Source organism: Saccopteryx bilineata, chromosome 2 (genome assembly GCF_036850765.1).
Source record: "Saccopteryx bilineata isolate mSacBil1 chromosome 2, mSacBil1_pri_phased_curated, whole genome shotgun sequence".
Taxonomy (NCBI): Eukaryota; Metazoa; Chordata; class Mammalia; order Chiroptera; family Emballonuridae; genus Saccopteryx; species Saccopteryx bilineata.
In genome coordinates this window covers 296,320,676-296,383,177 of record NC_089491.1, presented here as the reverse complement: position 1 = coordinate 296,383,177, position 62,502 = coordinate 296,320,676, and the positions used below count along the sequence as shown (strand labels likewise).

Here is a 62,502-nt window from a genome sequence, read left to right as displayed (position 1 = left end):
TGTTCTGCCCACCAGGGGGCGATGCTCTGCCCACCAGGGGGTGATGCTCTGCCCCTCCGGGGCATCGCTCTGCCGCGACCAGAGCCACTCTAGCGCCTGGGGCAGAGGCCAAGGAGCCATCCCCAGCGCCCGGGCCATCTTTGCTCCAATGGAGCCTTGGCTGCGGGAGGGGAAGAGAGAGATAGAGAGGAAGGAGGGGGGGGGTGGAGAAGCAAATGGGCGCTTCTCCTATGTGTCCTGGCCGGGAATCGAACCCGGGTCCCCCGCACGCCAGGCCGACGCTCCACCGCTGAGCCAACCGGCCAGGGCCTCCCTATTCTTTCTACACACAGTTCCCCCCCCCCCCGCCTCTCTAGACGTCCACAGACAGAGCAAGAACAGGGCTCACACTTCCTCAGCTATTCAGGAGAGGGGAGAGGGGTGCATCAGCATTTGTAGCAACAAGAACGGGGGAGGGGGATTTCTCATCTAGACTTGGGTCTATACCTTGGAGAAACACATATTCTCAGGAACAGCTGTGAGAATATTTCTAGTAAAAATAATTTAATAGCAAGACACTGAAAACCGCCCACATTTCCAACAAAAGAATTGATAATACTGTAGAATAATAGCGTACAACTTCTCATAACTTTTTTTAGAACAAGTCACAGAGTAGGATGTAATTCCACGTAGAAAACAGTTCAAGAACAAGAGCAAACCACACACTTCATAGGGCACATGTTTGCTAAAACCAGACAAAAATAGAACAGTAAACACAAAACTCAGCTTAATAGTTTTCTCTAGGGTGGAAAGTTGAGATCAATTTGGTGAGCACAAGGCTTTCAGGGCTGTTGGGAAGTGTTCTATTAAGCAAGGTGGTGGGTACACAGGCATTATATTCTCCACCCACACACATTTTAATATTCTGAAATCAGAGATACAATCATCATGGTGGTTGTGATGAAATTATTGCCTTAGAGATACCGTAACCAATGCCTTTTCCTATATTTTCACTCTAATGTATACACAAAAGTAGTATGTCTGAAAGGTCTGGTCTCTTTAAACTACAGCTATTCTAGGACCCTTCTCTGGTTATTAGGAAGAGAAAGAAGGATATCCCTATTTCACAGGCGAGAACCCTGAGGCTCAGAGAAGGTAAGTTGCTACCATCTAACAGTGGAATCTTTGCTTTGCTTCTGCCCACTTCTTCACGCACAGCCCTGTGTCAGGTACGGGGCGGAGGCAGAGCACACGGGTCTAAGGAGAGTGGGCCAGCACAAAACCCCGAGATGTCGACATACTTACCAGCATGGTCCAAAGCTCTGCAGAGACGAGCACCAAATTTAGTGGATGGAGGGAGACGTGCGCTTGCTGGGGAGCTGGCTCCCCTCCAGTGAGCTCCCAGTGAGCTTCCAGCCCTGAGCTGGCCTTATCACAACAGCACCCAGACCCCCCTTGAGCTGTGTCTGGCTCCAGGCTCTGTCCCCAGCCTCCAGCATGACCTGTACTGCAGCCACAAACAGAACACCGCCTGCCCACCCTGACTGGGGCTGCCCCTGTCTGCGGTCCAGTCCTCCCCAGCCGCTAATCAAACTCAGAAAGCCAGGCTCAGAATGGTTTCTCTATCGACATCTTCAAGAACTTTCTTCTTCTGAGTTCTGAAAACAAATAAACTTTACACAAAGGAGATTATGAGTAAGGTCACAGCATCCTTCTTGCTTGGACCTTCACAGTGTGTGACTTTCATAGACCTCATCATGGGGGTTGGGGGCTGGGGAGGTCTCTTCTGTTAGTAGAGGGAACGGTGGGCCTGGAGGGTCACTGTGGAGGCCTACACACATCCCCTTTTCCTCTGGCAGAACAAACGCCTGACTCCAGGACAGGGAATTATTGCACTGAGTCAAGCTATTCTTAAGAAAGAAGTGAACATGCCAGAGATTAAATGCAAACTGGCCCTGTGATGAAAACCTCAGAATCATTAACCCAGAGCTTCAGAGAAGACTGGGGGCTGCAGGGAGGCTAAATTAATGGTTTACTCTTGACCAGCTTTTCCCTGGACTCAAGGTGGGAAAACGACAAAAAAAAAAAATCACATCACATTCCTTTTCATTTTATGATTGCCACACAGACAGGTGCAGGTAAACACTAATCTGGAAGAAAAAAAATGCAATGAAAATGTGCATAGCACTTAGCAGTTTATATTTTTTAACCCACGTGCCCTTTCTGATACTCACAGCTCTCCATTTTGCAAACCAGCAAATGGGAGTTAGAGCACTTAAAGGACTTGCTCAAGGCAGGAGGTACTGGTGCAGAGAGAGAGCAACTCCAGGGCAACGGCTTCAATGCAGCACCTACTACGCGCCTGCCCTGGGTCCCACACGGAGATCCAGAGATGGTGGAGAAGCAGGACAGAGGTGAGTCATTATCACGACTCCCAGGAACAGATCAGGGACAGGCTCATGTTCAGGGAACAGGATCCATTCAGAGGAGGGATTCCGGGACAAGGGAAGGAGTTGTGGGTGAGGGAAGGTGTCACAGAGGAATTGGCAGGCTGAAGGATGAGCAGGGCTCCAGCGGGTGGAGGGAGTGTGGGAAGTAAGGGGAAAGCTGCAGGAGGTGCAAGGGAGGGGTCAGGAGAGCATCAGGTCATGGAAAAGAACATGTGCAAAGTATCAAGGCTTGAAACATCAAGTTGTGTTGAGCAATTGCAAGTATTTCGGTGTTGCTGGTTGGAGGGAAGGGGGAGAAGCAGCCACGAGGCTGGAGACCCGGGCCATCGATCACGGGGGTCTGGAGGGCTGCAGGCATGTCGGGGACTTGGGGAGCCACTGAAGGCCAGCACCTGATGGGAGTCAGATCGCTCCAGCTCCACGGTGGAAAGTTCATGGGCAGGGCGTTGTCTGGGGACAGGCATCTCCCAGGAGGTCACTGCACTAATCCTGGTCAGAGAAAGAGAGCCCCAAATCTGAGTGGGGAGACAGAAAGGGGCAGAGTCGAGAGATGTTGAAGAGATGGAAGGGGAGCATTTTCCATCCCACATCCTGAAAAACATGGTTTAGGCTCAGCGCTCCTCTAAAGGAGGTGGAAATGTCAAAGTGGAGGTGTCTTCCCCTGCGGTGACTGTTGGTCAATAAAGGTGGTGTCAAGAAGAGAGGCTCGTAGGAAAGCAAAGAGGAATGTATTAAGATATAAAACAGTATCTCCTACGTGGCTAAGGGGTAAAACACCAAGAGAAGCCAGTCAAGGGGGCTATGGGGACCCCACACTTGGAGATCTCGGAGAGGAAACACCCCCTGAGAGGTTCCTGGTTCATCTGGCTGGACGAATTCTCACCCAGCCCTCCTCTGCTGGGTGAAGTCGCCGGCTAGAGCCCCTTGTGGCCAAGTCTGGGTACTGCATGTTGGCGCTTGAATGAGGGGAGCCTGGACTGAGGCTGCGTGGCCTGTCCCTTTGTCACACCCTGCCCCTTTGTCACACCACAATTAGCTTAATGTTCATCCCAGAGGATTTACCTGAGGGATGTGAGGGGGACTGGGTAAGGAGGGTGTGTCTCATCCAGGCGGTATGGCTCCAGGCCCCTGGAAGTGGAGTGGCAGAGTATGGAATGGCCTACAAGACAGGTCCCCTGGGAGGTGAGGAATTCTGATTTAAGGGGACAATGAGTGACCCCCAAGAAGAGGGATGGGGTCCCTCTGCACCCTGGAAGTTATCTAAGAAACTGTTGAGCACCTACTATGAGCAAGATAGGAAATCAGGGACCACAAAGATGTTCACACACACACACACACACACACACACACACATATACACACCGGTAATGCAAATTAAAGTGTGACAGTGGCCTTGGGCAGTGTTCACAGAGGAGGGGAGGTCTGAGAGAGAAAAGATAGGCTGAGCACCCCTGGCAAAGGGACTGGCATGACAGAGAAAGAGAGGGTATGGGAGATTAGGGGCTTGGATGATGTTCACAGACAACAGATAAGTGCAGCAGGCCCAGTGTGTGATACGCCTGGGGAGAAGGTGGGGTGTAGGGGGCAGGGTGCGGTGGGAAAGGAGGCTGGAAAGAGAGAGGAGGCCCTGGCGGGACTTGACGATGGGGCCAGTGACCCAGGGCTGCGGGGTATGCAGAGCTGGAGCCCCTGGAGCAAAAGGACAAGGGAAGCCCAGACGCTTCCCCTTCGCCAGCTGAAAAAACTTGAAATGTGTCATGGAGGCCCTGTCTTCCCACACACTCTCTAAGTAGATGTTTCCCACAGGGGTGTCACGGTATTATTACCCACATCCTGGGGGCCCCTGGAGCACTGGGCCAGTCGGCCTGGACTGTAAGGAGCCCCATTGGGTACCTCGGTGTGCCAGCCCAGTGTGGTCATTCTCTACATGTGCCACGGTCTGCAAAACATTGGGAAGCATCTCTCTAGATATGCACACGCGTGCACGTGATACAGCCGGCGTGTGAACTAGAGGGTGCAGCAGCAGCAAGGAGCGGCTGGGAGGCACCAGCATGGAAAGCCGGCTTGCTTCCCAAGGCTTCAGCTGATGCTGACCCTGTCTAAATCTGTGCTGGCCTTAGGACTTACTTATAACCGACAGAATGTGGATAAGTTGTGCTGGGTGACTTTTGAGACTCAGTCAGGAGCAGCTGCCACCTGGTTATCTAGGGACACTTGCTCTGAGTGTCCCAGTTCCGCTCCTCATTGTATCTTTCCCACTGACACTGTCATAGCCCCCAGGGCCCTGCCATTCTGCAATTTACTCCTGTCCAAGGAGAAATTAGAAAAATAAGAACAAATAGCATAAATTTTTCATAAAACTTTCGTAAAGCTAAATTAGTATTTTTGAAAAACCTATCCTTTGCTCTGAGGTCATGTCCTGCTTCTGTTCTTTGATGTTTTGTTTCAAAGTATAACATACACACAGAAAAGTGCCCACGTTGACACCACTTCACAAAATGAACCACCCCATATAACCAGCACCTGGAGAAGAATCTGAACATCACAATCCTAGAAGCCCCTCACATTCCGTCACTACCCCAAGGGTAACCGCTTCCTAACTTCTAACACCATGATTCGTTTTTCTTGCTTTTTCAACTTTATTAAATGGATTCACATAGTATGTACTCTTTGACTGATTCCTTTGTCTTGACAACATATTTGTGAGATTTGTCCATGATTTTTCTGGCAACAATTCATTACAATTGCAATAATTCCATACATTATACAATATCCCTTTGTGTGAATATACTACAACTTATTCCTTCAGCTGTTGATATACACTTGGGTCTCTTCCAGTTTGGGGCTATTAGAAAGAGTGCTGCTCTGTTCACAGTGGCCAAGACATGGAAACAACCAAAAAGCCCTTCAATAGAAGACTGGATAAAGAAGATGTGGCACATATACACTATGGAATACTACTCAGCCATAAGAAATGATGACATCAGATCATTTACAGCAAAATGGTGGGATCTTGATAACATTATAAGGAGTGAAATAAGTAAATCAGAAAAAAACAAGAACTACATGATTCCATACATTGGTGGAACATAAAAAATGAGACTAAGAGACATGGACAAGAGTGTGGTGGTTACCAGTGGTGGGGGGAGGGAGGACATGGGAGGGAGGGAGGGAGAGAGTTAGGGGGAGGGGGAGGGGCACAGAGAACTAGATAGAGGGTGGCGGAGGACAATCTGACTTTGGGCGAGGGGTACGCAACATAATTTAATGACAAAATAACCTAGACATGTTTTCTTTGAATATATGTACCCTGATTTATTAATGTCATCCCATTACCATTAATAAAAATGTATTAAAAAAAAAAAAGAAAGAGTGCTGCTATGAACATTTATATATAGATCTTTCAGTAAAAATACAGTATATGTAAACTTCTGTTGGTTGGACATACACTTAAGAATGGAATTGAATATACGCATGTGTTCAGCTTTAGATGATATTACCAAGCTATTTTCCAAAGTTGGCCATGACATTTCATACTCCTAACAGGAATGTATGAGAGCTCCAGTTGTTCCACATCTTTGCCAACATTTGATGTTGCTCATCTCTTTCATTTTAGCCATTTCTTTTTATTATAAAACTCAGCATCATCCTGACATGTTGAGGTTGTGGGTTTAATCCCCCGTCAGGGCACATAAAAGAATCGACTAATGACAGCATGAATGAGTGGAACAAGAAGTTGATCTCTCTCTCTCTCTCTCTCTCTCTCTCTCTCTCTCCCTCTAAAAATCAATGAATTTAGCCTGACTTGTGGTGGCGCAGTGGATAAAATGTCGACCTGGAACGCTGAGGTTGCCGGTTTGAAACCCCGAGTTTGCCTGGTCAAGGCTCATAGGGGAGTTGATGCCTCCTGCTCCTCCCCCTTCTCTCTCTCTCTCTCTCTCTCTCCTCTCTAAAAATAAATAGTCTTAATAATAATAATAATCAATAATTTTTTTAAAATGTACTATGGTGACCTATTAAAAAGTTTTGTTGTAATGTCCTTTTAATAAACAAAATTAAAAGTTGGCATCCAAATTAGTTTTGAAATATCAAACATCTCCAAAATCTTAAAGGTCTTATTTATATTTTTAAAGGGTTTTTCATTGCAAGGGGGCTTATATTTTCAGACCTCTCATATCATCCTGTTCCGGTACCATTTGCTTTACAACAAACTACCCCAAAACTTTGTGACTTAAAACAACAATTTTTTTCTTTCTTATATCTCAGATATTTCTACATGAGGACTTTGGACAGAGCTCAATTGAGCAATTCTGCTGCTGCTCCTGGTATCAAGTGAGGCTGATCAGTATATGCTTTGGTCTGGAGAGTTAAAGATAGCTTCATTCACATGTCTGGTGCCTTGAGGGAAATGGCTGGAAGATGGGACTATCAACAGGAATGCCTGGGTTGGCCTCTCCGGTCTGATGGTCCCACATAGTCAGATGGGCTTCCTTCAAAGCAAGTGTCTCAAGGTATCCAAGCAGAAGCTGCTTCTGACTGAGCCTCAGAAGTCACCCAGCACAACTTTTCCCACATTCTATTAGTTACAAGCAAGTCATAAGGCCAGCCCAGCTCTAAAGGGAGAGGAACTAGACTCCACCTCTCCATAGGGAAATGCCAAGATCACATTGTAAAAGAGCTCAGGGGTGGGGGTGGCAATGTTATTGTGGCCCTCTTTGGAAAATACAATTTACTACCCCCAAACTCCCAGCCAAACAAAGTCAACCTGGCCAGTATGTACCTGAGGAACCCTGAGGTTTTTGTGGGGGCCACCTCTACGTGTTCGAACTTCCCGTTTCCTTATCTCCCTCTTATACTCTCCCCTTTCCTCTTTTCACTTTTTCTTAATCCCTTCTCTTTCTCCCCACTTGCAGTTAACTAAACTCACAAAGACTCCCACTGGACATGTCTTAGTCCCTTCCACACCATTAAGGTGACCAATCGTCCTCCTTTAGGGAGGACAGTCCTTCTTTTGTAAGTTCTGTCCTCCCTCAAAAAGTGTCCTCCTACATGTCCTTGTAAAGTTGCCATGACCACCATCACAGCCGCCTGGCCCATTAGATTCAGACAGATGGTAATAAAATAACGGAACCAAGAACTGGTGGGCCATTATCTTTAATCCTAGCTTGCACCCAGCGGGCAAGAAAAACACACTGGGCTCCAAAACCCACTCATTCAGCGCTCACAAAGCTACTGACTTATCCGAGTTTCCTAGAATCAAAGGTTTCTAGCTCACCAGACTTATTCACCTCTGTTCCCCATCTCCTTCCTTCTCCCTGCACAAACTCTGCACAAACTGGCTTCTCCTTCAGCACTCTGCCATCTTGGCTGTCTCTCCTCTCCTCCACGTGGCCTTTCTCTGCTCTCTCCTCTGATGCTAATCTCAGGAACCGAGAGAGAGCAAGCTCCCGGTCTGCCCCATTTTATACTGCAGAAATCAAAACCTTTAATCCAAAAAAAAAAAAACAAACCTTTAATCCAGGGGTAGTCAACCTTTTTATACCTACCGCCCACTTTTGTATCTCTGTTAGCAGTAAAATTTTCTAACTGCCCACTGGTTCCACAGTAATGGTTATTTATAAAGTAGGGAAGTAACTTTACTTTATAAAATTTATAAAGTAGAATTACAGCAAGTTAAAGCATATAATAATAATTACTTACCAAGTACTTTATGTCGGATTTTCGCTAAGTTTGGCAGAATAAATCTTTATAAAACAACTTACTATAGTTAAATCTATCTTTTTATTTATACTTTGGTTGCTCCGCTACCACCCACCATGAAAGCTAGAAGGCCCACTAGTGGGTGGTAGGGACCAGGTTTACTACCACTGCAATCCAATATACAAACAAGGAAGTCTCTGATACAAAGTCACTTATCTGAGGCATAATGAGATTCCTCATGAGAGTGCACCGCCCCACATCATGCAATCAGTCAAGTGTTTAGGGAAAAGCTCAGTCTTACAACTAAACCTTAGGCTATAATGACCCGGCCTGCTTGCAGCCTGCCCCCCACACCCAGTACAAACTATAAGCGAGCAAACATATATATCATATTTACAAACTTATTTGACCAACATCCTCCTTTTTTTTTTTTTCTTTTCATTTTTTTTTTCTGAAGCTAGAAACAGGGAGAGACAGTCAGACAGACTCCCGCATGCGCCCGACCGGGATCCACCTGGCACACCCACCATGGGGCGACGCTCTGCCCACCAGGGGACGATGCTCTGCCCATCCTGGGCGTCGCCATGCTGCGACCAGAGCCACTCCAGCGCCTGAGGCAGAGGCCACAGAGCCATCCCCAGCGCCCGGGACATCCCTGCTCCAATGGAGCCCTGGCTGCAGGAGGGGAAGAGAGAGACAGAGAGGAAAGCGCAGCGGAGGGGTGGAGAAGCAAATGGGCGCCTCTCCTGTGTGCCCTGGCCGGGAATCGAACCCGGGTCCTCCGCACGCCAGGCCGACGCTCTACCTTTGAGCCAACCGGCCAGGGCCAACATCCTCCTTTTTGATATTGGAAGACTAATCTGTAAATGTCCGCATTCGATTGAGGCAGTTGATCCATTGTGTGTGATGTGACATATTTATATCTAAATGAGTACTTTTTTCTTACAATTATTATTAAAAATTAATAGGCATGTAAGCATAATTACAGTAAAAAATATTACAAATGTTTTTATTATGCATTTATCATATTATAGTGTATTATTGTTGCAATGAATAAAATGTTTCTTTTATTTACTATATTGTTTTCTTCAATTTATTTTTGTCCTCCTTCTCATTGTAAAAAAGTTGGTCACGCCTGACCTGTGGTGGCGCAGTGGATAAAGTGTTGACCTGGAAATGCTGAGGTTGCCGGTTCAAAACCCTGGGCTTGCCTGGTCAAGGTACATATGGGAGTTGATGCTTCCTGCTCCTCCCTCCTTCTTTCTCTCTCTCTCTCTCTCTCTCTCTCTCTCGCCCTCTCTCCTCTCTAAAAATGAATAAATAAACTCTGTCAATTAAAAAAAAAAAGTTGGTCACCTTAACATCATCTCTCCCCATGTGTCATCTTTAAGCTCTTTGGCCCCTGGGTGATAGATTACTTGGACACACTATGACATGCCAGGCCCTGGAGGGTTTTGACTAATCCCAGAAGCACTTTACATATGAGGAAGTAGGAGCCTAGAGAGGAGAGGGATTTTCCCAAGGTCCTACTCCATGTAAGTAGCAGAGTTCTAGCTAGTTCAGTGCAAACTACAGCCTATAGTGGGTCTCACAGAATGTCAGCACTTGCTTTCCATTTCTGACTTCCTGAAACTGAAGCCACTTGTTTCTGTTTCATGTTCACGGCCTCAATATAATGTCCTTTTGGCCTCCTGGTCAAGGAGTGAAACCAATGCTGGTGGCTCCTTGCCCAGAGAGGCCTGTCCCAGCCCTCTCCTGGGTCCCAGCCTTCAGAAATGGGTAGGTGGGGGGGCTAGGGGTTGTGAATGGAGCAACTCACCTCCCTCCAACCATCACACTGCACCTCAGACACAAGTAGGTCCTTTCTGATCCTGAATTCTCTGAACTCTCGGAAAATTACAAAGCATTGATAAAAGAAATCAAGGAAGATACAAACAAGTGGAAGCATATACTGTGCTCATGGTTAGGAAGAATAAACATCATTAAAATGTCTATATTACCCAAAGCAATCTATAAATTCAATGCAATATCAATTAAAATACCAATGACATACTTCAAAGATATAGATCATATACCAAAAATTTATATGGAACCAAAACAAAACAAAACACAAATAGCCTCAGCAATCTTAAAAAAGAAGAATAAAGTCGGAGGCATCACACTTCCTAATATCAAGTAATACTACAAGGCCATTGTACTCAAAACAGCCTGGTACTGGTATAAGAACAGCATATAGATCAATGGAACAGAACAGAGAACCCAGAAATAAACCCACAGCTCTATGGACAACTGATATTTGACAAAGGAGGTAAGGAAATACAATGGAGTAAAGACAGCCTCTTTAACAAATGGTGTTGGGAAAATTGGACAGCTACCTGCAAAAAAATGAAACTAGATCACCAGCTTACACCACTCACAAAAATAAACTCAAAATGGATAAAAGACTTAAATGTAAGCCGTGAAACCATAAGCATCTTAGAAGAAGACATAGGCAGTAAGCTCTCCGACATCTCTCGGAGCAATATATTTGCTGATTTATCTTCACGGGGAAGTGAAATAAAAGACAGGATAAACAAATGGGACTATATCAAACTAAAAAGCTTTTGCACAGCTGAAGACAATAAGGACAGAATAAAAAGACAAACCACACAATGGGAGAACATATTTGACAATACATCTGATGAGGGGTTAATAACCGAAATTTATAAAGAACTTGTAAATCTCAACACCAGAAAGACAAACAATCCAATCAAAAATGGGCAAAAGAAATGAATAGACACTTCTCCAAAGAGGACACACAGATGGCCAATAGGCATATGAAAAAATGCTCAACATCACTAATCATTAGAGAAATGCAAATTAAAACCACAATGAGATATCACCTCACACCAGCCAGAATGGCGCTCATCAACAAAACAACACAGAATAAGTGCTGGCAAGGATGTGGAGAAAAGGGAACCCTCCTGCACTGCTGGTGGGAATGCAGACTGGTGCAGCCACTGTGGAAAACAGTATGGAGATTCCTCAAAAAATTGAAAATCGAACTGTCTTTTGACCCAGCTATCCCACTTTTAGGAATATACTCCAAGAACACCATAGAATGGCTCCAAAAAGAGAAATGCACCCCCATGTTTGTGGCAGCATTGTTCACAATAGTGAAGATCTGGAAACAGCCCAAGTGTCCGTCAGAGGACGAGTGGATTAAAAAGCTTTGGTATATATATACTATGGAATACTACTCAGCCATAAAAAATGATGACATCGGATCATATATAATAACATGGATGGACCTTGATAACATTATACGGAGTGAAATAAGTAAATCAGAAAAAACTAAGAACTATATGAATCCATACATAAATGGGACATAAAAATGAGACTCAGAGACATGAACAAGAATGTGATGGCAACAGGGGTGGGGGGTGGGGGGAGGGGGGAGGGGGCGAGGAAGGAGAGAGGGGGTGGGGGAGGGGAGGGGCACAAAGAAAACCAGATAGAAGGTGACAGAAGACAATTTGACTTTGGGGGAGAGGTATACAGCACAATCAAATGTCAAAATAATCTGGAGATGTTTTCTCTCAACATATGTACCCTGATTTATCAATGTCACTGCATTAAATTTAATAAATATATGTGTGTTCTGAAAAAAAAAATTCCTCAAGAAAAAAAAAAAGAATTCTCTGAACTCAGGTACAATCTAGCCGCCAGTTTTGAAATAGTCTAGGCATTCAGAGGTGGTGAATTTAATCTAGGCTGATGAAAACTGAAGTCAGGATGAGGATAAATCCGTGGTGACACAGGGTGTTGGGCAAATAAGTCTGTAAAATGTGTTTTCTAGGTTTGCTCGCTTATATTTTGCATTGGCCTGGGCAACGCCATGTGTATGCAGTCTGTGAAAGACTGTATAGTACCTGCCCTCAGAGCCCCAGATTGCAAATTGCAGATTACTTCCCTGTTTAGGAGGGGCCATTGTATTGCTAATGTTTGCTGGAGAAGGGATTCTTCCCCCAGCCTGGGTTTTGCAGGAAGAGAAGGAGTGCAGATGTGGAACCAGAGTGAGGGGCTTTGGGAGCTCCACTGAGGCAGGTGGGGGCCTTTGATTCCAGGAGGAACCAGAGAAGATTTTCCGGGTGGTGGAACTGGAACTGAAGAATGCATCAGGGCTTTGGAAGGAAGTGGTCTTCCCTGCCTGTTTGCTCATCCGTCGGTACGAGACTTTAATGAACGGTATGGCCCACCATTTTTTGGCTCCACAGTTTCTTTACCATCTGCCCAAATCCAGTGAAAACCGGCATGGCCACTGATAAATACATGAATTTACCAGGAATTCCAATTGCCTTTTTGATGTTCTGCTTATCTGTCAAAACTCACCCTTACTTTCTGGACTATCGCTGCTGAGGTAGAGGAATTCCAAGAAGCTGGTCAGCCGCCCCAAAGAGGAGCATTCCGGATATATCAGGACTTTTGATTCAACACCCACTTGCTCAAGATTCTCCTTTACCCTATAAAATTCATCCCCCTAGCTTGTACTGGTGTCCTTCTCCCCAGAGAAGTGCCTGGCAGGGTTCCTTTCTTCCTTTCAATAAAGCCTGTTACTCTGGTCTTTTCGGACTCCCATTCCAATATTTGGTGCCAAAACCCGGGACAGGGTACTAACTGCCTGGATGATCCCTCTTTGCCATTCAAACTTACAACCAGGGAAGCCAGTGGCAGCTCGTCCCGGGCTTAATCCCTGATTCTGTTTGGATGTGTAATTGTAGGTTGATTGGCCGGCAGTCTAACCCTGTCCTGAACCTCTGCCGGATCAGGAGGTAAGGAGTTTCCCCCTCCCCTTCTCGGTTGGCCTCCAAATTTCTCTCTAAAAACACCCCTTCCTGGTTGGACAGTTTTGACTTTGGACCCCATATCTACGAGTGGCCTGCCTCTACTCCTTTATGGACCTCTACAAAAGTCTAGGCGCACCTAGCCAGGCCCCTCTCCTACATCCCAGGATGTTGGCCTTGGGGTGACGACCTCTTGTCTGAGACTCTCTTTCTACAGAGATTTTCTCCTCTCGGAACTGTGACTGAAGGCGGGGACGCCCCCTTCTCTAACCAGTCTCCTCTACTGTGGGCTCCTCTCAGTCCTAACCGTCCAGCCAGACTCCTCTCGGAGCATGGGCTCCTCCCCATCTCAGGCCTCAGAGACTACTCCTCTACTCCTTTGGGACTACTCCTTCAGGACTCACTCTACTCTCTGAGGATCACAGTTTGGGAGTTTTCTACTCTGAGCAGCCTGCTTCTACAAAGTTCCTCAAAAGTCTAGGCACCTAGCCAGGTTGCTTTCTACTACCATAACAATATCCTAAGAGATCTTGACAATTTCTGCCACTGGACAGAGAGGGCATCAGAAATTCCTTACGTGCAGGCTTTCTTCTCCCTTTGCTCCTGTCCTTAATCTCTATGCTGCTTGTTCTACACGTAGGCCGTTTTTGGTCAGAGAAACCTCACCTAAAACCTTTGCTCCTAATCTTTCCTCTTCTGCAGACTCCCAACTCTCTCTCCCTCCTGCCTGACCCCCGGGCACACCCCTCTCTCAGGACCCTCCTCTAGTTCCTCTGCAAATCTCTTTCACTTGAATCTCTTCCCTCCAGAAAGCCCCCTCCCTTCACAAAATTCTGTTTCTCATTCACCTCCAAATACCATTCTCTCTTCTTCCTCCCCTGCTGGCCAGGGACCCCTCCCTTCTACACTGTGTTCTTAAACCCCTCCTCCCTCCTTACAGATGGGCGACTCTGTCTCTTTTTTTCTTTGACCCATCCCCCCTCCCCACCGGCTTCAGCTGTCTCTTTTTCTTCTTTGACCCATCCTTTCCCTTCCTCAGAGACTGACTGTGCCTTCCACTACCCCTCGTCCTCTCCCCTCTCCTCAGAGCTCTAAATCTTTTGACTCCTCTGTCCGTGTGGTGCCACCACCAGCACTTTAATCTCCTCCTCCTCCTCCCCCTCCTGCAGATCTGGCCCTCCTTCTTTCCATCAGCTGCTCACACTTTTCATCCGTCTGCTTTCTCTCTTCCTCCCTCTATGCTGACAACTCCCTGCCATCTCAAAAAGCTTAAAAAAGCAGAGTTGTCTATTGAGCTGTGTGAGTGAGTAATCTGTTTTATCTCTTTGTTTGTCAGAAAACATCTCTAGTATAATTTGAATTGAAACAAGTAAAGTGCACTCATTTAAATTTCCTAATTCATAATGTGTATTTGAAGTCTTTGTTTAACATGTAACTGTGTCTGTTTCTAAGGCCTTAAACCAATATTTACCCTACCTCTTAAGTTAAGGCTTACTCATCCCCATGGACTCTCCCTGCAATACCCCTATCCTTCCTGTTCAAAAACCTTCAGGGGCTTATCACCTCGTACAAGCCTTAAACCTAATCAATGAGGTGGTAATTCCCCTCCATCCAGTAGTCCCTAATCTCTACAAGTTACTGTCACACATTCCCTCAAACACTACTCACTTCACGGTCCTAGACCTCAAGGATGCCTTCTTTACCATTCCTCAACACCCTGACTCTTACTTTCTGTTTGCCTTTACCTGGACACTAATGCAGCCCAGCAATTTACGTGGACTGTCTTACCCCAGGGGTTCAGAAACAGCCCACACCTGTTTGGGCAGGCACTAGCTCAGGATTTAGCAGCATGCAATCTCAAAACTAGTACTCTCTTACAATATGTAGATGACCTACTCCTCTGCAGCCCCTCCCTGCCTGCCTCAAGGAGACACACCTCCAACCTTCTTAACTTCCTTGCTGTGAAGGGATATCGTGTTTTCTCTGTAAAGGCTCAACTTCACTCTTAGTCCATAGTCTATCTGGGCATCGCCTTAACCCCCACCACCTGAGGTCTCACCCTAGATCAAACTCAGACCCTCCGCAGTCTCCAACCACCTACCACCGCAAATCAAATCCTTTCTTTCCTCAGTCTAATAGGCTCCTTTAGACATTGGATTCCCAGTTTTGCTCTCTTAGTCAAGCCCCTCAGTGAGATCTTCTGAGCATGGCTTTTAAGGTCTATAATGGCCAAGGGAGTAACAGAAAAGGCAAATGAGGCCCAAAAGAGGTCAGGAAATACCAGCTTTTGGCATATGCTCTTAAAGGCTCCAGCGCCCTAAAGAGCTTCATAGAATTCCATCAGGGCCCTGCTCCAGAGTGGAAAGAAAGGTAATTGAACTGAAGCCTGCCGGGCTTCCCGGCCCCACTGGTTTACACGTCTTTGCTGTGGAAAGAGGGACACGAGAAGGTAAGCTGCCCCCTTGCTCCATAGAGGTAGGGTTCAGTCTCTTCTAGCCCTGCTCCAGCTACCTGTGATCTGACCTTGCCCAGCATGCTGAGAATTGCCACTGAAGGCCCTAGGACATTGTTCATGGGCCTAAGGTATTTCTTCCAAGTAGCAGATAAACTAATCTCATTTCTTGTAAACACAAGGGCCATCTATTATGCCTTGCCTAAATATTTAAGTTTTATTTATCCCTCGAAGATCTCTACTGTGGGTACTGACAGTCTGATTTTGTTACTTTATTTAATGTATAGTATCTCCTTTATTCCTCTTATCTCAATGCCCCATGCCTATTATAGGCTGGGACCTGCTGCTAATTCCAGCTAGAAGTAGTGGTCACTAGGACTTAAACTCTAACTACAAAGTGTAGAAATGTAACCACCCTTTCCCTAAGTACTTGCAGGATTTACAGGTTACTCAGCAAACTGTTCAAAGACTGTCCAAGAGGCGCTTCCAGCATTACATCACCCAAGGACTGACTTTCACGTGGACAGGTCCACACACCGTAATCCTGATAATTCCCACTGCTGCTAAAGTAGAAATACGGCATAACACCTATATGTGTCTCCCTACTAACTGGACAAAAACCTGTACCCTAATTTATCTCACCCCAAATATCAACCTAATTCCACCCCATGAGCCTCTTTCAATTCCTAGTACACTACCTGTCAATCTAAGGACCAAACAAGCTGTACAGGTAATCTCTCTTCTTGTTGCTTTAGGAATCTCTGCAGAAGTAGGTCTAGGGGCAGGGGGACTGGCCACTGCCCTGTCTTATTCTCTCTCTCTCTCTGAAGCCCAGCGTATTTATAAAAAACAAAATGAGTCATGGAATCAGTGGTTTCTCACAAACTGGGTGTCTTGACTATTGCCTTTCATTGGTCCACTCACTCTCCTATTCATTTTTCTAACTTTTGAACCCTACCTCTTACGTTTGTTCAAAAGTTTCTTACAGAACCACATGCAGACCTTTGCCAACCAGAAAATTAGAAAAATCTACCTAACCCTACACACCAACCCTGAAACCTGCCCTCGCGAAACAGAAAAATCTGGAACTCTATAAAAACACCCCTACTCTGAACAATGGTGGAAAAAAACCCTTATTCTCAATGCTAGCACCAATTATAGGACCAATCCTAATTTTGTACCTAATTTTAATGCTTGCCTCTTTCTTTATCAAGTTCCTACAGGCTCGAATGAGAGAAATCTCCAGGATTACCTACAATCAAATGCTTTTACAACCCCTACCCCAACTATCCCAAGGGGGTTCACGAAGGAAGCCCCCAATAGGGATAACAGCAGGAAGTAGCTCCAGAAGATAGCCGGTCCGAGACAAACCTCTTTTCTGGGGGCAAGGGCTCAGAGTGGGGATCTCGGGCTGGGCCCCCAGACACATAGGGCCTGGATCTTGAGGGCAAAGCAGCGGCTGGAGAAATCACAGAGGGCTGGTGTCTTGCTCTGGGATCTATCTGAATGGTAATGAGCTGGAGAACAGCCGGCTAAGAAGCTCCTCAGAAAATTTTGTAATCCACCAGCTCAGCACTTTCTGCCACAGGATATTCAGCTCTGCAAATGGGTGTGCTGTCAGAGAAGTCACCTCAGGCCAACAGTGCAAGTCCCCAAGGATATAGAAATAGCATCACTGGAGGACTCTATTGACAAGAAGGGATTGAAATAATTATTCAAATTGACATAGCCTGTAAGCCCCATTAGGGGACTAGCCATATCTTATTGTTTCTGGGTCCCTGGGACTCACCCAGAGCCTGACACATATGAGAGGTTGCATGGAGGTTGGTGATGGAGACCTACAGGAGTCGACCAGTCAGTCCTTCCCCTGCATCTTGGCGTAGGCCACTGGGGCATTCCATCCTTCCATGTGCCCCTCCCCTGCTTTCCTGCAGCACTCTGTGCCCTCACTGATGGGAGGCCCAGGAGTGGAGAGACACCACCAGTGAGGTTTAGTCCCTCCTTGCCCACAGACGCCAGACTAGCACACCTTCCTCAGAGGCCCTCTATTGTGAGTGGTAGAAACCAGCCGTGAAGGTCAGCCCATGCCTTTCTTCTTGCTGGGGTACCTCCCTGCAGCCTACGTGCTCCTTCCTGAGAGACAATTAAAGGAGCCATTTCTTTTCCTTAATACTTCTTTCCTGGAGGAAAAAACCAAAGCAAAAACAAACCAGAAACATCATCAGCTAGCAGTGTCATTTCCCAGCCTGCACCTGGCTGGAGCCGCACAGTCCGCATCCACACAGCCTGTTGCTGTGGCTGCATCAGCTTGACCAGCAACGGGAAGAGCAGCTGCCATTGGGCACAGAGCTCAGAAATCAGGAGCCCACCCCCCCCCCCCCCAGGTTTCTCTCCAAGTTCTGCAATCTTCTCATTGCATATTCTCTGGGAGTGGTGCAAGTAGTAACAGCGGCGTCTACCGAGTGTTTCTTCTCTGGCAGGCACTGCTCTAGGAAGCATCATAGGGATTATTGTGTTCTTTCTCCACAACTCTGTGAAGCAGGCATTATTATTCCTATTTTACAGATGATGAAACTGAGGCATAGACAAGTTCAAATAACTTACCCAAGGTCCCTAGTGATGGAGCTGTGATTAAATCCCACACCCCAGTCCCTCTGTGAGCTGACTCCGTGGAATGCCTGGCCTTAGAAGGTATTTGAGCCTCCACCTGGCGAGTGGCCAGCCTACAGCCAGCAGTCAGTAGCCCCATGGCTTAGAACACTGGGTATGGTATGGGGTACCACTCTCCCTGGCTGTGGGGCCCACTCCATTTCCCTCCACTCCTCCTCCACAGGCATCCACAAGGCAGCACCTTTCACGCAGGCTCGGCCGAGTCCTGGCCACAGGGGGAATGAACTGCATGTGTGGGCAGAGTGGCTCGTTCCTTCTGCAAAAACAACCTAGTGTCCCATATTCCTGTCGTGTCTCACCTAGAACCACTTTAAAATCTGTCATCTGTACTTTCAGGCTGTGACACCTGAGACAGTCCCTGGACAGACCCAAAGGATAACTTTCCGGGCCCCAGCAAGAAACCCCAGTCTAATCTCAGCCTGGCAAGGGAAGAAAGTAGTGGCCCCGGGGAACCACCTGGCCACACGCCGTCTAACTTGGGTCACTAACTTCCTAGATAACAAAAGTCTATTCTCCATTCTAACTAGCTATGCTACGCTTGCCCTTCAACTTGCCTCTACTTACCCACCCACTCTTGCTCCTTCTTACCTCTGCCCTCTCTCTCCTTTTCCTTCCCCAGGCCTCCCTTCCACATGTCGGTGTCATCTCCAGTGAGACTCTCTGTTCCCTTCCTTCCCCCCCTCTACTCAGGCCTGAGGATCCCTCCTCCCCCAGTTCTTATCACACCGAACCTAACCCCCCACCTCACACCACATAACTCCAATCCCTTCTCTAGGTTCCAACACCTTAAGGATAAAGCTTCAGACCTAGAAAACAGAGAATCCCTTGATGGAGTTCTCAGTGGGCCCAGGTTGTGTTCTGCAGGCCAAGAGGATGAGGGGACCTTTGCTTACAAGGCAGGGCTGCTCTCTGTCTCTGTTTCCCTGTCTCTCTCTCAGGCTGAGGACTTCCTCTCCCACTTTGCAGAGGCACAAAAGTTGGAGCCCATTTGCATTAATTCTCTGAGTTGCTTTGACTCTGGGTCCAGGACTCTTGTGGCATGCTAATTTATGCAAATGAGTGTAGAAAATTATGTGACCCTGAATTTTACTGGAAATCAGAGGTTCTTCTGATGGTAAGACTTAGGGAATTTGGAATCTACTTCCCAAGAGAAATTTAAAAATAAAGTGGCCTCCAGTTGGGGGTTGGCGAGGGATGTGGCTGGAAGTCATTCAGAGGAAGGAGCATAGTCCGGGTTACTTGTCATTTCTAAGTGACTCAGCAAAAGTCAGAGGAAGAGAAGGCATCAGAACACCAAGCCACCCCTCCCTTCTCTGTTGGCTCCAAGCTCAGGTTCAGCTCCTAGCTCTGCCAAAACCCTCCACAGTGTCCATGCTGAAGAGCAGAGCACCCTGGGCATTCCGCGTTTTTGGAAATGCACATTTTGCTTACATCCCACTCTCCATGGCAACACTCTGCTGTTCCCCTTTCCCTCTCCATCCCCTGTAGTGACTGTCTTCTGCTTGTCCCTCATTGTGAATACCTGGTCAAGTGAACGAAATGTTCTGGAAACTGACCAGGGGTGCTAGGTGGTCTGGATGCTCACACAAAGAAGACCTTGGAGGACAGGTAGCAGGTAGGTCGAGTCAGGTGCAAAGCCTTAGGCAACTCGTTTTCAAGAGGAGGGAAAGAAGACCACTTCAAGAAAGGATAAGAGAGAGGAAGTTGGCCCAGAAACACCAGCCTATTTTTCTGGCTATAAATTGAGATATGAAGAGTAACTCCAAAAATGTGGAATGAATCTTTTCTGAAATATTTCAAGAGAAGAAACTATTTTTCTACACTAAATTTTATCAGATAAGTTTTTTTATTTTTATTTTTTAGGTGAGAGAAGGGGAGATAGTGCATGTGCTCTGACTGGGAGCCACCTGGCAACCCATCATAGGCTGATGCTCAAATACCAAGCTATTTTTAGTACCTGAGGCTGACCTACTTGGACCAACTGAGCCATCCTCAGCACCCAAGGCCACGCTTGAGCCAATCAAGCCACTGGCTGCAGGAGGGGAAGAGGGAGAGAAGAGGGAGAGGGTGGTGGGGAGTAGCAGATGGCCGCTTCTCCTGTATGCCCTGACTGGGAATCAAACCCGGGACATCCATACGGGCCGACGCTCTACCACTGAGCCACCAGCCAGCACCTCATCAGAACATTTTAACCTACATTAACATAAATACTTGGCGCTACCACAGAAGGCATTTCCTTTGGTTCTTTCCTCCAACCAGAGAACAGCTGTTCTTGGCTATTACTGTAATACACCAGCAAACCCTTAAGAAATGCCATGAAAAGACCTTAAGACAAAATCCCACAAGATTCAGGGAGCACCTCATCACTTCACTGAGTGGCAATCACCCATCCTGAACCTCCAGCCTCAGGTGATAGGGAGCAGAGTGTATTGATCCTTGTTTCCTTATTTAGATAGAAATTTGCTGAGGGCCAATTTTCAACTAGTCAGTATTCAGGGCTATCCAGAAGAAGGAAAACATACTCATTTGAACATTTTAAAAAAATTTTAGGAGCAGGAGCAGGAAGCATCAACTCCCATATGTACCTTGACCCCACGAGCCCAGGGTTTTGAACTGGCGACCTCAGAGTTCCAGGTTGATGCTTTATCCACTGTACCACTGCAGGTCAAGTTCATTTGCACATTTCAAAGGGAAGGGCAGTCTATGTATCAAGTATGTTTTATATATTATATCCTTTAAGTCTTACAACAGTCCCTCTAGGTATGTATCATTTTCACTTACAGATGATGAAACCAAAGCTAAGAGAGTTAAAGTCATCTGCCCAAGGTCACACAGCTGGTGAGCGGGTGTGACAGAACCTTCTATTACTTATTAGTATCCATTTCTCCATTTCTTTTTAGGCACATGTTAAATGACATTTCCCAGCCTTCTTGTGTTATAGGCAAGCTGTGACTAAACTCTAGCCAATGAAATGGGGACAAAAATAATTTTCGCCACCTGCAGCTGGCCCATAAAAATCTGCAAGTGGTCTTTCATCCTCTTCCCCATCACTGCCTGGAAGACCCAGGACACCACAAAGCCAGGTGATTAAGATGGGAGGAGCTTGGTCCCTGAATGACTACGTGGAGCAGAGCACCCTTCACCCTGCCCTCTGCCAACTGGGCTAGACTATATTTCTTGGATAAAATAAGCCTTCACTGTGTTAAACCATTGAGATTTTAGCTTATCCTAACAGCATGGTAAAGGCAAGATCTGAAGCCAAGTCTATCAAACTCCAAAGATCATCCTCTTTCATTAAGCCATATTGCCACACAGTACAACAGAATAACAGTATCTAATCTCACAGTTCACCTCTCCCCCACCATGCTCCTCCCACAACCAATAACTAGATTCCTAGAAATTATGGAGAAAATTGGGTAAAAACATAAAATCAAGCAAATAGCCAACAATCATACTATCTGCTGAACATATACAAAACTACTTTTGTTGTTACCTCATGTCTGGAGAAATCCTTCTATAATTTATGCCAAGAATGATTTCCCCGCCACCTTCCCATGAGACCCACCTACACCTGAGGCCTCATCCCTTGGGTATGGGGTTATGAATGCAAAGCTTGTGGAGTAGTCATGGTCATACAAAAGCATGCCAAGCCACTGTCAATGATTTGCAGCTCACCACTGCATCGTACAGTCCCTACCCTAAGCCAATGAGAGTTGAGTCACTATAGTCACTATCATATAAGGACCACACTAGGATCATGGCAAAAAGAAACATATGTAATCAGTAAACCTATTATAAGTTAAGACTAACCAGTAGTTTGGGCATGGAAGAATCAGCCCAATGTGATTTTTAAAAGAGAGGGAGGTAAATTGTTTTATTAGTCAAGTATATCATACTGTAACACAAGATAAGGTGGGAACTGATATTTATTGAGCCCTTATCCATGCCTGTTATAGTTCTAGGCTCTTAAAGAGCATGAGTACCTGGTATTATATGGATATGGCTCCATAGTAGTGACCAAGGTATAGTAGGTACCTGCCCATGTCCATCACTCCTGGCACAGCAGTAGCTGGCCACCAACACTCATGCCAACCGACACTCCTGGCACACCTGGAGTCCCTCAACCTATGCCCCAGTGACAAGCATTGACAAACCACTGGTTGTGGCAGGCACTACCAGTAACCCACCCAACAGTGGCTCCCTCCCTTTCTTGCTAACAAAACCCCAAGTTTTCATTTGTTCATACATTCACCTGGCTTAAGTGAGTGGATACTTGTTCAGTCCCAACCCCTTGTCTAGAGATTGGTTTAATGCTGAACCTGTGACTCAGTTCTGGCCAATAAGACTCAAGAGAATACCTCTAGGAGCTTCTGGGCAAGATTTTCCTCACTGCTCGCACCCCTACTCCCTTTCTTCCTGCTTCGGAAGCAGCTACATGAGAAGGAAAGCTTGGAGTAACTGCAGCCACATTGCCACCATGAGGGGAGATAGAAGGCAGAGCAAGAAGGTGGAAGAGCCTGAGTCCTTGATGATCTCTCAGAGACACCACACCAAGGCCGTAATCACCTCCTTCTGATCTGCAGGTTTCCTGCAATGAATCGGCCTCATCGTTTAGTTCTTTAGTCCAAGCATTCTGTTATTTGCAGCTGAAACGTCTTGATATACTGATTTGCTGAATTTCAACTGTTTTCCAAAATAATTAATTATTTGAGCTAGAAGAGACCCTGGGAGATCAAAACTAGCTTGGAGGCTCACAGTGATAGAAGAATCGGAGGGAGAGGCAGAGGCACAGGGGGAACCTGGGCTTCCTGAGTCTGACCTCATGACAGGTTCCCCAACACCCTGAAGACTGAGCGCCCAGGGCAGGGGCACTGATGGGTAGCCATGGCGTCAGAGTTTGGATCCTGGCCTCTGAGAGTCGTGGGCAGAGGGGCAAAAATGAAGGGCAGAGTGGACTAGGCAGGGGCAGGGTCGCGGCCAAAGACACCTGAAACACCAGAGCCTGAGGAAGGGCAGGATATGCCCCCAGCTCGTCCTGTCAGGGCATACACATGCAGGTGCGCGCGCGCGCACACACACACACACACACACACACACCCTTGCCCTTGGCTCCACTTCCCAGGCTCCCTGAGTCTCTGGGACCCAGCAGTGAGGTCCTCTTCCTCTCACAGATGAGGGCTGTTTGTGGTTTTTGGTTGGTTTTATGCCTTGTACTTGGACCAAAGAGACCCTTCGTAGAGGCAAGAAATGAACGTTTGTAAGTTGCAAAAAATGGTGAATGAAACCTCGTGGGAACACGGGTCACAGAAAGCTGACAGAGATGCCAGTGGGCTGTGATTTCCTTCAGCAGCTTCAGAAAACCCCCTTCCCCACCTCGACACCAAGTCTTGCTTCCTTTGCCTGCAAAGTCTCGGCTGAAATCCCACCATCAGACATACAATGTAAATATTCCTGGGGCTCAAACTGCTCCATGATACTCCTCAAGGTGGATGCATTTTTATCATCCTTTCAAGAGGGTAAACATTGAAGAGGAATGCGAGTGCTATAAGGTAAATTTTATGTGTCAACTTAGCTGGGCCACAGGGTGCCTAGATATTTGGTCAAGCATATTCTGGGCGCTTCTGTGAGGGTGTTTTGCCGTCTATCAATCCACACTTTTATCTACCCTGGGCTTCTTGATTCCCTTTCCATCTCCTAAAAGAAAAGAAACTAAAAAAAAACACTTAAACTGAAACCATATTGACCCCTTTCCCCTCCAAGCCAGCCTGTGGCTGTCTCTTAGTGCCCTAGGTACTACTATCTTGGAAGCCTCTCTCGGCATCTGACAGCACAGCAAGAGCCAAGTCCAGACCCATTGACCTCAGATACTTCTTCATCAGGCCTTCCCTGTGACCCCACAAGGATGGGGGTGAGCCTCGGGAACCTGGAGGAAAGCTCCTACTCCCCTTCCCTCAGCCTCACCTGGGATCTGGCAAGGAGCGGTGGGGACAGGAAGGAGGTAGCCACCCTTAGCCCCTCCCCCTTCAGTCTGTCTTCCTCACCCAGGCCGGTGTTCCCTGGGCCCAGCACATCCTAGGTTCCTGCCAAGTGTTTGTGGATGAATGAATGAATGAATGAATGAATGAATGAATGAAAGAACGCACATGGAACCAAAGGTGCCGGGAGTAGAGACTGCTGGATGGAGGAGCTTCCGTCTCCGTGGATGGCACAGCTGTGAGTCAGCCAGCTCTCCACACCTCCAAGGCAAATCTCTGAAAACCATCAGCAGGCCATTAGCTGTGACTCAAGCCCAGATGGCAGGAAGAGGACTTTAGTCACCCTGCTGCAGAGCTCACACACTGGCTACCCATCCCTTGGACCAGCAGCCTCACCTCCCGTACCCAACACCACCAGCCAGATCCATCCTCAGACCTGCCATTGCCCCATTTTGATCAGGGTGTGGGATGGAGCTCTTAGAAGGTGGGGACTTAGGCTCACTGCCTATGTACCCCCAGGGACAGGCTCACTGTAGATGGATAAATGTCAAAGGAAGGAAAATGGGGTTATTAACTGCTTATTAGGTACCAGCCCTTGAACACATAGAAGTCATTCAGGCCACACAGCAGTTCTGGGAGATGGGTCCTACATTTTTGCAGATAAGGAAACAAACACAGGCAAAGAAGTTAAGGGACTTCTTTAAGACTGCTCAGCTATTTTGGTAGCAGAAATGTGAGGCTGGTTCATATTGGATCTTTTTGGTCTAAAGGCTGTGTTCCTTCCACCAACCATAAAAACTGAAACGGATTCAGAGACTGGAGGAGGGAACCCTGGGGTCTGGAGTCCACATAGTTATTGTTCCTCCTCTCTCTTCCCCAGGCTGAGTGGGGGAGGGTGTAGCTTCTTCCAGGCCTCAAGGAGGTTGGCTACTAATGGAGAGAAGACACTCAATTACCATTTGTTAAGGCTGGCTCTCTGTGGCCTCTCAGATGCCCAGGATGGGGGAGGGGTACTCCTTCTGAGACCTACAGGGCCTGCGTAGGGTCTGACTGCCCAGGATGGGCCTCCTGGTTCCACCCCAAATTCTGAGGGTCTCATCTTTTTTGCTGGAGGCCTTGATGTGCAAAGCAAACAGCCAGAGGCAAAACACAAGCTGCCCTCTGAAAGGACCAAGTGTCCTACAGGTGAGGTGACAGGTAGAGCCAAAGAATCTGGCAAGGGAACACCATTCTGCAAGTGACCCCAAAGCAGGGTGAGCCGGTTAGGAGAGTGTGCCGGGTGAGGCAGAGAACTCAGTCAAGATGGAAGCTATCAGAGGGCAGGGCCGAGGCAGGTTTCCACTGACCCACCAGCCTCCACAACCACACTCAGGTCTGACAGGCAGCCGGCCCCAGCGGAGTTGTGCTCTGCCTTCCAGAGCTCTGCGCCCTTGAGCATGTCACTTGACCTCTCTGAAAGCCCCGTACTTGAGATCATCATACACTTCAGAAACATCAAATGAGATGGTGCCTGTGAGTGAAGCACTACCCAACAAAGCATATGAGAGCAATGGAGAGAAGACATTCAATTACCATTTGTTAAATGGAACTGTTCAGGGAGAGAGGAGGAGAGAGATGAGAAGCCTCAAGTTGTAGTTGCTTCACTTTAGTTGTTCATTAATTGATTCTCATTTGTGCCTTCACCGGGGGCTCCAGCTGAGCTGAGCCAGTGTCCTCTTGTTCAAGTCTGTGACCTTGGGCTTCAAGCCAGAAACCTTGGGATCTACATGATCCCATGCTCAAGCCAGCAACTGTGCTCAAGCCAGCGACTGCACTCAAGCCAGCAACCCTGGGGTTTTGAACCGGGGACCTCTGTGTCCCAGGTTGCTGCTCTATCCACTGCACCACCACTAGTCAGGCCTCCCTTTTGATTTGTACTTGGGTGGCTGGGAAATGACAATAAACATTGAGGGTCTAGTATGTGCTAGATTAGTCATTCTCAAAGTTTGGTCCCTGGACAGATTGTACCAGCATCTCCTAAATGCAAGTTAGAAATGTAAATTCTTGAGCTTCAGACACACTGATTTAGAAACTGTGGGTGGGGCCCAGTGACTAGTATTTTTAATAAGTTCTCTGGTAATGTTGATGCATGCTAAATCCCCTCGGCTAAGTGTTTTACATGAATGTCTCCCTTTAACTCCATAAAAGCCTAAGGAAGTGGGGATTGATATCTCTAATTCACAGATGAGAAACATGGGTGGTGGAGAGGTTAGTGACTTGCCCCAGGTCCTCACCTGGCAAGCAAACCAGGTGGGTGTGGCCATGCACTACTATCCTTCCCCCTCACTACCGGAATGCCTCTCAGAGGTGGGGTGGTCTGTTCCACCAGGGTTTCTACAGCATATGTAGGAGGCAGGAGTAACGGGAAAAGACGGAACAGCCCCCTGGGCTGATGAACAGAATGGGCAGCTATTTTTGCATGATTTGCAAGAACAACAAGCTCAATGGGACTGTGTTATCTTTTATGAAAATAGGCAACTATTTTTTGCTAGGGCTTTCCCATTACTGAGCTGGCACTAAGAAGGCGTCACTATTCTTTTGTAAGGGCCCAGAGCACCCGCCATTTGCCAACATGAGCTTCTGCAGCATTGTGATCTATTATGGATACTGAGGGTGATGACGCCGTCAGTGATGTACAGAACTCCACGGCTGGAAGGCAATTATAGGCTTTGAAATTTATTCTCCACCCAATGTTATTATACCTTTTAACAGATGAGGAAATTAAGGTCTAGAGCGGCTCAGAGGCAAAAGGTTCTGACTTGTCCGGCTCTAACGACCATTCCTTCCATTATGCCACGCGCTGAGAAGCCAGTTCTCAGATCGAGGCGAACCTGGTCCTGGCCTCGACTATCAAGTCCACTTCCCTCCGGGCTCCCTGCCGAGAAGAAAGCCAACTGCAGCCCACCAGCGGCGCTACTGGGGAGGGAGAGCGCCAGGTGCCGAGCCCGAGGAGCCCGGAGAGCCCGGGGAGCCCGAGAGACCTGTCAGTGGCCACGAGATGGCGCTGTGGTTCAGGAGACTCGGAGTCCCGCTTGACACCAGGGCCGAGGACCGAGGATCGAGGACCGAAGACCGTGAGCCGGGACTCTTAGGGGACCAGACCCATCAAGTCAGACCCGACCCGAGGGCGCAGAAAGAAGTTGTTTAAGATGTTGTCCCCCCACTCCCACCGGAATCCCTGTCCCCTTCCTCCTCCCTGCCCCCAGCGTGGAGGTCGCTTCGGGGACAGCCCGCCGCCCGCCGGACTGGGACTTCACAGCGACTCTGCGCCGCGCTCTGCAGAGCGGCTTCTCCCTCCCCTGCCATCCCTTCCTCTTTCCCCCTTCAGCTCCTCCCCGGCCCAGCTTGCTGGTCCCAACCCACCGTTCTCACACGTTACAGCCACAGCACGCTCACAATTGGAGGATCTTAAATCTTGCAAAACTAAACATCAAAAATGACCTCTTTGTAAGGCATTCTCCTACTTTCAAACTCAGCCATCGAAGTTCCTTCTTTTATATCAAAAAATTAATTACAAACAGGAGCCAGGGTCTGTGCCTTCCGTCAATCCTCTTTCCCAAAGTCCTTTTCCATCACTTAAAAAAAAAAAAAAAAAACACACACAGGTATGTTGGTGCCCGCGCTCTTGGTCAGGCAGAATTTTGAGTTCAAATCCTGGATCTACTATTAAAAATTGTGTGACACCGACCAAGTTCTCTCATCTGCTTGAGCCTCGCTTTTCTCATCCATAAAAGGAGAATAATATGAGTACACAACTCGTGTGTGGTTGGAAAAGTTAAATATGTATAAACCATTTAGAATAGGATAAGTGCACAATAAATGTTACCATTATTGTTATTTCTTTTTCTCAGACCTTGTGTGCAGCAGTCATTTGGCATTTAATACGGGCAACCTTTTATTTTTGGTTGACTTTTCTTAGAGGCTGTGCGGCGGCCACAGGGCTGTTACATATCTCTATGCTCAGAAGTGCCCAACGCAGGCCCTTAATTGATGCACAGTAATTAGAGCGGGTCACAGTGATCACCACAAACCGTGGCCCCCGACTACAGCTCTGCCTCCATCTTATCTTCTCTCAGGTGTGGATTCTCACACAGACCTGCTAGTACAGTTGCAGAGGGTGTCCTGCCCTTCTCTGCTGTGGGGCAGGGGGTGCCCAAGTTTGAGTGACGAGAGCCTTAGCCTTATACAGTAGTCCCCCGTTATCTGAGGGAGGGACCCCGGTGGCTGCCTGAAACCGCCAATAGTACCAAAGTCTACATATACTGTCTTTTCCTATTTATACATACCTACAATACAGTTCAATTTACAAATTAGGCACAGAAAGAGATTAACAATAAAAAAATAATAAGATAGAACAATTATAACAATATGCTGTAATAAAAGTTATGTAAATGTGGTCTTTCAAAATATCTTGCTGATATTTTCTCACGCACCTTTTCACTTACAGGAAGCACTTCGCGCTTTTCTTCCGGTATTTCTGAATTGCAGGCATCGCTACTCTTGCACTTTGGGGCCATTATTAAATAAAATAAGGGTGACTTGAATGCAAGCACAGCCACTTAATCTGATAACCGAGAGGGCTACTAAGTGACTAAGGGGTGGGGAGCGTATGTAGTGTGGAGACGCAGGGTCTGCAGGGTGGAGATGCTGGTCGATTCACATCCTAGGCGCGTGGGAGCAAGACAACGCGAGATTTTATCATGCTGCTCAGAATAGCATGTAATTAAAAAACTTCCAAATTATTTCTGGGATTTTTCCTTTAATATTTTCGAACCGTAGTTGATCACAGCTAACTGAAACTTTGGAAAGTTAAACTGTGGATAGGGAGGACTGCATGTATTCTAGGCCAGAGAACCCCTTCTGCTCCCAGGAGCTGGGAGGGTGGGGGGGGGTGGTGGTGTCTGGAGTGGGTGGGTGGCAGTGTCAAAGTTGTTTTGTTTCCACTCAAGAGTGGAGAGCATGTGCGCGGCATATAAAGAACTGCTTGGGCAGAGGGGAAGAGCTGGATCCAGAACCTTGACATCTAAACCTTGGCCAGATTCAGATAGCCTGGAACTCTTGCCTCTGCTGTGCATGGCCACAGAATTTAGTAAGTCACTTTGTAGATGTTCCTGTCTGAGTTCTTTGAGGCTTCTATTTATGTCTTTCCTGACTTCATCACTAAGGGTCAGGTCTTTTCTCACCATGGTGCTGTCTCACACTAACCAGTGCCTGGCAAAAACAATATACAATCAATCACTCAATGTATGTTGACTGACTGTCTGACTGATTGACTCTGGAGTTTCAACCAAGCTAGACCGCAAGCAGATCTTTCAAGAAGCTGCAGTCCAACTATTCAAGCCCAGCAGGGGGACCTGCGGAAGACAGCCGTTCACAGATCACACGATGTCAATAAAAAGCTAACCACATATGCAAATGACAGTATTAGAGGTGTGAGGGTGACTTGGGGTAGAAAGGGCTTCTGGAAGCCTTCCTGGTTTGGGAGGTGGAGGGGCTGAAGCTATAATTAAAACGGATGCAGTTTGACAAAGTGAGAGGAGGGTGTGGTTTAAGGACATAACCCACCCTTTCCTGGTCAGGTCCTCACTTGAGTCATTCCAGAGTTCCCCTGCCAACCACTGGGGAATGTTCCAGTGTATGACATCTCTCAGGAAGCTAGTTGAGTTTCCTGGAAAACATCATCCACAGAGATCAAGTCCACCACCCCCACCCACCCCAAATCTTTCTTAGAAATCCTGCCTGTCTGCAGCCAGGAATGAATGGAATGGATGTTGAGGTTAAGCAATGACCAAATCTTTGGTTTGAGGTGCCCTCATGACTATCTGGTTTCTGGTCAGGACCACTTGATAGCATCTACTCTCTGGGTGAGGACACATTCAGATGAAAAATGGGAGCGAAGCCCAGGGACAGGAGGTGTCTGAGGGGCTCTGGGACATCTTGATCGCTGTTCAACTAACTAGCAGAGTAGCCAGCTGCTCTGTGAAGTCCTCACCTTCCTGTTTCCTTCTCAGAACTTTGCGAGGGAATCTGAAGCATGGTCTCTGATTACTTACTGTGAACTCATCAAGTTGTTTGGCCAGAGTCCTTGGATGTCTTGGAAAGAGCTTTTGGTTTGGTTTCGTTTGTTTTTGTTTCTCGTATTTTATTTTTGTCATACTTTTCCTTTGAAATAGGAAGTCTCTTTTTGTCAAGAATAAAATGCAAACCGAGATTTGAGGTTGGATTAGAGCACAAGAAGAAATGCAGATTTTTTTATCTTTTGTGTTGTACTATTTTTAACTGTGCGATACAAAACAAGTATTAGCTAACATTTAATCTTGTATATCAGGTCCTATTATTATCCCTACTTAACAACTGAGAACATGAAACCCAGAGAAGTTGGCTGAAATGCCCAAGTCCACGTAGCTAGTAATCCGGAGGCCTTATAAACCTGCTTAATGTCAAGGGCCTACAATGCTTTTGGGGGCTTCACAAATGTTTTAATTACTTTTAAATCAGAAAAGAAAGAATGAATTTTTAAGTCTAAAGAAAATGTTTTAATATATAATATCGATATATTTGTCTTTATACCTACACAAGCATATAAGTTTTCATTTCTTTAGAAGCAGGCATGGTGTTAGGTACCAGGCAGAATCAGAGGTAGCAGTTAGCAGGTGTCCAGTGCCCTAGAACAGGATGACCCCTGGGTACAAAGTGACTCAGACATCTGGTTACGCTGTCACCAGGCGAGCCAGGCCTACTTCATATGGCAGAGCAGCCTGTGTGTGACAAAGTGCTACAGGGTTTGCACTAGGCACATCACAAGGGGCTTCATGAAGGAGCTGGGATTTGAGGAGAGAGGAGGTTAAACATAAAAGGGAGAATAGGGAATGTGGAGGTATTTGGGGGGAATGGAGAATTCACTGGTTTGGGGAAAACTGAGGCAGCTGATGGAGGTTGTGATCATCAGTTGAAACTCAGTTCCAAACTTACTTTTGAATTGTTCAAAATGCTTTTCACAGTAAATACCTACAATAATTATTGAATTCCACCAGCAGGACTTAAAGTCTAATTGTTACTTAACCGCACAATGATTATCTCATATGATAAAAGGGAAAACAGGACTTTTGTTTTTGCTCATAGTTCTTTGCTGTTAAATATTAACTAGTCTTCATTCTTTCTTTTTAAAAAAAAAAAAAGATTTTATTTCTTGATTTTACCAGGGGCAGGGGGAGTGAGAAGTATCAACTCATAGTTGTTTTACTTCAGTTGTTCATTGATCGCTTGTTGTATGTGCCTTGACTGGGCAAGCCCAGCGTTTCAAACAGGCAACCTCTGCATTCCAGGTCAATGCTTTATCCACTGGCCACCACAGGTCAGGCCTCTAATCTTCATTCTTTAGCAGTCACTGTCTACCAGTAAGTAGCAAATTGTCCAAAAGGTCAAAGGAAATCATCTCATTTCCTTATTTTTGCATCAAAATGACATACTAAGCTTTGTAGTACAGGTTTCCATGGAGCGGAATAGTTGTTTACAAACAGGGCTCCTCAGAACTAGGGCTTGGTACGGGAGACAAGGGGGCAGCCAGGGACTGGAGGCTTGGCTCCTTTTTCCCTGCTTTTACCTGAGAGATAGCTATATATATATATATATGTTTATAGGGCTTCTGTAAAATATTTCCTTTCTAAAAAGGGATTTCTTTAAAACATATATTTGAAAATCACTACAATAAAAACTTCATGAAAGGTAAATAAGGATTCCAAGAACTACTTTATTTATGTATTCTCTGCCTATTTTAAGAACAAGCTAAGGAAGTGGTTTTCAACATTTTTACACTTGGGGACTGATGAAAACAGGAGAATTATTTCTGGGGCCGCTAAGGCAGAAATCACCCTGAGCACAAGTGGATTCGACTAAGATCATTGGGTCTGCAATCTTCATACAACATCAGGGTGGTTAACTCTTTAGCAGACCGGTAAGAAATTTTTAGTAAACTGGTCTGTAGATCAGCAGTCAAAAAACACTGACAGGTGACTTACAAAGATAGGTATGACATAGCAAGGTTTTTTCTTTTTGTAAAGAAGGAAATGGAAAGGAGGAGAAATAGTGGGAGGAGAAATAGTGGGAGGAAAAGGCAGACGTGGCCATGGTAAGGTTTGGGCTCCGATGTCCATGCTGAGGGGCTGGCCAGCAAGTTGGAAAACAACTGCTGCAGCTGGCAGGTGTGGTCCCCAGAAAGGTCACAAACCTCCTTCCCCAATACACAATCATTCTTTGTCTGCAGAAGGAGGAGAATACATCCTGGGCAAGGCCTTGAGCTCCCCAAGGTGAGCATAGATAATCAGTGAGAGGCCTTCAGAGGGCTTGTTTAACCTTGGACAGACATGTCCTGCTCCCTCCTGGCCATTCCCTTCCCTAAAGAACCCTCAGATGAGGACGAGAGGAGGGCTCTGACAGGACACCTGGCTGTCCTCAGCCCTCTAACCACAGTCACCCCTCAAAAATTATCAGAGAGTAACAAAATCTAGAAGTTCACACGTGAGAATCTCTACTAAATAAGAATGGCTAACATTTACATCATAATTACTCTGTGCCAGACACTTTTCCTAGCACTTTATTTATTTATTTATTTACTGTGACAGAGACAGAGAGAGTCAGACAGAGGGACAGACAGGAACGCAGAGAGATGCGAAGCAGCAATTCTTCGTTGTGGCACCTTAGTTGTTCACCAATTGCTTTCTCATATGTGCCTTGACTGGGGGGGGCTACAGCAGACTGAGAGACCCCTTGCTTGAGCCAGCAACCTTGGGCTCAAGCTGGTGAGCCTTGCTCAAACCAGATGAGCCCGTGCACAAGCTGGTTACCTCGGGGTCTCGAACCTGGGTCTTCCGCATCCCAGTACGATGCTCTATCCACCGCACCACCTCCTGGTCAGGCTCCCCAGCACTTTATATGTGTTAACTCCTAGGAGGCTCACAACCTGATGAGGTAGGTACTATGATTATCCCCACTGACAAATCAGAAAGGTAGAATAACTTGCTCCAGGTCATACAACTAGACAGGGCTGAGACTTGAACCCAGTTTGGCTTTGTACTCTTACCCACTCACTATGCAGCCTTTCAGTCTGCCAGCTCATTACAACCAGCTGGATGGGGACGGAAGTTAGAGATGCTGTCCCTGAGGCTGAAGTCCCAAGTTTTCCCCTCAAATGGACCCTACAGCCTCATTCTAGTCTGCTCTGTTCGGTGACTGCAGGGGGCACGTTGTGCTCCGTCTAGCCATTCACTGGTGTTGTAGATTCCAAAGCAAACCCAGGGTTTGAGGGCATGAGAGAGCTCAGGGCAGGCCTTCCTCATGGTGGAAAATTTAGCGAGCAAAAAAGTGCAAGACCGCATCTCAGTTGGTCCATCATTTCACCTTATTGATAGTAATAATTATTGTGACCAATGCCCTTTAGAGCCAGATGCTGTTTTGGGGGAAGTGAGATGCAGATAAGTTAAGTAACTCCCTGGAGGACACAGCTAACTCTTCTCTGCTTTCCCCCATGCTGTAGCACCTCTGCTCTCCACATGGTCACCACCCCTGCACCCATGTGCCCGCTAATGCCATTTGCACAGAACTTCCTTCTTGAGAGTTCTCAGGGTCTTTCTATGCTTCAGAAGTTCCTAAAGCCAGGACTGTTGTGTTTACTCGTTCTCTTTATACCCTACTCTCTCCCATGCCAAGAGCCCCACATGCAGTTCTGCATAGTGTAGACCCTAGTTAGAGGCTCCAAGTCCATGGCTATGACAGCACTCACAGGAGAAATGTGGAAAGGAGGAAACAGCCAACACTCGAGTTTTCTGGGCTTCATCACTCCAAACAACTTCTCACCTACACACCCCAGAGAAATGCCTACCCATGAGTGTCCAGGACCCAGCCTTGGACATCATGCAAATCACCATGCAAATGAGCTGGCAGCTGCTGGGCTGGTTCCAAAGCTATTTGTGTCCATTCACAGCCAGATGGAACCCAAATACTGGCAGGAAAACCCTGCCCCTCCAAGCTCCTCCCTGTTACGATGACTTGAAGAGAAACCATGCAGCAATTTACTGGGAAGCCTCTAAAAGCAGTCTGTTAACTTCCCTGTCACTTCTCCTGCACCCCCACCTCCACCCCACCCAACACAGGCAGGAGAGGTGATAATAAATCAGCTGTTACCAACTGTCATTGCAGGGCAACAACAACTACTACAACAACAACAAAGAGAAACGATTGCTCAGCTTTGCTCAGGAAAACACATTCACCTGACCCTGAGTAATCCGTGGGCTGCAAAGCCACAAGAAGAAAACTGATGCCAGGCCTGGCTTCGGCGTTGGGAAAACATCGTTAGTCTGGACAGCACACAGACTGTGAGGCAACCTAGTTATGGGGCCAAAGTTTACTTTTGTAGCATCTATGAGGAAACAAATTCTAAGCAGACCAACTAAATTATTTCATTATTCACTGCATAGATGCGAATGTACTAAATGAGGGCTAGAAAAAAACTCTAAAAATGGCCCTTGTCAAGAAAAAAAAAAGGGGGGTAAGATAACCAATCATAGCATCTTAATGTATGGGAGAGAATCAAGAGTCTTTAAGCTGTTTTAAAGACCCGTGTGTCTGGCAGGAAAACAGGCCGGGGATTTCAAATCCTGCTTCCTGCACATGGCTTGAAGCAGATTGCCGGCTTCTCCTTTTACCCCTGTCACCCACGAAGCCATCATCCATATACTTGAAAGGAAGAAGAGTCCTTATGCTCTACAACATGTAATTTACTGTTAAAAACTCAGACTGCCTTCTCTACCACAGTTTTTTTGGGTTATGTGTGTGTGTGTGTATGTGTGTGTGTGTGTGTGTGTGTGTTTCTGAAGTGAGAAGCAAGGAGGCAGAGAGACAGACTCCCGCATGCATCCCACCGGGATCCAACTGGCATGCTCACCAGGGGGCGGTGCTCTGCTCATCTGGGACGTTGCTCCATTGCAACCGGAGCCATTCTAGCGCCTGAGGCGGAGGCCATGGAGCCATCCTCAGTGCCCAGGCCACTTTGCTCCAATGAAGCCTTGGCTGTGGGAGGGGAAGAGAGAGACAGAGAGAAAGGAGAGGGGGAAGGGTAGAGAAGCAGATGGGTGCTTCTCCTGTGTGCCCTGGCTGGGAATCGAACCTGGGACTTCCACAGGTGGGGTTGACGTTCTACTGCTGAGCCAACTGGCCAGGGCTTTACCATAGATTTTATGAATTAATGAGATGACCCCAAAGAATAACTTTTAAAATATTACTTTGGCTTCTGAATGTCCTAAGTCCTTGGACCTTGAAGTATGGCAATGAGGGAGAAGAAGCCCAGAAATCAGGCTCTTCCAGGACGCAGTGGGTGGCCCAGGTGAGGTTTTGGACCCTGGAAGGAGAAGCACGTGTCTTGATGCAGGTGGTAGCAAGGGAAGAGAGAAGGATCAGCACATGGTCCACATGGTCCTATTTCGGCCCAGCCCACAGGGTATTGAGGAAGGGTCAAGGACAAGGAAACAGGCTGAGGGCTGGCCTAGGCCCAATTCAGAGGTTCTGGCCTGTCTGCTCCTGACCTGTGCAGAGATTATGAGACAAGAAGGTAAGAGCTGACCTGCTGAGCCTCCAGCTAACAGACCAGAGGAAGACAGGGTGGAGCGGGGCTGGTACTGACTCAAGATAAGCCAGGCTGACTGCTGTGCAGAAAAGCGTGTGTAACTTTCTCTGGACAAACCCTGAGCCCACTGATGAGCACAGCAGCAGTCACACTACTTCGCTCCTTGAAGGCGGGAAATATTGCAATCGGCATTTCTTTCCTCCTCAGCATTTCCCAGGAGGCAGTCACGCACCAGCTTGCTACGTCGCCCCGACTGTGGGGACATATACTGAGCCCTTTGAGTTACCTGCCGAATTCCTCTTCCTAGACTTTAGGGATAGAGGAAGCTCTTGCGAATAAATCCCTTCACAATCTCTTCTCTCTTCACTCTTTTATATCAGCTGCACTGAGGGATTTCAATAGTCACGTCATTAGCTTTCAGCTAATTTTTTGGTCTTTCAACATTACACCTGTGGTATGTGCAATAGAGAAAAGCCTGGGAGAACCCTAAGTGTTTATTAATATCGGTTCAATAAATAACAGAACGTCCATTCATGAAATATTGTGCAGAGGTTTGAAAGAATAAGGTCTGTCTCAATGTGTGAACTTGAGATGATATTCAAGATGTATTATATAAAAATGTAAGCATCTAATATTGTCTTACTTAAGTCTAAACGGAGAGGGAATGATATTCATATATATGTCTTTATGTGCATAGAATGTTTCAGGATGGACACACTAGAAACTGGATCATCCACTGCTTCTAAGTAAGGCATCTTTTTTTTTCTTTTTTATTTTTTTGTATTTTTCTGAAGTTGGAAACGGGGAGGCAGTCAGATAGACTCCGCATGCGCCTGACCGGGATCCACCCGGCGTGCTCACCAGGGGGCGATGCTCTGCCCATCTGGGGCGTCGCTCTGTCGCCACCAGAGCCATTCCAGCGCCTGAGGCAGAGGCCACAGAGCCATCCTCAGCACCCGGGCCAATGGAGCCTTGGCTTTGGGAGGGGAAGAGAGAGACAGAGAGGATGGAGAGGGGGAGGGCTGGAGAAGCAGATGGGTGCTTCTCCTGTGTGCCCTGGTCGGGAATAGAACCCAGGACTCCTGCATGCCAGGCTGATGCTCTACCACTGAGCCAACCGGCCAGGGCTAAGTAAGGCATCTTGAAGGTCAGAGGTGAGGGAGAAAACTTAGTTTTTACTGTGCTATTTGGTATGTCTGAATTTTAAAATTGTATGTATTACATTTTTAACTTCCAAACCATTATAGAACCATTTACAGTGTTGATTATGAAAACTGAGGCAGCAACACGGAAAATTTTATGATGTAATGTTAAGTGAAAAAAAAGCAAAACCCAAAGTCATTTTGTGCATTCTGATTTCAATCACGTAAAGATAAGCAAACAAAAGGAGACAATAACAATGAACAAAATTTCAGAGTAGTTTTCTTATAGTGCAGGGATTTTCCATACTTACAAAAATTAACTTTATTGAGGTATGGTTTATATATAAAATGCATCCATTTTAAGTGTACATTTGGATAAATTTTGACAAATTTATACACCTAGATAGCCATCACCACAATCAAGTTATAGAACATTTTTGTTATCCCCAAAAGTTTCCATACACTTTATCCTATTCAATCCTGGCCTGCAATCTATAATGTGTTTCTCATCACTATAAATTAGATTTGGATTTCCTAGAGATTCATATAAACTGATTCATACAGTATGTACTCATTTTGTGTCCTGGACTTTTTTGGTCAGCATAATGTTTGTATCCATCTTCCCCTTCTCCCTTAGTAAATCCTGGGCAATGTACCTAGCTAAAAGGTTATAGCTCCAAGCCTTCCTTGCAACTACATGTGGCCAAAAATAAAATGATGGCCAAAGAAACATAATTAGAAGGGTCATGTGGGACTTCTAGAAAGTCTCTGTAAAAGTGAGAAGCAGATACCCTTGTTTTTCTCTTCCCCTTTCTCTTGCTGATGGCCTGGAATATGGGACTGATAGATGGCGCCCCAGCAGCCATCTTGGAATATGAAGTAAACTTAGGGATAAGGAGAAAAAGAAAATAAGCCTGGGCTCTGGTCTCTGATGACACAATGAAGCAATCATACCAGCTTGACTCCCTTCTTCTCACTGTTTTTACATGGGGGTTGGGGAAATATATATATATATTCTAGTACTTTCTAGTATATATATATACTACTATATATATACAATCATACTTTCTAGTGTGTATATATATATATGTGTGTGTATATATATATATATTAGAAAGCTAGAAAGCCCGGAATATATATATATATATATATACTAGAAAGCCCGGTGGTCATACGAAATGACCACTGTTCTAGATATTATAAATTGTAATTAAAATGATTTGTGCAAAGATGTCTGCTAATTCAAACTGAATTACCCAGGCGGTGAGGACGCCCCTTTGCTTAGTGCCCCACGGGGTTTCCCCCTTCTACTTGCTTAATTGCTTAAAGTAGAGTGCAATGAAGGAAACCACTGGCGGTACAGTTCTTAAGAGCCACCGCTAGCTCAATAAATAAAGGTGATTTAAATAATAAAATGTTAATTCACATGTCAAAGATCTCTTTGTACACAACATTTCTTGTGTAGATCTTTCCATCATTTTTAAGCTTGCCTTGCAGAGGACCATCAATTATTTTTTATTTTACGTCCGTTCTTTCACGAACTCTTGAATAGGCAACATAAAGTTGACTGTATCCAAATGCAGGCTCAGGTAAAAAAATGCCAAGGAATGCCTGACCTGTGGTGGCGCAGTGGATAAAGCATCGACCTGGAAATGCTGAGGTCGCCGGTTCAAAACCCTGGGCTTGCCTGGTCAAGGCACATATGGGAGTTGATGCTTCCAGCTCCTCCCTCCTTCTCTCTCTCCTCTCTGTCTCTCCCTCTCCTCTCTAAAATGAACTAAAAAAAAAAAAAAAAAGCACCTCTTACCTAAGAGTGTGCCTTAAAAAAAAAAAATGCCAAGGAATGCTCAAAAATTAAAGTTTTTCCGTTTGAAACTGTTTTAATCCTTTTTGCGTTTCGGTCAGCATTACTCTGTCGTTTTTTTTGCATTTCTCTCCTGCCTTTGTTCAAGGGACTCATTTTGTCGAGACAGGCTTTTTTGTCTTGCATCTGAGGCAAGCCTTGTTTCTCTATACTCATCAGTCTCATTTTGCCAAGAAAGACGCACTTGCTCTGCAACTGAAGCAAGCCTTGTCTTTCTCTGCTCAGTGGTTTCTTTTTGTCAAGAAAGCCATTTTTGTGCAGCTTTAGCTCCTTTTCTCTCCTCTTCAGTGCTGTATTTTCTAGGAGGCATTCTTAAAAGAAATTATGTTAAGACGTAGTTTTTATGTAAAACAGATGATTGCCAATGCAAACAAATGTTCACCTTCCCCCTGACCCGCTTAATTTGCGTTCAGCCGTGGCAACTTCACCCCATTGGCTAGTACAGTTACACAGGCAACCAATAAGCTATCGGTGACAAACAGACACTTAAGCAGCATATAATAAAGATATATATATATATATATATATATATATATATATATATATATATATCTTGTTCCCACATGGGGGTTGGGGGAATATATATATATCTTGTTCCCACACAAATGTTTTGGGCTTTTCTGTTATAATATTGAAATATTGAAACTATTCTAATTGCTACATATGCCTTCTAGCACCATTAGATTTTTTTAATTACACATATATTTGATTAAAATTAAATTTTAAATTTAAAAATAAAGCTTTATACCAAAATCTGACAAAAACAGTTGAAGAAAACATCACAAACTTATCTCTTATGAACAGAGATGCAAAAATTCTTGACAAAATTTTAGCAAATTGAAACCAGCAATATGTAAAAAGAATAATGTACCATCACCCAAAGGATTTCTCCCAGAAATAAAAGTTGACTGAAGCATTCAAAAATAAATAATGTAATTGACTACATCAACAGAATAAAGGGTCAAAAATCAAATAATCAGCTTAATATATGCAGAAAAATCATTTGAAAAAAATTTAAATTTCTTCTCAGCAAATTAAAAATAGAAGTGAGTTTCTTCAATTTGATGAAGGGAAATTCTGAAGAAGAAAAAACTATGGCTAATAACATACTTAATGGTAGAAAAAACTGAATGCTTTTCTCTAAGATAGGAACAAACAATAAATTGATGACTGGTCTTAACATATCTATTAAACATTATGTTAAAAACCTTAACCAGCCTACAAAGTAAGAAAAAGAAACAAAAGGCACAAGGTATGAAAAGGAAAAGAGTAAAACCTTCTCTATTATAGGCAACATGATTGTCTACATAGAAAACCCCAAGGAATTCAAAATAAACTCAATTTGACTAGAATCGATAAATAAATTTAGCAAGGTTAAAGGTCAATGCAAAAAGAAAAAACGCAAACAATAACACACACACAATATATCAGCAACAAATAATTGGAAAAGTATCTTATAAATCCCATTTACAATAACATCAAAAAGCATAAGATACTTAGGAATAAATTTAATGAAAGATGTGAGAGACCTCAACACTCAATATTATAAAACACTGAATATATGTAAAATATTATATTAGCTGAGATAAGTTAAATAATATTTAAATAAATGAAGAGACGAATCACATGAATGCACTGGGAGACTCAGTATTATCAAGCTGTCAGTTCTCCCCAAGTTGACCTATAGATTCAATGCAATTCTATTTGAAAATAGCTGTGGTTTTTAGACTTGAACAAGGTAATGGTAAACTTATATAGAATTTTAAAAATAGTACACCGAATCTAAAATAGAGTAAAGTAAGGCCAATGCTGTAACAGAGACCCATACATGTTCTACAACAGCACAGAAGAAAGAATAGCTCTCACTTGGTAACTCAGGGGAGGCTCCTCAAAGGAGGTGCCATTTGAACAGGGAGTTGAAACATGACTAAGTTGCCTGACCAGGCGGTGAAGCAGTGGATAGAGTGTTGGACTGGGATGCAGAAGATCCAGGTTCGAAACCCCAAGGTCGCCAGCTTGAACATGGGCTCAACAGCTTGAGCACGGGGTAGCTGGGTTGAGTGTGGGATCATAGACATGATCCTAAAGTCTCTGGCTTGAGCCCAAGGTTGTTGGCTTGAGCAAAGGGTCACTCGCTCTGTGGTAGCGCCCCCTTCCCCGGTCAAGGCACATATGAGAAATCAATCAATGAACAACTAAGGTGGTGCAATGAAGAATTGATGCTTCTCATCTCTCTCCCTTCCTGCCTGTCTGTCCCTCTCTCTCTGTCACACATACACACACACACACACACACACAAAAAAAAAAAAAAAAAGAAAAGAAAAGAAAAGAAAAAGAAACATGACTAAGTACTTACCAGGTAAAGATATTCATGAAGGGCCTTGATTTACTCAGGTTTTGCTGATCATAAGGAACTAAAACTCATTGCATTTCATCAAATGATGGGCTTGTATGTGGAACTGTCCTGGAGTAAAGTCCCATAGAAATCCTTGGTGAGACCTCACAAATTCTGGGCTTGCAGGGGAGTTCTGGATCTGAGGCTCCTCTCCTGGCTCAGCAGGTGAAGCCTCCAATGCTGTCTCTTGTTTGTGTCCATCCTCTTACCTCCGACCATCGGCTTTATTCTCCCTGTACTTTCAGATATGACGCGGGAAGGCTAGGTCAGAACCAGATGGTGAAAGCCCCTGTTTGGCTAGGCAGGTTGGCTTTCATCATGGTATCCATTGAAGAGTTGGAAAATAATTTTATTGATTTAGAGAGGGGAGGGAGAGAGAGAAAGAGAGAAACATCTATTTGTTTTCCAACCATTTATGATTCTTTGATTGATTCTTGTATGTGCCCTAATGGGGGATCAAATCCACAACCTTGGCTAATTGGGACAACGCTCTAACCAACTGACCTACCTGGCCAGTGCCACCACTGAAGATTTTTAAGCAGAAAAAAGAAATAATAAGATTTGACTTTGAGGTAGATAATTTTGATGGTGTGTGGAGAGACCAGAGGTAGGAAGACCAGGGAGTATAGTATTCCAAGTAAAAGATAATGAAGGTCAAAATCAATGGAACTCAGTGAACATGGGGGTTGGTTTGTAGCACAAATGCATCCTACCATGTCAAGATTTTTTATATCCCCTTAGGAGACAGGGGGATGGAGAGTTCAAGCATATGCATTTTGAAAAATACTCCCCAGCTGACCCTGGTTGAGAACTACTGATCCAAAGTGATGCCTATGGAAATAGAAAAGTGAGAACAGATGGAAGACAGGGGTGGGTCTGGGGGACCAATTGGACTTGGTGGAAGAAGAACTCCAGGTAACTCTGTAATTTCAAGCTTGGAAAGCTGGGTGGATGATGGTTTCATTTTTCAGGGTTTGTGAAATAAAGAACAGAGTAGGTGTATAATATGGGAGTGGAAATAAGAAAGATTGAGAGAAGAATTATGTCCACACACCCCCAGAGAGCCTAGAAATTCAGTCCCACTGAGTGCAGGCCCTGCAGGCAGAGAGCTAGAGATGGTCTGGCTCCAGCCAGCCCTTTAATTTTTGCCTCCATGGGACAGGCCCTGTTGGCCAGAATGGTGTTATCTGGGCATTAATTTGTTGGACAGATGCTGCATCCTACGGCTCTGAGCAAGTATAAAGCAATTTTCTTCACGGTTTTGTCGGTGGTGGTGATGTTATTTAACATGGACTGTTAGTTTAGAATGGCCCTTAGTGTAGAATGCTTGGGACAGATTTGGCCAGCACCTCAGTCAGGTTCCAGGATTCTACTCCAGTGGTTCCACAGAAGAGGTTTTAATGAAGGGAGAATTTACAGGGATGTGGATAGGATTAAGGGAACCAACAAAGGATGTCGAGGCAACCAAGGGATCTCAACAGCGGGGTGCAGTTACGGTCTAAGCCTGAAGGGGCAGAGGGAGAGGCTGGTACAGCTGGAGACAGTGGAAATGAGCTGGGTGGGGAGCAGGGGCTGCAGTAATCGCCCAGGAATGCAGCCACTACCAGAACCGAACCGAGGCTGCAGATCAGGGATTGAAGGGCCGGAGACATGGGGCTGACCTCCCCTCCTTTCACCTTCCAGTCTCCTCTGGTGGCTTCCCTTGGCTACACAGGGGGCAGCCTTGTGACTCCGAACTAGGGAGAGAATGGATTAGGTGTGGAGGTTTAGGGGGCAAGCAAGACACACCAGCACAACCACACACTCGAACTCAGTCTATGTAAGGCAGTGACATGGGTATCTGAGGAATGGCAGAAAAGCCAAACACAGCAAGTCGAGATACTTGGATCCAGACAGGCCTGACCCTACTGCGCATGGCACAGAGACCGTCCCAAGAGCATATCACTGTCATTTGGGGCCTTGACTGCTTCAGTTATAAAATGAGTAGGTTGGAGGGACCACGTGACACTCCAAGCCTTCCAGGGTAAGACCCTTGACGAGGCTGTCAGTCAGCTTGCTCTCCGTGAGCACAGACTGGGCTGGGCACTGCGCTCACTGCTCAGGGCCCCCGCCCCATGCCATAGGGTTCAGTGCCCGACAAAGGGCAGCACTGGGGAATCCTGGCCTGCTCAGCATCTGGGACCAGACCAGGAGCTCCTCTCTTCCAGAGAACCCCAGGACGTGCAGAGTCAGCCAGGGGCTTTCTTAAATGTACTTTTCACTGCAGTGAGCTACATTCAAAAGGAAAGAAGGGCACATTCATTTCCAGAGAGCAGCAGCTTCACAGATCTGAGCTGCTGCTGCTCCAACTCCTGGAGCCCCCCCTCGCTCAGTTCCTGATAACTGAAGATGAAACTTGAACAGCAAAAGGGAAGTCTCCTTTCTCCTACAGAGGTATCAAATCCTGTTTCTAGACAGTTTCAGTTCTTAAAGACACAGGATTCCATATTTTCTCACCCAATAGGCTAGACGGCAAAGAACTTTTGGTGACCACCAACCACATTGCAGGGACCTGGGGTGAAATTGAAGTGAACCACAAAGCCTTTCTGAAATCCGGGTTTGAAAGGGGGTCCGGATATTTCTGAAATGCATCATCATCTTTCTCTTTATTAATGTAAAGAATTGGTCTGGGTAAGTGCACAGATTTGCTTAGTCTGATCTGGGGCCCAGGGTGTCTCTGAGGCTTTTACTTTTCTAGCTTCCTCCAGGGATCCGATGTCTCAGGTGTCAACATCATGGTTTTCTTCTGAAGGTGGAAAGGTCTGTGCATGCTGGCTGCATGGTCACTCCAAGGGTGGCCTCTGGGAGATGCCCACTGCTTTGTTGTGCCCGTGAAGCCCCTAAGGCCGCTGAAGAACAACCCCAAGGTGAACTGTGTCAGGATCTTGCTGCCTTCCAAGCATTTATTTGCAAAGTCAGGCTTGGTCCAGCGTTATGTTTTATGGGCTCTGTAGTTTATAAAAAGGATCAAAGAGGGAACAAAGAAAGACAAAGAAGAAAATATGAGAAAGAAAAGGTGGAGCAGGTGTCAGTAAGGTTTTCCAAGCCCGAGAAAATATACAATCTAGAGGAAAAAGGTGATGTGTCTATTGAAAATGAGGAAAGGGAGGTGTTTCCTCAAACACCTCAGTTTAGACCCATGAAGTTTTCTCATTGAAGTCAGACACCGGAACAGGTGGATACAAAGTGCTGTGGGATCTTTAACAACACGGCCCATTCATTAGTGTATTTATTTATTTAAACAAGCAGTAACAATAGAATAGTCTGTATGCTGTGACTCATGCACACAGTAAAAGCACCTGAAAATGTCAAGGATCACAGAAGGCCGCAGGGAAAAGTGACATTTGGCTTGTGATGTAAAGAATGCTTAAGAAATGGAGAAAAAGTGAAGAAGAGGAACAGCAGAGATGAGGACCTAACTCAGCCTAACACAGCCCAAGACCGAACAGGAGAAACGGCCCCAGAGACTCTGCACCTTGGAGGTGACCCTCAATGACACTGCCTGGCTTTCTCCTTGTCCCCGTAGGGTGAACATCTGCCAGCAACACTGGGATCATTTAACCCAGTTTAAAATAAATTTCAGAAAAGGGCCAAATCATAGCTGTGATTCAAATATGAAATGAGTAGGTGTTAAAATATTTACTTATTAGAGATTAAATAAGACCATAAAGATTAAAGATCAATAGGGGAGGTAAATGGTTATGACCAGTTTAAAACAGAACTCAAAGAACAGGCATGTTTATAGATTTGGAATGTGGAAATGAATATGCAAATAGAGGCAAACTGGTTTTTCCAGGGAGAGAGCAGGTGGAGAGTAAACTTACTTTCTATGGACAGGACATAAATAGCTATACTGTATGCATCTATAGCTACAAACTATTTTGCATTGATATTAAGTAGCTATACTGAACAGAGCTGTAAAATGGCTCAAAGACACTGGAAGCCTATACCTAAGGGGTGTCCTCTAAACAACATACCTTTTCCCTTGAACTTCCCCTTACAAGATCAACCTGTTCACTCTCATTCATTTCCCCCCAGCCCAATTCGTTTGTATATGAACCCCTTAGTGAACGCAGAAGTTAAGTAACCCTATGCAAATATTAAGAACAAACAGTGATGATTGTAAAACAGGCAAAAATATAACTATCTTTACAACATTTAGAATAAATTGAGGACAATGACTGAAGAGATGCATTTCCCATGTATTTCCTGCCCCCTCCACCGCCTCCTCAACATCATCAACCTATTGTCGCTGTCATCTCAACTCTATTGTGAAGCAACTTCACTGCCGATTTATGGGAATCCCTGATTTACAACAGCGGACTGACCCAGATGAAGAATTACAGGAACAGAGGAAGTAGGTTAGGTCCATGCTCTTATATGGGGAAACCACAATGAGGAATTCACATCACAAATAGAGTAATATTAAGTGATTTGGGGGGTTGAAGTGGGGGTGAGGGACCTAACAAAGGTGAAGACTAAGGAAGGAGGAGCCATTCAGTAAATCATTGAAGCAGACACATTTAGTGCTAGTCACGTGTAGTTAGCAATCAGAGCTATATGGATAAGTAAAACAGGATCCCTGTCCTATAGTTGTTTAGAATTGAGGTAGAGATGTTCCTTGATCTGACCAGATGGAAAAAAAAAATCATGGATTTCCTTTGCTCAAACTGAGACAGGTCTGGAGGTGAGATTAGAAGTTGTATGATGCCTGACCAGGTGGTGGCGCAGTGGATAGAGCGTCGGACTGGGATGCAGAAGGACCCAGGTTCGAGACCCCGAGGTCGCCAGCTTGAGCACGGGCTCATCTGGCTTGAGCGAAGAGCTCACCAGCTTGGACCCAAGGTCGCTGGCTCCAGCAGGGGGTTACTCGGTCTGCTGAAGGCCCACGGTCAAGGCACATGTGAGAAAGCAATCAATGAACAACTAAGAAGTCGCAACGCGCAACGAGAAACTGATGATTGATGCTTCTCATCTCTCTCCATTCCTGTCTGTCTGTCCCTGTCTATCTCTGCCTCTGTAAAAACAAACAAACAAACAAACAAACAAAAAAAACAAAAACAAAAAACAAAAAACAAAAAAAAGAAGTTGTATGATACGGTGGCCCTTTAAAGTGTGTGTTTGTGTGTGTGTGTGTGGGGGGGTGTCCTTTGCTGGTCCTGCTCCCTGCAACACACACAATGGGAAAATAATTACTAATTGTTTGACCAATACCTAATTAGTAATGATAACAAATTATTAATAAATTATTTTATTATTTTTAAATACATATTAATTCTTTTTATAAATAAATGTCTTGGTTTATTGCCAGGATAGTTAATTGATTAAAATAGGTAGCTCATCACTAATAAGTTCAATAATACTTAACTAATAATTAGCAAATTCCCTGCCACAGCTCGAGAACTGCTGTGAGGGGCATTCCTTGGTTCTTTCCGTTCTTGAAACTGGACGCTGGCCACCACTGATGGTCCTCAAACTCTCTCACTTTCTCGGTTTTATAAAGGACTGCCCGGCGAATTGAGCCTGCTGTGGGTTTATGGCGTTTTGGAAGGTGCTTTGTTTTTGCCTGTTTTCTGGTCTAGAAGAAACTGGTGAGGAAGCTTGGGCGACAGGAATGCCGGGGTGCTCAGAAAACAGCCCCGCTCTCCAGGCATCAGGGTACCAGCACCTGCGCTTTCCATGAATGAGTCATCCCAGATCTGGAGCCAAAGCTGATGCCTTGCTCACAGTGGCTGAAAACGTGAACTAGCTCAAGAAGAGTCTTGATTAATGGATGAATAGATAAAGTGGCAGGTTATTAAGGGAAATCAGGGAAGTTCCAAGTGCACCTCTGGCCTTTAAGGATGATGTCTTAGTGCAAACACTGGACTCTCCCTCATTTTCCCTCAGTGATGTGGCCGGAATTCTGGTCTAGTGGCCTTTTGTCTACTCTGTGATGACATTTCTGATCTTTTTAAGAATACTGTGCCAGAAAAGGTCATGCTAAAACACCAAAAGAGCAGGTGAGCTGTCTCCAGGGGCAGAGTCTGCCTTGAACACAGCCCCAGATTTAGGACACAAGTTCTTCAAGCACGCCAAACCAAGCACACCAGCACCTGCTAAACACAGACTTTCAGGGTGGCTCGTGCTAATGGTAATAATGTCCATGGCAACAATATAACTACATTAACCTCTTTTGTCCCAAATGGACGGGGAGAGAGAAGAATTTCATAAAGGTGGTCAATTTCCAAATGGGCAATCCAGGAATGTTCCCTTGACCCCAAGCAGTTTCCATAGATTCTGGCCTTGTCTAACTCCACTCTCACACCCCAAGATAAGCCGCATGATTGGGGGGTGGCTTTTTTTTTTAATAGCATACCCCCCTGAAGATTCAGTATTATTTCCCCAGGAGTAGGGATGGCTCCGGTTCAGAGCTCAAGGATCCCTATCACCATCTTCCCTTCCTCCTCTTTTCCTTCTTCCTTTTCCCTCTCTTTCCCTTCCATTCTCTCTCCTTCCTTCCCTCCATTCTTCCTTCTTTCTGCTCCCTGGCTATGATGAGCCTTCTTGTTACCACAGGGATGATGCTGCCAGCTCTTCCAGGATATCATGGAAGGGAAGACACGTCAGTGAGACCCGGTGCTGCCCTTCTTCTTCTAGCTCCTGCAGAGGCAGAGCCCTCAGCCCTGGTAAGTCCATGGGGCTGTGGAACCCCTAGCATTGATGGGAAAGAAGAGAGGGGCTTTTGAGTCTCTCACTTTCCTGTTCATTAGAGTGATCACACTCAACCACGGTTTGGGGTGAAACTGGGGCCTGGTTCATTGATGGAAATCCCAGGCTTCAAGGCTGGGCTGGTGCAAGGCTAGGGCGGGACTGCGGACAGGAAGTGGTGTGCATGTGGGTGTGAAGGAAGGGCTTCCTCCCTGCTGACACTTTCTCAGCCTCCCTCCCTTTCCCTTGCCCAATAAACAACCATGCAGTGTGAACAGAACCAAGCAAATCCAATCCCCACCAATTTGTCTCCTTCCCTTGTCCCTCCTGGAATAATCTAATAGTTTCTCAGATTTATATAGAATTTCTATGTTGTCAGAGCAGGAGCTGGGGAGCTGAGACTGCCCCTGATGTGAACGGGAGCTTGGTAACAATGTTCTTCGTGGCCAACCTCAGTGCACATTTGGTTTTCAGAACTCTCGTCACATCTCCGGTTATTTTGGAGGGGACTTGGTCCCAGCATTATGACTCACACCTTAGGCTACCCTAATTTTGGTTCCCGACTCCAAATTTTCTGTTTTGACATCAAAAGTGAAGACCTAACTGTCTCTAAATGTGAGCTAAACCTCAATGAACACACAGCTTGGGGAGGCAACCCCTGTGTTCAGCAGCTAATTTGAATAAAGTTCTTGAGAGCAGACGAGGCCATTCGCACCCTGAAGCAAAGTGGCTGGATTTGGGGATACTAAGGAGACACAACTAACTGCAGGACTTGGAGGACCCATGCATGACACAAAGGTTTCCGACCAGGTGGATGACAGAGTCCTTTATGAAACAGGTGAGAACAGGTTGAGAGGCATGTTTGAAAGAAAGACTATAGGGGTCATGAGTACAGTTTGGAACATTAAGTGGGACATGCTTGTGAGATGTCCTCTCAGAGACACATGGTGGGGAGCTGCAGGCGCAGGTGTGCCCGCAGGAGAGTGGGGCTCCGGGGGCAGGTGGGGGGCTCCCAGTATAGGAAGACAAGGTGGCTGAGGCCCCGAGGACAGGAGCCCTTTATACTGAGGAGCAGGTGGAGAGAGAGAAGAAATGCAGAAGCCAGTGTCCTCGGCTGTCGGGAAGTAAAGGAAGAGAAAGCCTGAGACAGTCCCATTAGACCTGGCAACCAAGGCTGACCAGGGGCCTCTGAGTGGGCAGTTCCGGGGAGGTGGTAGGAGAAAGGCTAGATTTTCCATGGCAGTGACCGACAGAGTCATGAAATCCAGTTCCTCCACCCTGAGCGTGAAGTTAACTTTCATTTCCCGACCTCCCTTGTAGCCCGGTGAGGCTGTGGGGTTGAGGCCTGGCCCACAGAGTGTGGGCAGAAAATGATCTACTATCACCTCCAGTTTCTCCGCATCCCCTCCAAGGACCCCTCCTCCTGAGTCTCTCAGTCAGAATAGGGGGTCTGGGGGACTCCAATGCCTTGAGGGGCAAAGAGCAGCTAAATGAAAGGAGACTGGTCTCTAAATTACTCTGTGGGGCCACAGGGCTCAGGCCAGTGGGGACAGCAGCACAGACACCGGGGTTAGCAGTGGTGTGGGTGAGCGACCAGCTGAACAGCACGGACAGTAGGAGGTCAGAGCAGACCAGCAGTCAGGACAGCTAGACAAATCCACAAGCTCCTTCGTGACCCAGCAGGGAAGTCCCTTTGGCCTTTGCTCTGCAGCCCCTTGAACTTGCCTTCCTGTGGAGCTTAGCTGTGGCCTTGGAGGCCTAGGAGCTGCAAAGCCACCTGAGCAGACAGACGACACCTCTTCAGGAAGAGAAAACATACTGTGTCTCTCAAGTCCAAGAGCTTGGCAAAAGGAGCAACAATAACCATCTTTATTATCCAAATTCTAGAGAAAGTGATTCTGCATCACAGCGGAACCTACTAGCTGCCAAAGTGGAGGTGAAGTGAGTCCCGAGGATGGTCTCCTGACCTGGTGCGCTCAAGGCTCTGAGTCAGGTGCCCACGGACACACCCCAAACTCCGAGCAGGGGGCCTGGCCCGGTGCCTCCCCTGGGAACATGGATGCAGCTGCAAGGGAGATGACCAGGCCCGGGAAGCAAGACCCATGAGCGGCAGAACACCCCGAGGTTCAGGAAGAGGACACGTGGAGGAGGCCCCGCACAGGTCCCCTCACACACGGCTGCGAAGGGAACACTCCTCCCAGGCGTGGAAAGGACCACGGCTCCTCGCTGGGCCTCACCGGGGCAGGCAGCTGGCCACGGGGTCGGGCCGCAGCACGGGCACGAAGTTCACGGGGCACAGCAGCAGCGGGCACATCTTCTCATGCTCCTTCAGCGCCTCGCTCAGGTGCTTCAGCTCCTCCCGCAGCTTCCCGATCTCCCTCTGCAGCATGGTGTTCTCCTGCTCCAGGCACTCGTACTCCTGGGGAGACGGCAGGCAACGTCATCTCTGCTGCTGACCTGACCTGCGGTGCCGCTCACCGCCTTCCCACCCAGACTTTCTCCCGATCCGCCCCCTCCGCCCTCAGAACTGCTCATTTCCTTAATGTCTGTCTTCTCCGACTGGGATGAATGGTTCACAAGAGCAGGGCTTGTCGAAACATCTTTATGAGGGATAATCGACGTAACATAAAAGACACTGATTTTAAGTGTATGATTCAGTGAGTTTTGACAAATGTTAAGTAACTAGGTTGATCAAGACAGAATGTTTCCATCACTTCGAAAAGTTCCCTGTGCACCTGTGCAGCCAACCCCCCCCGCCCGCTTATCGGCTTTCTAAAGGTCTCTGCTGGGTTCATTGATAGAGCCCCAGCACTTGGAACAGTGCTGCCAACATGACAAATGTTTGTCAAGTCCTGCGTAAATGAATAAAACTATCTCTTGCTTTGGCTCACGTGTTAAATTTCTTTCACATCCGCATCTACAGAGGCGTAGAGCTGGAGGGGAGATCAGAGAGACCCCTTAGCCCAGCCCACACAATGTATTATAGAAACAGACCTTTGCTGTGTAATTCTAGCTCAGGCATCCAACTTGTGCTGAGCACTCTCGCCTTCAAAGGGCAGTCCTTGCCATTTCGGAGCTGCTCTGTGAGAAAGCTCCTCGTTGCACTGATCCAAAAACCCTCTCTCCTTCAAACCCACCTATTGGGCTTGGTTCCACCTTGTGGAACCACATAGAGTAAATTCAATACTTTTCAACATCACAGTTCTTGAAATAGGAGACGGCCCCATACCACTTCCCTTTAGGTATTCTCTGAGCTCAACTGCCTCAGGTCTTCTGGGTTCCTTGGGTTTTAGGACCACTGGTCTCTCTGCCCTCCTGGATGCTACCCAACACATGTCCCCATTTGCCAAGAGCTCTGAGAGATTATCATTCCCAAACTCAGTGCATGATTCCGGGGAGGGCCTGACCATACAGGGGGCAGATTGTGGAGGTGATCTGCTCTGGCTTGACCCAAGCCTATAGCCACCTCGCCCTGGGGACTCTCCCTGAGCGTGCAGAGAAGTGCAAGCTCTTCCGGCATCTGCTGCTTCTCCAGCTATACTTTGAGGATGTTTGATGTTGTGGAGCTTAAGAATGCGCTTTACACCTGCCTCTGCTGAATTTCACCCTGTTCCCATGAACATCTTTCAGCCTAGCAGATCCTTCAGACTCTTGACTTTGCCGGCTCATGGATTAGTGATACCACAAGCTATAAGCTGTCCACAAACTTGATAAGCAGGTCAAGCAGGCCTTCCTTTTTTTTCATCCAAGTCATTAATAAGTTCTACAATACACTCGGCCAATGGCAGAGGCCCTACGGCATGCCAATTGAGACCCTCCTAAGGTTGACAATCTTATTTAAATCTTGCTGAAATGTTGTTTTCAGTTATTTCTAGTTTGATTCACACTATTAGGCTTCGTTGTACCATGCACACCATGTTTCCTGAGCAGAAGGCCCAACCTTATTATCCATCACATCTTTCCTCTCACTAGTAATTTTTAAGAAATATCACTAAGAAAGTTTGAACTTTCTACAGGCCTTTAAAGCACATGCAAATTCTCAACTCTGCCCCTGGATTTCCATCCTCTTTTTCTCTGTGGGCCCACCTCAGGCCCAGCACCTCCAAGAAGGCTTCTGTGATCACAGTACCTAATGGAAGCATATCTATTATGGTTCTTATTCAGTCTTGTATCATATTCATACTTAAATAATATCTCTCTCTTCCAAGACCAGAAATATCTAGCACCTGGGCCTCTGCTACCCTCTCTTGTAGCCCCGCCTGACGGGCCCCAGTGCTGGCATCTCAGTGCTCAGTGACCTCTCAGCCCCTGTCTCCTCTCACCTCCTTTCTTCCTTCCCTTCCCCTCAAGCATCTTCATCTCTCTAAGAACAAGGGGCCCAGAGGGGCTGCATGCAAAGGTCACCTGGGCCATTCCTTGCCTCCTGCCTTTCCCAGACAGGCTCTCGGGGTGGTCTGGAATACTCTCCCAGGCGGCAGGCCCCACCCCCTCTCCCCACGGGCTGTCCTGGGTCAGTTTGGCATCACTAGCATGAGGGTCCTGTCCTGCCTCCAGCCCTCCTCCCTGCGGCCTGCCACGCCCTCGTCCTCACACTCTCCTCTGGCCTCTGACAAGCTCTAGTCTTAGAGTCAGAATTCAGTCTACAAACACAGCAACCACACCCTCCTTGGGCAAGGGGAGGGTCCGGACGGGAGAACCTGGATGAAAACTGAGGCATTGTGGGAAGCCTGGCTGCAGTGAGGGTGAGAGGCTGTCACTGTCACACTCACACTCACCCTCACACACACACACACACTCCACCTTACAACTGGAAATGCTCTTCACTTCCAAGTAAAAAGAGAATAAATTCAAATGGTTCTACTGAACTAATGTTTAAATTAGACTCCAAAGAATAGGAAACTCTCTTCCTGTGTCAAGATTTTCCAAACTGACTCCTATATTTACTGAATTTGCAAGACGCTGCGAGCTTTTGAGCGTTCTCTCTGGAATCCACCAGGAGTCATGCTGGTTCAGGTGTCACCCCTCTTCCCAGACCCCAGCCCTCAGAGCTTCAGAGACCAGCACAGGCCACCCAGCGGGCCCCTCGCCTGCCTTCTCCGCAGGGACTTTCTCCTCTGGGATTTAAGTTTTACTCACAAATACACTCAGGGACTTTTATTGAGCTGAGGGAATAAAAAAGAGAGAAGTAAAAATCTTTTTCAGGTGAGAGCAGTTCTACATAAATAAAAGGAGGAGCTGGGAGGGGAGGCGGAGGTGGAGTGGAGGTGAGAGCACCCTGAGTGGGAACAAAGAGTAACACCCACTTCACTCCAGGAAGAAACTGCCTGCACTTCCCGCACATGAAAAATAGAAGAGAACATTAGACCCTTTGCTATTTCCAAAGAGAGGCTCGGTTTAGCTCAGTGACTGCCGCGTCTTGAGTCCTTTACCCCAGGAGAGTGTGAGGTCACAGTGCTGCCTTCCTGGGTAACCGCTACGCCACTGTCACCAAGCAGAGATCTACAAAGTAGGGGTGGCGAAGTCGCTGCAAATCCCAGGTCTGTCTCAGAAATTAAGCTGTCCAGGGCCATGGTTCTCAACTGGGGCAATTGGGCAATCCCCAGGGGACATGTGGAGTGCCTGGAGACAGTCTGGGAGTCCAAACTGGGGGGGGGTGCTACTGCTTCTAGAGGGCAGAGGGCAGGGATGCTGCTTAATGCCTTACAGCGGACAGGGCAGCCCCCGCCACAAGGACTTATCCAGCCCCGAGGTTGAGAAACCCTGGTCCGGGCATCTAAGAGGGGTTCACTGGGGAACGAGGGGCAGCTGGGGATATTCAGGGGGCCCAGCATGCTTCTGAGACAGAGGGGAGGAGCAGGTAAAGAAGGCATCAGGGGCCAAAGGTGACAGCCAGTAAGGAGATGCAGGGCAGGAAAAGGCCATCAGGAAGACATAGCCACATGGAGACCCCATTGCACAAGCAAGAAAACTGAAACTCCAAGAGGCATGGTGACTTTCCCAAGGTCATGTGGACAGGAGCCTGATCCCTCTTTCAAGGTCAGCTGCAACTTTCAAGCCATGACAGCAACTCGGCTTTCGCTTGGCAGTGCCTGGGGCTCAAATTCCCCCGCGGTGGTTACCAGCAGAAAGGGGCTGTCAGAGCTCAGGATTTTACAACAAGTCTCTTCCCAAACCTTAAGCTGATACCTTTCCCAGCAGAAACATGTGTCACCAGCAAGGGTTGTAAAAATGAATGTCATCATCAGTTTCTAAACCAAGTAGAGACTAACGCGAAGCATTCTCTTAGAATAGGCAAGATCTGAGAAAACTGTGGCAGTGCATACCACAACCACATTGCTCAAGATGTGTGTCCGTTTGTGACATTTGGCGCTCCTGAGGATGGCATCGCTGCCTTCCTTCTCTGACTCAGAATTCTTTCTCAGTCTTACGCCTTTAGGTGCCTGGCTCCAACCAGTCTGACCCACTTCTGAGAGAAGTGTCTTTCAGCTTGTCCTAGGGAGCTGGACTGTTCACTGGGGCTCGTGTTCGTGGATGTGGACTCAGGCGTGTGCCCACTGTTCAGAGATGAGTAGGGATCGAAAGCCCCAGGAGAGGTGGAGGCGCCTGGAAGGGGTGATTTGAACAGCCACAGAGAACAGTGAGGTGCCCAGAGACACGTTAGGAACCGCTTCTCATCAGGGCAATCCAACTCCCAGCAACCACTTCCCTGAGGGGAAAGCTCACAGTGAGGGGCAGCCCCAGTCTCTCCCTGGTCTAGCCTGTCCAGGCTCTCCCACTGTCCTGCTCTCCAAGGAAGCCCTGCCTCAGAGGACAGACAGTCCTCTCTCTGGCTTTGGAGATGGAGAACTGGGAGCGAAAGTGGTAGGTAGCCCAGAGACTTCTACGAGCTGGGACAGAGTGACTTTTCAAGGTGTTCGCAGTGAGTGAGTGAGTGAGGTGGGCAGGAAAGAAAGGTGGGAATTTTAACAGTCTTGCTCAAGGCAAATAAAGGTCTTGAGTTACTTTGAGATAGTTAGCAATGCTACCCCACAGTCTGGGGTAGAGAAATTTCTGGGATGGAGACTTGACTCAAATCTCCACAGGGAGCTGCAAGCAGCCATGACCGCCGGGCGCTGTGTTCTGCCCCTTGGTGTGTCCCTGTGAGCTGGCCTCACTCGGGTTTGAGGAGGAGGTCTCCACACACTACCCCTCCTCACTTTTCCCATCCTGCAGGTGGTCTGGGAGCCCCAGGGGGTCTGCGGGGCTTTCTGCCATGACTGATAACAGCGTGCCAGGCACTCTGCCCCCAGCTCACTAGACCTCAGTACAATTATATCTCACCACATGTGTCAGACACCCCACTCCCGATATGTAGATCTTTTTCCAAAATGAAAAAAAAAGTCATCTTTATACTATGTTTACTTTTTCTTTTTTTACTATGTTGGCCATAAAGAACATAGATCCCTGTAACTACGATGTGCTCCCTGGAGGGATGAGTCACGTGGTACCCTCGGGCCAGGCATGATGCTCTTCTACAGAAGGACTGGGTATTTCCATTTTCCTGAGCCAGCCACCAGCTCCCTCAGACCCTTGTGTGAACAGTGACGCACCCGTGTTGGCTAGTGACGGTGAAGGTGTGGCCTCCAGTTTTGGGGTCTGTATATGGATGGAGCCCCTGTCCTGACCTCCTAGAAACTGTCAACAAAACTGGCCTTGCTGAGGTGACCAGCCAGTGATGCACAGTTCTCAGTCCTTCTTCCAGATCCACAGAGCAAGAGCAGAAGGGGATGTTCACCCACGGAGGGGCTGGCTTTCAGATCAATCAGCTGCATTTCTGGAAAGGACTCCCAGCAGAAATAGCTATGTCTATGGACAGCAGAACAACCTGGGAACTCCACAGAAGGGCTTTCTACCTGCAGCTCAAAGAGGGATCAGGTGGAGCCCTGGCTAAATGGATAGAGCACTGGCTCGGTATACAGACGTCCCAGGTTCAATTCCCGGGTCAGGGCACACATGAGAAATGACCATCTGCTTCTCTTCTCCTCCCTCTCTCCATTCTCTCTCTCTTCCCCTCTCGTCTGACTGCTTCCTTCCAGCATTGGCCCCAGGCACTGAGGACAGCTTGGTTGACTTGAGCATCAGCTGCAGACGGCGGCTGCTGGGTGGATCCCAGTCAGAGCACATGTGGGAGTCTGTCTCTTTATCTCCCCTCCTCTCACTTAAAACAAAAAAAGAGGGATGAGGTGGGAGTACGTGTGGCAACCCCTAAGTTAAAGTACCTGGCATGGACTAGAAGCTTTCTGGGGGAAAAGGCCCCAGCTGTCCAGCTGGCACATGTTCACCTGGTCACCACACCCAAGAGTGACAGGAATGGAGGTAGACCTAGCTTCACGCGGTAGTAAATTACTTTCTGTTGTTTTCTGTGCTGGGCAGAATAATGCCCCCCCCAAAGAGGTTTAAATCCAATCTTTGGAACCTGTGAATATGTTACTTTAGATGGCAAAAAGGACTTTGCAGAGGTAATTAAGTTAAAAACCTTAAAGTGGGGAGATTACCCTGAATTATGTGGGCCCAATGTAATCAAATGGACCTTATAAATGAAAGGAGTCAGGAATCAGAAAAGGAGACATGTCAGAATAATGCAGCATAAGAAAGACTCACCTAGCCAGCTGGCTTTGAAGATGGAAGGGGACCACCAGTCAAGGGACACAGAAGCTTCTAGAAGCTGGAAAAAGCAAACTGACTCTTCTCCAGAATCTCCAGAGGGAGAGCAGCCCTGTCAACACCTGGATTTTAGCCCAGCAAGATCCATTTCAGACACCTGACCTCCAAAACTCTAAGATAATACATCTGCATTGTTTTAAGCCACCAAATTTGCTGTAATTTGTTACAGAAGGCAAAAGACACTATTATACTTTCTTCGGGAACTCTGCTTCCCAAGGACAGGAGCAGGATCTTACTCCTCTCTTTGTGACCCAATGGCAATGCCTTGGCCACCGTGGTGCTTAACAAGTATTTGTGGGATGAATCTGCCTGACCTTGCTTTATGGACTATCTTGTTCAAGTCATTCAGTCGCCTCTACACACATAATCAAACGGACTTAACGCTGAGTGTCCTCTTGTGTTTTTTTATATTAATATACGTGGCTTGGACTAGAAATTTCTTGAGGGGAAAGGCCCGCGCTGTCCAACCGGCACTTGTTCTGAATGCAGGGCCATGCGGTGAGCCGCAGGTAACAGGAAGCTAGAGCCAGGGTAGCTTCAGGAGCAAGGCGGGAGGGAGAAAAGAGGCAGAGGGCATTGAAGTCCTTCTGTGGGAATTTTACAGAACCAAAAATGGCTGGGAAGAACCTTCCTTGACCCTATTCTGAAGATCCTGAGTTCCGAGCCTTCCTACTTCCAGGGAAGAATCTGATATTTGTAATTTATGCCACACTGTGAAGTTGTATCAGTGGGTCAACTCTCCTTGGGGTATGTACCTTCTAAATCTGTCTCTGTTCATTGTTAAAAGGTTTTCAGAGGTTATTTCTCTTTAAAACACTTTTGAGTCTCCTTTGCTATCAGTGCCCCCAGACTGGCCTTGCTAGGATAGGACAACCTATGGCAAGAAAGCAGGGCAGACCTGACCAGGTGGTGGCGCAGTGGATAGAGCGTCGGACCGGGATGCAGAGGACCCAGGTTCGAGACCCCGAGGTCGCCAGCTGGAGCGCAGGCTCATCTGGTTTGAGCAAAGTTCACCAGCTTGAACCCAAGGTTACTGGCTCCAGCAAGGGGTTACTCGGTCTGCGGTAGCCCCACGGTCAAGGCACATATGAGAAAGCAATCAATGAACAGCTAAGGTGTTGCAACGTGCAACGAAAAACTAATGATTGATGCTTCTCATCTCTCTCCCTTCCTGTCTGTCTGTCCCTGTCTATCCCTCTCTCTGACTGTCTCTGTAAAAAATAAATAAATAAAAATTAAAAAAAAAAAAGAAAGCATGGTAGGAGAGAGTTCAGCTAAAACTGTGATTATTTACACCAATGCTGAGCAAAGATGAGAGCTTGGAACGGTCACTCACTGCTTGGACAGATCGCTATTATCACCATGTTGCATATAAGGAGCCTGTAGCAGACCTTCTTAGAAACATTGGAGATATGGAGTTAGGGCTAGAACAGAGGTCTTTCCTGGAGTGATTAATTTGGGAGAACAGATTTATAGATTAAATTTTCCAGGATGAGAAGAAAAAAGGACAGTCCGGTCAAGATCATTTAAGAAAACAGAAATAGAAAGCTTAACAAAGAAACTGAGAGAAAACGTGATTAAGAGGGTCAGGAGAAGTAGGAAATGTGTGTTTTAGAAGTTAAAGACTTTGAAAGGTCTCAAGAAGGGGAGGGTCAATGGCATCAAATGTTCCAGCAAGGTCAAGGATGATGAGACTAAAAAGGGGTCTAGGTGGCCCTGGCCGGTTTGCTCAGTGGTAGAGCGTCGACCTGGTGTGCAGAAGTCCCGGGTTCGATTCCCGGCCAGGGCACACAGGAGAAGTGCCCATCTGCTTCTCCACCCCTCCCCCTCTCCTTCCTCTCTGTCTCTCTCTTCCCCTCCCGCAGCGAGGCTCCACTGGAGCAAAGATGGCCCAGGCGCTGGGGATGGCTCCTTGGCCTCTGCCCCAGGCACTGGAGTGGCTCTGGTCGCAACAGAGCGACGCCCCCTGGTGGGCGTGCCGGGTGGATCCCGGTGGGGCGCATGCGGGAGTCTGTCTGACTGTCTCTCCCCATTTCCAGCTTCAGAAAAATACAAAAAAAAGGGGGGGGGGTCTAGGCATTAATGGTCTCAGTGGGAGCAGCTTCTGTAGGAAGTGTGTGTGTATGTGTGTGTGTGTGTGTGTGTGTGTTGTTGGGTGGGCAGGCTGGTGGCAGAAACAAAATCAGGGGACTGGGGAATTAACAGTAACTGAGGCCATGGAGACAGCACGTCTCTTTAAGAAGCAGAAAAGTGAGGGAAGGAAAGGAATGGGCACCAGCTTAAAAGGGAATCAGGATCAAAAGGAAGTTTGGGTTTTTTTGTTTTATAAAGAAACTTGAATGAGAGATGAAACCAGCAGATGAGGGAGAAATGAAGAGGCCGGTGAGTGAACAAGTAGATCACTGGGCTGGGAGGACACAGCAGAATTAGACGTGCATGTGGCCAAACTGGTGATGACAGGACGCGACCTCAAGGCCACCACTGCAGCGCAAGGACAGAAGACAACTCCTCTCCTGTGGCCCTAACGTGGCTCTGCCCCGACCACAATCTCACCTCATGGAGTTTGTCAGCCTTCTGGGTCTGCTTCTTCCGACTTCTCTGAGCAGCAACTCGGTTTTTTTCTCTCCTTCGGACCTTCCTGTCATCATCCTCAGGGCTCTGGGGGGGGGGAAATGTGTGGTCAGGAGTGATGTGGAGGCCCCTCGCCTCACCCCTGTCCTCCCTCTGTCTTCACTCGGCACCGCTCACTGCCTTCACCATGTTATCTGCAGTCGCATCAGTGGGGTAACAGTAGCCCCTTGTTAAGGAGCACTCATCATGTGCTATGGCTACACTTAGCTGCTAATCCCCATGACCACCCTGAGAAATGTGTGGTGTGACCACCATTTAAAAGATGAGGAATAAGAAACTCAGAGAGGTTAAGGAACTTGGTCCAGGTACCAAAGCTAGTAAGTGGGTGAATGGGAAGTGGAACTCAGGTCTGTTGGACCCCACCAACGTTCCTCAACCTCTACCCCACAGGGCGTGTGCCCAGAAGAGCTGTGGTGTCGGTGTTCATCTGAGGATGGAAAAGCCAGAAGGCATCCACTACCTGGAACACGCTGTGTGCTGGGCTTTACGCCGCCACACACAAACAGGGACTTTTGATACTGGGAGCAAATCACAATTACTCGTATAACTATGCAACCACACAACTAGCAGCACACCAAATGATCGTAAACACCACTGACAATATGTTCATTTGAACCACGCTCAACATGTTGTTTCACAGCTCAGAGCAAATCAGAAAGCAAATTTATGACGTGTCTTGAAAGTCCTTAGCTGCATGAGGTTTAACCAAACCTAGTCAAATCCCCCAAGGGTTACTGTGAAACAGGTACCACGGGTAAAAGAACAAAAAAAACACTTCATTTAGTTATACAAAACATGGAGCCAAGAACAGCATTTGCTTTCCGAATGCTGTGAGAAGAGACCTAAGAAGTGGAGAAGGGAACAGCTCCCTTTAAAAAATTCAAAATCCAAGAGGTTAGTGGGATACAAACATAGGAAAGCCATTCAGTTATCAGTATTAACTGAAAGCAAATCCTGATAACATAAAATAATGGATATATTCAGCTATCATTTTACCTGGTCTTGTAGCCAAATAAGAGAGCCACATACCATCTCCTCAAGTAATGCAGGACTGAATTTTTAGTATGTGGAAGAAGAAAGGAGAAGAGTAAATAACATTGACATAAATAACATAAGTGGAAGAGCATGTAAGGGAACAGACACAAGGTGTTAAAATGCAGTCTTTGAGAGGCAAGGAAGTCTGGGTAGACAGAACCAGAAAACCACAGGGGGGAAATGTGGTATGTAGGGGACAGAACTTGAGCTTTAGAAATACACAGCTCCTGCATTTTCTCCTCCTGTCACTATGGCCTTGGCAACCATGTTCTCTGCATTTTCAGTTTTCTCATTTATTGTATTTGTGATTCATTCATGCTTTCAATAATGTTTAACCAAGTCCCTGCCATGCACCAGGCACCGTCCTAGTCGCTGGAGATACATGCTGGGAACTGCAGCCTCATGCCCGAGGCTGGTCTGACATAAAAGTAAGATTTTATCTTAAAGCTCCTAGCACACAGTATGCCCTCAGTAACCTGTGTTGAGGTTGCTGCTATTTTATGCTGAGTCTCTTATTGTGCTTGTCAACAAATTATGCCTCTTTGTTCTTCATTATCTCTCCAGCAGCCCACACTCTAAAACGGATTATCACCCATCATGTGATCACACCTGACAACCCAGAAGAAAGGTGTCAAGACAGAGAGGGGAGCAAAGTGTTGAAAAATTCATATATTATGAACCATATCTCAATTAGTCCCCACAAAAAATCATTTAAAGGGCGGTATTCTTATAAGCATTTATTTTACAGGTGGGGAAAACCGCAGGTTCAGAGAGGTTAAGCAAATTGCCAACGGCTACTTGGCCTGTGTAGGGGCAAAGCCATGCCCAAACTCAGAACTGTCTGACTCTAGCAAGCACCGAGGTGAGAAGGGGTGCATAACAATGAACAGACTCAACCTCACAGCAGCGGGGTGGAAAGTCTCCCACAGCCTTCCCTGTCCGCAGCCTTGCCTCGTTGCCGGAGTACGCAGCTGTGAATGCTGCCGGGTCAGCGCACAGGGCTGGACGCCGGCGAGGGGTTTCACCAGGCTGGGTGTGGAGTTGGCCCACTGCAGGCGGCCAACCCGCACCCTGGGTTGATCGGTCCCGAGTTCCCCACTCCGGGGGAAGGTAGATGTTGGGACTGCCTGGGTGCGAGCTGCCCGTCCGGGCTGAATGTCCCCTCTCCGCGCCGTGGCCCTCACTCGGAGCTCCCGGAAAAGGCCACGCGCGCCGGCGGCGAGGTGGCAGCTGAGGGCGGCGCATGGATGGCGCGGCGCCGGGGCAGCGCGGACCCCACGTGCGCAGGAATGCGAGCCGTGCGCCGCCCAGCCAGGCGTCGGCGCCCCGGGGTTACCTCGCCTCCGGGCACGCAGCAGCCGGGTCACCACGCCGTGCGGCGCGCGTGCGGTGCGTGCGCCCCTGGACCACCCTCGCGCCCTAACCCCCACACAGCGGTCAGCACCCCGGAATCCCAGCACCACCCTCTTCGTGCCTCACGGCGCCCGACCCCCCACATCCCTGCCGTCCTCCCTGACCCCTAGTTCACTACCTGCGGCTGCGGCTGGTTCCTGGGCGTCGCGACGTTCCTCTGCAGGACGCTGCCGGCGACCGGGAGCCCTTGCGACATGCCGGGCGCTCGTCGGCCCAGCCCGCCCCGCCGCGCAGCCTTGCGGAGGAGCGGCCGCGCCGCCCGCCGCGCCCTGCACGCGGGGCGCTGCCTACCGGCGCTCTCCCGCCGCGGGCATCCTCGCGCCCGCACCTGCCGGCCTCCGGCCTCCCGTCCGGCCCCGCCCCTCGGGCTTCCCGCTCGCCGGGCTCCAGTGGCCTCTGCGCGTCGCCCGGGCTTCCCCACCTCCGCGTCCTAGCCGGCGGTCCTTCCCGTCCCCCAAGTCTGCCCCGCCCCCCCTCCCATCCCGACTCATTTCCTCCTCTCGGGGCCGCACCTCGGGGTCCCCAATCCCTCCCCAGTCGCGGCTTTCCGCTGGCTCCCCCTCTCCTCCCAGCTCTTCGTGGAAGTCACGTGGTGGCTCTGAAACCTGGAGGGAAGGCGAAGCCCACCCACAGGAGGCGACGCTGGGGCGGGTGGGGGTCAGGGAGGCGCCGCGCAGCCTGTGGGGTCCTTCGGCTGCTCTCGGAGAACTCAGGGTGAGAAACACAAGTGGGTGGTTTGGGGTTGGTGGTTTTTTCCCGGTCCCATCGCGGCATCTTCCTGCGCATCGGCCCCGCCTCCCTCCAGCGTAGGGGTCACAGTCTTGGGGGACTTTCTCCACGGTGATCAGTCACCTGGGCGGCACTCTCACTCCTTCCGCGGCCCTC

General features: G+C 47.3%; 1 protein-coding gene across 1 annotated transcript; it reads right to left on the bottom strand.

Annotated features, from left to right (window-relative positions):
• Positions 1-49,692: 49,692 nt before the first annotated feature.
• BATF3 (basic leucine zipper ATF-like transcription factor 3) lies at positions 49,693-62,028 on the bottom strand. The gene is made up of 3 exons (XM_066255139.1): positions 61,736-62,028; positions 59,092-59,196; positions 49,693-50,254 (listed from the first exon to the last, which is right to left on the bottom strand). Exons 1-3 carry the CDS (start codon positions 61,811-61,813, stop codon positions 50,069-50,071), a joined length of 369 nt encoding a protein of 122 aa, XP_066111236.1. The 5' UTR covers positions 61,814-62,028; the 3' UTR covers positions 49,693-50,068.
• Between the last annotated feature and the right edge of the window lie 474 nt (positions 62,029-62,502).

Bases quoted from the DNA above. Each gene is read 5' to 3' on its own strand.
- BATF3 (XM_066255139.1), bottom strand. From the start codon at position 61,813: ATGTCGCAAGGGCTCCCGGTCGCCGGCAGCGTCCTGCAGAGGAACGTC. The intron at 59,197-61,735 runs GTAGTGAACTAG...CCCCCCCCCCAG, and splicing joins GGAACCAGCCGCAGCCGCAG to AGCCCTGAGGATGATGACAG. The intron at 50,255-59,091 runs GTGAGATTGTGG...CCGTCTCCCCAG, and splicing joins AGGCTGACAAACTCCATGAG to GAGTACGAGTGCCTGGAGCA.